At 40.5% G+C, this 72,089-nt stretch overlaps 1 long non-coding RNA gene across 1 annotated transcript; it reads right to left on the bottom strand.

Moving 5' to 3' along the window:
* Positions 1 to 32,269: 32,269 nt before the first annotated feature.
* On the bottom strand, positions 32,270 to 44,822 carry LOC103352340 (uncharacterized). Its single transcript, XR_007917940.3, has 3 exons — positions 43,794 to 44,822; positions 42,995 to 43,124; positions 32,270 to 32,392 (listed from the first exon to the last, which is right to left on the bottom strand). It is a non-coding gene; the product is annotated as an uncharacterized LOC103352340 (long non-coding RNA).
* Positions 44,823 to 72,089: the final 27,267 nt, after the last annotated feature.

Below are 72,089 nucleotides of genomic sequence, written 5' to 3' on the forward strand. Positions count from 1 at the left end.
CTCAAAAACAGGGAATTACACAAATTAAGAAACAGGGATACCAGTGCCCATATGGGATTTTAGTATTTTTTTTTTTTTTGTTCAAGTACTATTGGTTGAACTCTGTAATTAACACACAATTATTCTTAGGTGTTTAAATTTTAACTTAAAAAGTGATCCCTGTTAAATGTAAGAGTGGGAATAAGAGAGGGAGGAGATGTACAATTTGGGACATGCTCACTCGGACTTGCCCCAAATGGTGGAGTTAGAAACGTGCCAGGGGATTCCAATATAATCCCTTCAAGGTGGCATGTACCAATGCCATCTCACTAGTCCCAGTGATCAAATTCAGTTCACAGTTGATCACACTGATAGGTCTAAGAGTCAAAGGGATCACACAAACAAGACTAGTGGCTGCTAATACTAACTGGTAGAATCAAAAAAGAAGAGAACGATCCAACATGGGAAGTGGGATACACAGCAGACTCATAGAATGGCAGAGGTCCTAAACAGCACTCTGGCCTCAGAATCAGCACTTAAGGCATGCGGATCCAGCTGAAAAGCCCATGAGAGTATTTCAGGCATGGAAAGCCAAGACACTCTGGAAAAAAAAAAAAAAGACCTAAATGAAAGATCTCTGTGAGTGAGATCCCAGTAGAAAGAATGGGGCCATCAAAGAAGGAGGTACTTTTCTCTGAAGGGAGGAGAGAACATCCACTTTGACTATGACCCTGTTGGAATAAGATCAAAATCGGCGAACTCAACAGGCTTCCATAGCCTTGGCAACTCATGACAAGAGCCTAGGGAGATTACTGATGCCATAAGCAAGAGTGTCAAATTGTTAAGTCAACAACAGGAGTCACTGTGTATTTACTTCTCATGTGGGATCTGTCCTTAATGTGTTGTCCAATGTGAAGTAATGCTATAACTAGTACTCAAACAGTATTTTACACTTTGTGTTTCTGTGTGTGTACAAACTGATGAAATCTTTACTTAATATATACTAAATCGATCTTCTGTATATAAAGATAATTGAAAATGAAAAAAAAACAGGGATACTAAAGAAAAATCAAACAGAAATATTAGAAATGAAGAATTCAATGTGCCAAATTAAAAATATGGTGGAAAGATTTAACAAGATTCTGGTGTGGCAAAATAAAGAATAGCTGAGATAAAAGACAAATCTTTTGAAATATCTCATTCAGATGGAAAAAAGAAGAAAAAAATTATTAAAAAAATAAAACAGTGATCAGGATCTGCGGGATATCATCAAACAACCATTTATGTCTTAGGAGTTCCCAAACAAATAAAAAAACAGAATGACTTATTCAGTGAAGTAATAGGAGAAAATTTCCTTAAGTTGGAGAGAGATTTAGACATCCAAGTATATGAAATACATAGGACCCCAAACAGGCATGATCAGAGATCTTCACCGAGACATATTCAAACTTTCCAAAGTAAAGCAAACAAGAAATACTAAAATATCAAGGATATAAATGTTAATTACCCTTTTGAATGATCTCCAATTTGATAGGTAGCAGATTTCTCATCTGAAACCCTACAAGCTATGAAAAAATAGAGAGATATAGTACAAGTCCTAACAGAGAAATACTGTCAACCCAGAATACTGTACCCAGTAAAATTCTCATTTATAAATGAAGGTGAAATAAAGACTTTCTAATACAAACAAGATTTGAAAGAATTTGTCACCTCTCAGCCAGTCTTATACATGATACTTAAGGATGAACCTCATGCAGAAACAGAGAAAGATAATCATTATGAAAAAAAAAAAAGAATGCGAAAGCAGAAAACTCTCCTAGTAATAGCACAAAGGAGATTCAAAACAAACAAAAGGAATATTTATGGGAAGATGGCAGTGCCCAATCATTAAATACTTAGCATTGACAAAATTATCCAATTAAATACAGACCATCTGAATGGTTTAAAAAATAAGACCCATCTTTATTTTACCTACAAGAAACACACCCTACCAACAGATACACAGACTGAAAGTGAAAGGATGAAAAACAATTTCCCATGCTAATGGAATTCAAAGTGAGCAGGAGTAACTATCTTAATGTTAGACAAAATAGACTTTAAGACAAAAACTGTCAAGAGAGACAAAGTAGGTCATTATGTAATGATTAAGCTATCAACTCAACAGGAAGATGTGATTACAGTAATGTATATGCACCCAGTGCTAGAGCACCCAGCTATTTAAATAAATGTTAATGGATCTAAAGGGAGATGTATACTCTAATACAATCATAGAAAACTTCAACACCCACTTTCATTAATGGACAGATAATGAGACAAAAAAAATCAACAAAGAAAATACAAAGTTAATCCACACTACAGACAAAATGGACCTAACTGATAATTACAGAAAATTTCATCTAATAGCCATAGAATGCAAATTTTCTTCATCAGTGCATGGAACATTCTCTAGGATAGACCATAAAACAAGACTCAACAAATTAAAAAAAAAAAAGAAAAGAAATTGTACCATGTATCTTTTCTGACCACAATGAAATGAAACTGGAAAATAGAAACATAAGAAAACCTACATATATATATAAAAAAAAAAAACACAGAGACTGAATAACATGTTCCTGAATGAACTGCGGGTCATAGAAGAAGTAAAAAAAAATGAAATATTAAAAAATTCCTTGAAATGAATGAAGGTAAAAATACAACATATCAAAACTTATAGGGCATGGCAAATGCAGTTTAAAGAGGAAAGTTTATAGCAATTATTACCTACATAAGGAATTATAAACATATCAAATAAGTGATCTAACAATGCATCTCAAGGACCTAGAAAAAGAACAAACTAAATCCAAAATTAGTAGGGGCAAAGGAATAATTAGAGAATAAAAAATTGAAATTGAAAAATATAAAAGGGCAGTGAAATGAAGAGTTAGTTTTTTAAAAAATAAAAAAAAAATTGATAAACTACTGGCCTTACTAACACAAAGAAGGGAGAGAATACCTAAATTAATAAAATCAGATATAAAAGGAGATTTTAGAACAGATACCACAGAAATCAAAAGAATCATCAGGGATTATTAAAAACAGCTGTGTGCCAACAAATTGGAAAATCTAGAAAAAACTGATAGATTTCTAGATACACAATTTATCAAAATTGAGGCACAAAGACACATAGAAACCTACGTAAATGAATAGAGAAGATAGAGATTCAATCAGTAATAAAGATACATCCAACAAAGAAAAGCCCAGGGCTAGATGGCTTCACTGTGGAATTCTACCAAACCTTTAAAGAAGAACTAATTCTAATTATTCTCAAAATATCCAAAACAATTAAAAGGGAAAGAATCCTCCCAAATTTCTTCTATAAGGTGAGCATCAAGTAAATTCTAAAACCAGAAAAAGATACAACAAGGAAAGAACTATAGACCAATATCCCTGATGAACACAGATCAGGAAATCATCAATCAAAAAATTAGCTAATTAAATCCAACAACACATCAAAAGATCACCCTCCTGGATTAAGTTGAATTTATCCTAGGGGTAAAGGATGGTTTAACACATGCAAATCAACAAAAGTGATACATCACATTAATAAACTGAAGAATAAAAGCCATATTATTTCAACAGATGCAAGGAAATTAGTGGATAAAACATAACATCGTTTCATGAAAAAAACCTTAAGCAAATTGAGTATAAAAAGAACATACCTCAACAGAATCAAGACAATACACCAGAAACCCACAGCCACCATCATGTTGAAAGGGGAAAAGTTGGAAGCATTTCTACTAAATCTTGAATTAATCAAGGATGTCCACTCTCTCCATTATTATTCAATGCAGTTCTAGAAGTTTTAGCCAGAGTGATTAGACAATAAAAAGAAATCAAAACAATACAAATGGGAAAGGAGGAAGTCAAATTATCCCTGTTTGCAGATGACATAATCCTACATATAAGGGAACCAAAATATTCCACTAAGAGACTACCAAAAGTCATAAGCGAGTTTGGTAAAGTTGTAGGATATAAAATCAACAAACAAAAATTAGGTAGCCAAAGAATGACAGGACTGAGATCAGTCCCAATCACAATAGCTACAAAAACTTAAATACCTTGAGATGAAATTTAAAAATGAAATGAAAGACCTCTACAATGAAAATTATAAAACATTTAGGTAAGAAATCAAAGAATATACTAAAATATTAAAAATTCTTCCATAGTCTCAGATTGGAAGAATTAATATCATCAAAATATGCACAATACAAAAGGCAATTTACAGATTAAATATGATCCCAATGAAAATATCAAGGACATTCTTCTTAGATCTAAGGGAAAAATTACCCTAAAATTCATTTGGATACATAAGACCCTGAACAGCCAAAGCAATCTTAAACAATTAAAACAAAGCTGGAGGCATCACAAAACCAGATTTCAAGACATATTACAGGGGAGTTATAATCAAAACACCCTGATACTGGCACAAAAATAGACTCTGGATCAATTAAACAGAATTGAAACTCCAGAAGTTAGTCCATGCAACTACATCCAATTAATCTTTGATAAATGAGCAGAAATCACCCCTGGGGAAAGCACAGTCTTTTTAACAAATGGTGTTCAGAAAACTGGATCTCTGCATGCAGAACCATGAAACAAGACCTCTATGTTACACATTACACAAAAATCAACTCACAATGGATCAAGAATCTAAATCTAAATCTTGACACCATCAAATTACTAAAAGGCAACATGAAGAAACACGACAAGGCACTGACATATGCAAAGACTTCTTGGATAAGCCACCAGAAGCATAGGCAATCAAAATAAAAATTGACAAATAGGATTACATTAGCTAAAAAAGCTTCTGCACTGCAAGAAAACACTCAACAAGGTGAAGAGGCAACCAACAGAATGGGAGAAAATACTTGCAAACTATGCATCTTAAGGAGCATAAGAAACTCAACAACAATTTGCACATCCATTTTGACAGAAATTAGCAGCAGTGATAGCTGGGATTTAATTAAGATATTCAGAAAGCAAGCTAAATTTTTGTCCAAATTTAAACTTGGACTAAAATGAAATAGAGCACAAATACATGCTGAAAATGACACTTCACAAATGGTGGAGTTAGAAACATGCCAGGGGATTCCAATACAATCCCTTCAAGGTGGCATGTACCAATGCCACCTCATTAGTCCAAGTGATCAATTTCAGTTCACAGTTGATCACACTGATAGGTCTAAGAGTCAAAGGGATCACACAAACAAGACTAGTGGCTGCTAATACTAACTGGTAGAATCAAAAAGGGAGAGAACGATCCAACATGGGAAGTGGGATACACAGCAGACTCATAGAATGGCAGAGGTCCTAAATAGCACTCTGGCCTCAGAATCAGCACTTAAGGCATGCGGATCCAGCTGAAAAGCCCATTAGAGTATTTCAGGCATGGAAAGCCAAGACACTCTGGAAAAAAAAAAAAAAAAGACCTAAATGAAAGATCTCTGTGAGTGAGATCCCAGTAGAAAGAATGGGGCCATCAAAGGAGGTACCTTTCTCTGAAGGGAGGAGAGAACATCCACTTTGACTATGACCCTGTTGGAATAAGACCGAAATCGGCGAACTCAACAGGCTTCCATAGCCTTGGCAACTCATGACAAGAGCCTAGGGAGATTACTGATGCCATAAGCAAGAGTGTCAAATTGTTAAGTCAACAACAGGAGTTATTGTGTACTTGCTTCTCATGTGGGATCTGTCCTTAATGTGTTGTCCAATGTGAAGTAATGCTATAACTAGTACTCAAACAGTATTTTACACTTTGTGTTTCTGTGTGGGTGCAAACTGATGAAATCTTTACTTAATATATACTAAATCAATCTTCTGTATATAAAGATAATTGAAAATGAATCTTGATGTGAATGGAATGGGAGAGGGAGTGGGAGATGGGAGGGGTGCAAGTGGGAGGGAAGTTATGGGGGGGGAGCCATTGTAATCCATAAACTGTACTTTGGAAATTTATATTTACTAAATAAAAGTTAAAAAAAGAAAAAAAAGAAACTCAACAACAATAACACAATCCAATTAATAAATGGGAAAAGGACATGAAATGCATTTTTCAAAGGATTAAATACAAATGGCCAACAGACACATGAGAAGATGCTCAGGGCTACTAGACATCAGTGAAATGCAAATAAAAGCCACAATGAGGTTTCGCCACACTCCAGTTAGAACTATGATACAAAATTGATCCAAAAATTAGAAGTCAGAAATGCTGGTGAGGATGTGGAGGAAAAAAATACCCTAATAAACTGTTGGCAGGAATGTAAACTCAGGGGCTGGCACTGTGGCACAGCAGGTTAAAGCCCTGGTCTGAAGTACTAGCATCCCACATGGGCACTGGTTTGAGTCCCAGCTGCTCCTCTTCCAATACAGCTCTCTGCTATCGCCTGGTATAGCAGTGAAAGATGGCCCAAGTCTTTGGGCCCCTGTACCTATGTGGGGGACCCAGAAGAAGCTGCTGACTCCTGGCTTCAGACTGGCGCAGCTCCGGCCATTGTGGCCATCTGAGGAGTGAACCAGTGGATGGAAGACCTCTCTCTCTCTGTCTCTACCTCTCTCTGTAACTCTTTCAAATAAATTAAATAAATCTTTTTAAATAAATAAGTAGGGATGTAAACTAGTGCAACCATTTTGGAAGACAGTATGGAGAATCCTTAGAAATCTGAAAACACATCTACCATGACAGACACAGCCATTCCTCTCCTGGGACTTTACACAAAGGAAATGACATCAGCATAGAAAGTGTTACCTGTACCCCCATGTTTATAGTAGCTCAATTAATAATAGCTAAGATATGGAATCAACTCAGATGTCTATCACTGATGACTAGGTAAAGAAAATGTGCTATATATACATGATGGAATACTAATCAGCCATAAAAAATATGAAAATCTGTCTTTGGAAACAAAATGGATGCATGTAGAAGCCATTATGGTTAGTGAATTCAGCTAGACCCCCAAAAAGACATACCATAGGGTTTTTTTGATTCACGGTAGATAATGTATACATTTTTAAAAAACAGTATATGAGTGAAATTGATATCTTGTGATTTGACTAGTGTTTATAATCCTTGTGGAACAGTGGTATTTCTACTTTTTCCTTATAGAACTCCATAGTTACAGGAACATTAAGCCTATAATTATAAAGTAAATTGAAAGTATGTTATTGCAAACAAATTTTAAAAAGAAAGAAAAGAGAGGAAAGTATCACTATATTCCTAGAATTGTACCCACGAAATCTGTTCTCTTTACATTAATAAATTTTAAAAAAGGAAAAAATATAGGCACAGGCATTTGGCACAATGGTTAGGATGCTTCTTCGGACTCCTACATCCCACACTGGGTTGCCTTAGTTCCAGCTCTGGTTCTGCTTCTGATTCCAACTTCCTGAGAATGCACAATCTTGAAGTGAGTGTTGATGGCTAAAGTAGTTGGATCAAGTAATTTGGTCCCAGTCAATCATGTGGAAGTCTCTCAGTCTCTCAGTCTCTCAGTCTCTCTCTCTCTCCCCCTCCCTTTTAAGTAAATAATTAATTTTTTTCCTGTTCATGAAAAACTGCAAGAATCATTTTATGACGGACACTTGTTGTGAAAAGATTCTAACTTTTCCAAAACTTGGATCTTCGCTGATCAAAACACCTCACCATTTTGAAGCAGTCTCCCAGAAAGATTATCGCAGAGCCAAACAAGTGATAATAAAAAAAGTTTGCATTATTGGTAAGTTCTTAGAGAGTCCAGTTGTTTTAGTTTACTAGACTCCCTTAATAAAATAGCACAGACCAGGTCACTGAAACAACTTAAAGGTTTTTCTCACACTGCTACAGACTGGAAATTCAAGATTGAGGTGTTGCGATGTTTCTTCTTGGCTTGTAGATGTTATCTTATCCCTGTGTCTTCACACGGTTTGCCCTTTGTATGTGTTGTGTCCTAATCTCCTCTTATTATAAGGATACCAGTCATATTGTATTAGGTAGGATTCGCCTTATTGAACTTGTTTTTAATTTAATGACCTCTATAAAGACTCTGACTCCCAATATATTCCCATTGCAAGGGATTAGGAATTAGGATCTCAACATACAAATTTGTAGGGTTCACAACTGTATCTTGTAATGCTCTGAGACCTATAAATTACCAAATTTCAAAGATCAAAGGACTATTTCTATTAATCATAGTATCCTTGGGGCCAGCATTGGGGTATAGCAGGTCAAGCTGCCTGCAAAGCCAGCATCCCCTATGGGCACCAGTTCCAGATCCAGCTGCCCCACTTCCAATCCAGCTCCCTGCTAATGTGTCTGGGAAAGCAGTAGAGAATGGCCCAAGTTCTTTGGTCCCTGTACCCAGGCAAGAGACCTGGAAGAAACTCCTGGCTTCAGTATATCCCAGCCCTGGCCATTGCAGCCATTTGGGGAGTGAACCAGTGGATGGAAGACTCTCTCTCCCTCTCTCCCTCCCCCACCAGTAACTCTTTCAAATAAAACAAAATAAATATTTTTCAAAAAATCATAGTATCTTCCCCAAAATTGCTGGCATCCTTTGTAACATGCTTCCAACAGTAATGCACCTTAGACAACACCAACCGGATGGAAATATCAGTTTCTGTCAATGTTTGTCAATGGTGGCAGTATCTAAATATATATTCTACCTCAGTGGTTTGTGAAAATACCAATATAAACCCCATTTGCAAACCTTAGATGGAACTGATAACCTTAAAAAGGAGACACTTACTTTTCAGGCAAAACCTTAGCACACACACAAAAACATTCTTGTTATTTTCAACAGAAGTTGTACCTGTCATACTTGCATCATTTTTTTTTCTTTTACCAAGAAATTGGTACACATCACGAGGTTTCTTTGTTTTGTCCTGAAATCACAGACAGCCAACAGTGAGAGAATTATTATCTATTTAAACAGGCAACCCTAAGGGCCTTGAAAGTGGGCTTTTCCACCTAAATGAGATGTTGAGTCATAGCCACTTCAAATGATTTTGGTTAGCAGAGGAGGTTGGGTACAAAGATGTCTTCTGCTCAACTGTTCCCTGGCTTATAAGAGGATTAGTCTTGAAGGGGTTGATTGAAATTTGGGCAGAAATTGCATATTTTTATGAGAAAAGTAAATCATATTCTCAGAACAGTTTGAAGGGGTAGAGTCCACTTACGTGTTGGCTCAGTTGGCAGCTATCCGGCACTTAAGGATGAGATAAATCATTAAATTGGAAGTCCTGCAGCCACCTTTATGGATTCTGTTGCTGGACAACTGTGTATGCCATTGGCTAAGTTGGAAGAGATTAGGGTCAGAAATTGGCAAAAACTTTCCATTGCTTGTGAACACATTTCATTGGGCCAAAGTTAAAAATCATGAAAGTTAGTCAATTTTTCAGAAATCCACAACACTCAAACACCATAAAAGTCTGCCAAAAATAGTTCTGCTGAGATATAAAAGGGATTCGTAATTCTTTTCTTGCAAACATAGGTAGCATCTAGGAACTTCTAGAAGGAAACTGCCACTGGTTTGAGGACAAGGAAAATGAAATCATGAATTCAACCCCAAAAGAATGAATCTCAGAAATAGCATTTCATGAGACAAAATATTCTATCACCAAGAGGATAATGAGGATGGATACTTCCTTCACTCTTAGATCTTTGTAAGTCAGGGTTTTCTGTACTTACTTCTATAAAATAAAAATCAAAACCAAACAGATATCAAAGGTTGCCTGCAAACTGCTAGTTCAACAGCATTGTACAATATCATCAAAACCAGACTAGATAAAGCTGATATTAGTACAGTTTAGATCTCTTGCAACTTTTCCCTTGGAAAATTGTCATAATTTTTCCAAGGACAAATGAGTGACATAATTATAATATTTCATTTTTATTTTTATACATGTTAATTATAATTTTGTAAAATTTATTTCTTTGAAAGGCAGAGTAACAGAGAGACAGAGAGGGAAAGAGAAAGAGAGAGGGAAATACCGAGGGGAGAGAGGGGGGGTGGGGGAGGGAGAGATTTATCTGCTGGTTCACTCCCCAAATCGCCACAATGGCCAGGGCTGGGTCAGACCAAAGCCAAGAGCCAGGAGTTTCTTCCACATATCCTATGTGGGTGCAGAGACCCAAACACTTGGGTTGTTTTCTACTGCTTTCTCAGACACATTAGCAGGGATCTGGATCAGAAGTGGAGCAACCGAGACTCAAACTGACGCCCATTTGATATGCTTGCATTGCAGACAGTAGCTTTATCAGCTATGCCATAATGCTGGCCCCATCAACTATAATTTTTAAGAAGGATAATTCATGTTATTCATCACAATTTGTTATTTTCATTGCACAGTTAGCTTTGATTTAGGAAGAACTAGACCATAATCAAAATGGTGAATGTGTCCATCTGGACTTCAAAGTCATATGGGCCAATGGCTGCTGTCTCTTCTATTCCCCTTTTAGACTGTTGATTTTAGTTTTTCTACCACTGTGTCAGCATTGTATATTGGCTATGTCAGGGGCAGAATACGTACTGCCTGAGTTCAATAGGTTTTCCAAATTAAGGGGAATTGTGGCCAAAGAACCAAACTCAGGGATCCTTATTGATACCTGGGCTTTAGATTTATGGCCCAGTAGACAAAACCTTGCGAGGGTGTCAGGAGGGAGAGAACATATTTTACAAGTGGAAGGATTCCAACAATTTGTGACCAAAGGGCAGAATAGGAGAATAGGGTACATTGGTTGACCTTCCCTGGGAGAGTGACTGTGTTCTCTTCAGAGACCCTAGGGGCAGCCAGCTACCACTGAATCTGCACATAAAGGCCAGAGCAGATATTCTGCATGACAGCACAGCCAAGCCCCCAGTCAACAGCCAGCAACAATTATGGTTATGTGAGCCATCTTACAAGTCCAGTGTTGTTAAACATCCTGATGCCTAGCACTTGATTGCAACTGCTATAGAACTCCAAGGAAAAAAATGGATTAGCTGAGCCCTCCCCACACTTCTGATTTTCAGAAAATCATGAATGAAATAAAGTGATTATTTTAAGCCAAGTAGCTTCTGAGCAATTTAAAACAAAATGTTAGTAACATGAACAGCAAGTAACAGAAACTGACTCTAGCTAATTTTAAAAAGAAGATACACTTACAGAAACTGTCAATGTGGCCCACAGTGTCAAACGGGCAGAAGTCTGGGCACATGCTTGGATATAGTTATTAGAAACTACTCACAAGTTTCATCTGACACCTTCCCCTGGAATGGAGAATTTAAAAATAAGAATTTCTTCCCTCATTGTTGCCTCCCTCAACTCAGAGTTTAAAGTCTGGTTGGTCTAGATTTTGGCCACTGCCAGCAATTTGGACAGTGAAAGAGACAGTACTTTCATTTGCAGTCATGATGCCATCATAATGCTGGATGGCAGTCATGGAAGAGCAGTGCCAGACAGCAATAAGCATTTAGTCCATGCGCATCTAGGATCTATTCAAGGTCGGTGGGGAACACGGTTAATCCTAGCTGATCTTACACATCCAGGGCCAGCTGGTTGTTGCCTGATGTGCAGTAGACTCAGCTTTACATGCCACTGCTTCGTGTGTTTTTCACCTTCCATCCATTACCCCAGCCATGTCTTGTGGTGAAAACAACCAAAAAGAGAAGAGGAAATTCTCAGGAACTAACACATCTTCACAACTGCTTAATTCTAAAGGGCAAACAGAATCAAGGAGTGGAGAAAACACAGTTCCTTGATTCTCCAGCGTCAGAGTAATTGTTAAGACACACAGCAAAGGACAAGGATACAGGGAGGGGTGAATAAGCTGAGGCTCTCAACACAGTTTCCCACCCTCACCAAGGACACACACCGGGAAGAGCAGAAAGTTACCAAGTGGGAACCAACGTGCTAAAAAGGAGATATAAGTTAATTCTGGGGGCCAGTGTTGTGGCGCAGTGGGCTAAGCCTTCAGTGTTGGCATTCCATATGGGCACCAGTTCAAGTCCTGGCTGCTCCTTCTACAATCTGGCTCTCTGCTATGGCCTGGAAAAGCAGTAGAAGATGACCCAAGTGTCTGGGCCCCTGCACCTGTGTGGGAGGCTGGAAGTAGCTGGTGGCTCCTGGCTTTGGATCAGCCCAGCTCCGGCTGATGCAGCTTTTGGGGAGTGAACCAGCAGATGGAAGACCTTTCTACCTGTCTGTCCTTCTGTCTGTAACTCTATCCCTAAATTAATAAATTTTAAAAACCCTTATAAAATAAAATAAAAAGTTGACTCTGAGAAAACATTTATAACAATGTATTTTGCATATGTGTAAGTGTATTTCATAATATAATATTTTTAGAAGGGGTTGATGCTTTCCTCAGATTCTCAAATCAATTCCAGACTTAGAAAATTGCCTTTCACCAGTTCTCTCTTGCTGCTGGCTCAGTATCAGAACTCTGGTGCATGAAGACTGGCACCTTGGCCATGCTTGCTCACAGAGCATGGCAACCATACAAACAGTGTTCAGGCCCCAGGCCCACTTTCCAGTTCATAGGTGAATACAAGATATTGGTGAAAGCAAGCTACACTGAGAAATCTAGCTGCAAAGAAGTCTAGGAAACACAGGTTTCTTCTTGCACCTTCCCAACCTCTGCATTAGACTCTGGCACACCACAGTCACCATGGTGATTATCCAGGTTGTTGCAGGGAAGGAAAACCACAATCTCGTCCTTGAGCTGCAAGTTGTGGAAGCTTCAAAGACAAGCCTGGGGCACAATTTCTGGGGGCGAGGCTTGCTTTCTGGTAGATACCACAAAGCAATCTTGAGAAAGAGTCAGAACACATAGGAAGGTCCCCCTCCAACTCTGAGCACCACGGAGTATATTTAACCTCACTATACTGCTAATACTCTCCTCAAAGATGTTGGTGAAAAATTGATGAGATGATAGATATGAAGGCCATCACTGAATTGACAAAGCTATTGCAATCCATTAAGGCCCACTTTGAACTTAAAAGGGCAGGGTGTGCCCTGCTCTCTGTCATTGCCACACATGATGTCTGGCCCAGGACTAGATGCAAATCCATTGTCAAACAGTGTACCAGCAAAGAGGCATGATCACCATCTGAGTGACAATGCGTGGGTATCTGGAGACTGAGGAAGGGGAGGAAGGAAAGGAGAAAGAAATTCTTGCATAGAGATCATAGTAGAGGAGACATCCAGTTTACTACTATAGAGAACCAGAGTTTATCTTGATTAGAGTAACATTTCTAAGCATTCAGTGGTCATGACACTGCAGCTTTCGAAGGAAACAGAGTATCATTGGTTTCCAAGATAAAATCATGGGATTGCTATTGTGGCAATGTATGGGCCAGCCCTGGTTGTTGCAAACATTCGAGTTAACTAGCAAGCGGAAGATCTTTGTCTATCTGCCTATCTATCCAACTATCTAGCTCTCCTCTCTGTCATTCTGTCTTTCAAATAAATGAGTAAATTTTTTCTTTAATAAAAAAAAAGATTCAATTGTTATTCAATACCTTAGGCCCCTTATTCTGTGTCTATGCATTCACTGGTTTTGTAAATTTCTGAATCTTATTTTCATAAATGATAAGCAGGGTGCCTTCAGAATGATCGGAACAGGCATGTTGTCAGTGGGCTCTTTGCTGCTGTGAAAGTTATTATTTATCTACATATGAAAGGTATCAGAGAATCCTAGGAGAGGCAAGGCAATTTTGTTCTTGCTATGCTTATTTCTAGAATCAGACAATGTGTCAAAAACAGGGCAGGGAATCCAATGAAGCAAGTGTTTTCCGAACCCTAGAACTCCTCCGAGTCCTGTACGGACGTTGCCCTCATCAACATTCCTGGGGTAGAGCAACACATTCATGATTACCCCTGCCCTGCGTCTGCTGTAAACCTTGAAGCTCCTGAGCCACTCCATGGGGCTGCTGAGCTGACGTGCACAGAAGTCAAACATGCAAATGCAAAGCACTTAGGAAGTCAAGAGATTTTTAAGACTGCAACAGGTAGAACTTCAATCATTGAAATAATCTGCTGATTGAAATTATAGGACATAAATATTTTTAAAATATAAGTCTGAAGCTATGTAAAAATAGCTCTTTTACAAATTTTTAAAAATAAGTCAGCCTTGAGAATATCAGTGACATAAAAGACTATAAAAGAAAAAAATTAGTATGTAAAAAAATATATTCAAGAATTAAAAACTTCTAAAATTTATTCTTGAAGAGAGTCCAACGCTCATCCTACAAATGTCTTTTTAAAATAGCAACATTCTCTAGCAGTATCTTTGAAAGTATTCTTCACAATAACTTTTATGAAAATTTTTACTTTGCATAAGCTGATAAAGGCTCACATCTGATAGATAAAATACCTCTAGAGAAAGAAAATCAAATTATATGCATTATAAACTTCAGACTTGCAGACGGCAAAATCAAATTTGGCTTGTCTACAAAAATTACCAATCATGGAGTTGAATTTAGAATAACCAAAATTTTGACTTTAGTGTCTCCTTAAAAGAAAAAGCCATCCAACAGTTATTCACAAGAAATGATTTCGCAAAATATGACTGTCAAGCTCCAAATAACAGGCCCTGTATTGACTGGATCCAATAATCTTCTTTCCTATGATGCTTACAGAGAAAATAAGATTGCTTGCATTTTCCAATGTAGGTACTATTTTAGATGTAAATGCAATGACTCTAAATTAGATACAAGCAAGGAAGTTGGCTTATCATAGTTCAAACAAAAACTGGTGATGGGAAAACAAATGTTGGTTTCAGTCTGAACTTCCAACCACGGTCCAGGATATTAGAAAAAAAATAGCTCTACCTGAGAATGAGTGCTATTAAATAATGATTGCTTCATGTCTATTTTATTTTTTTAAATTTATAATTTCATATGATTTTCCTATTCTCTTCCCCTTAAAAAATTCCATCCCTAATCTCATCATTTGCCACTTTTCTCCTCCTAGAATGCTTATGAATAGAGTATGTTTTTCCTAGGACTCCCCCTTAATTTCTGTTACATTGTTTAAAGACTCCACCATTATTAAATTACATTACCAAGCTTCCAAATCAAATGAAGCTTTCAATACAGTCTGTTCTCCAAGACCTGACTCCACATAATCTCTTCCTTTCCTTTGATTTGTGAGGCAGAAATTCGCCAACATCATTCCCCCTTTCCACCCAACACCTCTATGAGGAGGGCTTGTGCCCATTTGCCTGCATATCTATCCCCATTCGTCACTATTCTCTGATTTGCAGGGCTGGTAGTCCCTAGGAACTGTGTTTTGAGGTTCCCTTGATGCCTGCCTTCATATGGGAAGCACAGAAAAAGACTGAAGAGCAGGAAGGAGAGAAAGAACAGTGGACTCCTCCCTCTCTCTCTTTGCTTTAAGCAGAGTCTCCACTTGGGCAGCATCTGTTCTCGGGCCCCAGCTCCAGCACCTGGTTCTAACTGGGAAGACTCACGCGGTTCCTACACTTCTGAAGGTGGCCCCAGCTCTCCTCTTAGACTCTCCAACTGGAGAGCTGATGGCTGCTTCCCAGGGTGCAGATCTTGAGGTTCTCTCACCTTCTAGTGGTTCTTTCTAACACTGTAAAACTACCTGTGGTAGAATCTTCTTCACTAATTATTTGTCATGGGTACTGCTGGCAGGCAGAATCCTGGCTGCTTAAGAAAGCCAAGTTGATGATTATTTCTTCATGAAACGCCTCTACCAGCATTATTAAACTACACGGTATTAACATTTTCCATATCTCTTCTTACGGTGCAAGAACCATTGCAATCATCCGCAAACCCCTAAGAAATTCAGGTCAGTGAGGGTGCCACTTTCAGAAATCTCAGAAAATCCACTGCTGAAGTTCTGAATTTCCCTCTTGGCAACACTGGTACAGAGATTGGCTTAGGTAATCATGCTCTCCAAAAGCATCTTGCTCTGCAATATATAGAATCTAATCCTCTTAATATTACATAAAGTGACTTGCAAAAGTAGTTCCAAGCTTCCCTCTCATGTCTATTTTGGAAGACTACTATCCTTAGATTCCTCCTGTGTCTCAGGAGTCTTCAAAAAGTACATGGAAAATGCATATCATGGAAAAACTATGCATGAATTTCAATATTTTTGTGGCATAATAAGTTTATCTTTTAATTTCATTTTTTCCATCAATTTTTCCAAGTTGCCTTGTATAGCAGTTCAGAAAGAACCCTCAAATTAGAATGATAAGCAACGTGAGGATGTCACTGGTAGGAAATTTTTGATCTATTCCTCTTTTAAAAAGGATTTATGTGATTTTATTTGAAAGATGGAATCGGGGCCAGCGCTGTGGCTCACTTAGTTAATCCTCCACCTGTAGTGCTGGCATCCCATATGGGTGCTGGGCTCTAGTCCCGGTTGCTCCTCTTCCAGTCCAGCTCTCTATTGTGGCCTGGGAGGGCAGCAGAGGATGGCCCAAGTTCTTGGGACCCTGCACCCACATGGGAGACCAGGAGGAAGCACCTGGCTCCTGGCTTCGGATCAGTGCAGCGCCGGCCGTAGCAGTCATTTGTGGGGGAAACCAATGGAAGGAAGACCTTTCTATCTCTCTCTCTCACTGTCTAACTCCATCTGTCAAATAAAAGAAAGAAAGAAAGAAAATAGAATCACAGAGAGAGAAGGAAACAGAGAGAGAGAGAGGATCTTCCATCTACTGGGTCACTCCCCAAACGGCTGCAACAGCTGCAGCTGAACCCATCTGAAGCCAGAAACCAGGAGCTTCATCTAGGTCTCCCATGTGGGTGGCAGGGCCCCAAGCACTTTGGCTGTTTTCCACCACTTTGCTAGGCACATTAGCAGGGAGCTGGATCGGCAGTGAAGCAACACCCATATGGGATGCCAGTGCCACAGGTGGCAGCTTTACCTGCTGTGCCACAGTGTCAGGCCCTGGTTTATTCGTTCTGTAAATCTGTTTCTTCTAGAGCTTCTCTGTTGAAGTCAACAGACATTCAATTACTTTCTCAGGTCCTAATTCCTGGACTGTCACAACTACTGCTAATCTATTAGCAAGTCCTAGCACAATATTTCACTACCCCAGTGTGCTGCAAGTCACCATCATCTCCCACCTGGACCCTTGCATTAGACAAACTAATGTCTGTTTCTCTTCTGGCACAGTTATCCTGTATTCTCAACACAGTAGCTATATTATATAATATTATATTATATATTATTATTCTGCCTCAAACCACCAAGTTGCTCTCAATGTACACAGAGAAAACTCAGAGTGTTTATTATAGAGTCCACGGTACCCTACATAATCTGGTGTTCTCTTCTCCTTTCTGCCCCGGTCTCCTACCAGCCTCTCTCTTTCTACTTCCCTCGCAGTCACATAGGGTCCTTTACTTATTCTCAAATGAGCAAGCAAGCTCCTGTCCCCTACACTCATCACAAGCACAATATCTAAATCAGTCAAAGGATATAGACACAAAACTGATTATTCTTTAGAACATAAAAGTTAGGGGGGGGGGAAGATTTCCAATGTCCTTGACAGCTCACTCTTCAGCCGTGGACAAGCTCAAAGCTCTCTAAAAGGGGGCCCTGGCGTTTCCAAATTTCTGTCTAAGCTTTGCCTCCGTTCCTGTGGTCAGGGGTCTGGTGCTCCATCGTGGCCTCTCAAAGTTTTACCAATTCCTCAGCTTTTACCACTCAGCCAGCTGGACCATGGCTCGCTCTCTGTCCTGTCCATCTTTATACCAGCTCAGCCCCCACAATACGGCCTTTTATACTCTACAATTGCATTGTGAGGGCAGGACACACTCCATGTCTTGTCTAATTCCAGCCCCACAACCAACCAACCTCAAAAGATAGTCAAGGCCACTTTTTGAAGAGAGGTAAGAATAACACAGACTCTGCTGTTGAATATATAAGTTGAAAGGAAGACAAAATAATATCAATGCAATCCTAAATTGTGCCTGGCTTGTAGGATTATTTTTGCGGAATAGCTAAGGAGGCGATTCATGGAGACATAGAATTACATGTCCTCAATCCATGTTGTTAAAGAACTTTAGAAATCATTCCCCAAAGTCATTGGAGTAAAGAAACATTTTGAACCTTCAAGCAGACAGAAAAATTTGAGAAAAAAGGAAAATTGTAATAACAGAAGTATTTGTTCATGCAAGACACAGGAACATGGAGGAAATGAAAAGGATATTCCCTGTTAAGTAAAATATGATTCATAGAAAAGAGATACACAGAAGATCAGACGAAGCTCTGCTTTTATCATGTTCTCTTCCCAATGACTATCAGCAAGAAGGCCATAACAGGGATGTGAACCCACCAGGATTCATGATTCATCCATTCTCTCCGTCCCCCTCCCCCTGTTCCCCTCCTCCTCTCTATCCTCCTTCCCCTCCATCCCCCTCCCCCATCTCCCTTTTCCTTTCCCTCCCCGCTCCCCTTACCTCACCTCTCCCTCTTCCCCTCTCCCTCCCCCTCCCCTCTCCCTCTCTATCCTTTACCCTCTGACTCTTCCTGAAAGAAGCTATAATGATTCTTGCTGAATTGGGAACATGGTATAAAGTCTGGTTTCTTTCTGTGTTCAAGGCAGAAAGACCTACAGTTCTGAGATGGAGCAAGTAACACAATCTTGGAGGCGAGAGCAGAGCTGGGTTTTGTCATAGGTGCACATTGACCCAGCTGGGCCCCTCAGTCCCTCCAACTGTTCCAGAGTCAAGGTAAACCCACAACACACTGTCTCTCCGAGGAGAAAGTTAAAGGGGTCAGAAAAGGAAAACAGAGGTCGAGAGCTCAGTCCACTACTTTCTAAATAGAAGCCTGAATAGACTTTCCATGTTTAGCATAAGCAGGTGTGGAGAGGAAGGGGTGGGGGGTTTGATAGAGGGAGAGACTGAAGAAATGAAAGAGAAAAAATGAAGGGAGGTTGAGAATGAAGCACACATTAAGGATTTAGAAGACCTACATTTTGGGGGGTGCATGGGACATTTAGAAGTCTATGGGCCCTTTTTCAGAATAGTAATTTCAAATGCATAAAATGACATTCACAAGCTCACAAATGAAACCAATTTCAGTGCAATTATCAAAATAGTAAATTAAAAATTTGTGGTGCAGGAATAGACAGGCTTCCTTATTATCCCAATAAACAACAATACACAATGGTGGATGTGGTAACTATCATACTTTCAAAGTAATGAGGAGCATAAATGGTATCACAAGATATCAACAACAGTTAAAATGTGATGTGAAAATATCCGGTTTCTTCTTGACAAGGTCACAGGCACGGTAATTACTACTGGAGGATGGTGCCTAAATTCATAATTGAAACATCTACTATACTTGCATTAGAGATTAATGGAATTAAGATGCAAGTTTTCCATCCAAGTTCACAGAACCTCAGAATTATATTTATAAATCCAAACTCCTGTTAAATTCACACACACACACACACACAGTAAATTTCTTACACTGAGATCACCTGAAGAAAATGCAAATGGAAAATTTTGCTCAAAGAGCCTTCTTTATGCTGTTTTATCTATAAAATGCCTGATATTTGAGTCTATAGTCTTTAAAAGAAAAGTATACCGTTTTGTACTTGAAGGAGGACTCAGTTCTCTTTCTTTGGGGGTTGTTACCATAAGGTAAAGTCACAGGTTTTATTATACAACATTTTTTTGTTGCTTTGGTTGGTTTTTGCTTTTTATTTCTGTTTGCTTTTTTGCTGTATCCTATCAAATGGAAAGAAGACACCTGTGTTTGGTTGGGCCTGGAATATACTAAATGAGTTCTCAAGACTTCTTAGTTCTCTTCCCTCTACACTCTTGAACACCCCTGCAAGAGAAAACATTCTAAAATAAACCTATACCCCTATTCACAGGAAATGAAGCCACAAGACCTGATTGAAACAGGTTCATCTTTAGGACGTAAATAAAGAAACCACAAGTTTTTTTTTGTTTGTTTGTTTGTTTGTTTTTTTTAAGCAATCTCTGTACTCGATGTTTCACTGCTAAATGCTGACATTTTATTTTTTTTTTTTTGGAAACGTGAATTTTTTAGTAGGGTTCATCTTTTACAGAACAGAAAAGCATGGTTTTTTTTAATTTTTAATATGGATTACTTATATCCAAAGAGATCTTAAAAATGCTGACAAAAGAATCTTGAAACACTTAACTCCTAAGGCTGAACTAGTTCCAGCATTCATTAAAATAATGGTAGGAGGAGATGGTCTGAGAGGACAGTTTCTTCCATCTGGAATTATGAATCAGCCGCTTAAAGTTAGCAACGGGGATAAGTTCAGGGGCTTAAGGAAAACTCAAATTTGGCAAGGGAATTTCCTTGAGGCAAGAGACAGTAGCCTAGAGTATATTTAGTGGATTTATGAAAAGTTACATTATTGCGGTCTGGGGAATGATTTTAAAGCATAGAAAAATATGAAATCAATTTTGTTATATTTTGGCTTCAGGTTCTTTTTCAATTCTCTGTACTATCACTTAAGAAATACATGCTCTCCTTTTCTTGGAAACATGTCTCTTCTCTTTCCAAATATTTATTCTTTGTTCAAATTTAAATTCATTCTTCCAAATATTTATCCAGTCAAACATTGTGCTATGGACTTGGAATATAAAATTGGAACAGGAGATAGCATTTCCCATTAGTGGATTGACCAGGGCAGAAACATACATGAAAAGTCATGTGACAGAGCAGGATAGCACTGCTACAGTGATACTGAGCACACAGTCCGGAGCACTGGCCTGTGAGAGCATCAGCCTATAGTTGAGACAGCAAAGAAAGTCTTCTGATAGAGGAGATACTGAAGATGAAATATAACTGACTAAAATTCCCCGGCACAGAGACTGGATGGGAAAGGGCCCCAGCGAAGCCAGAGAGACGGCCACTGTGGCCTGGGGGGTCTGTGATGAATTCAGGGGAGCTACTTCTCAGCGGCTACCAGGTCATGACAATGGGTCTGCTGAGCTGGGGAGGACCTGGGCACTGGGGCCAGGGGCACCGAGCTGAGTTCTCCCAGAAAACACGGCGCATGAAACAGTTCAACCCCCGACCTCGTGGAGGGCAGGCTGCAGAGGCAGTCCTTCCAAAAGATGTACCGCTGATGACAAACTTCAGAAAAGAATTAGGACATTCCTTCCAAGTCAGTGCACCAAACAGTGCAGTACTAAAATGGGATCCTATGCTGTCCTGGGTAGCTATTAGAGCTTGTGCTGTAGTTTCTGAGGGAGGTGGGTTCCAATTCTGACTTTCACATAGCATCTCTGTGGCCTTAGGAAATTTATTTAGTGGCTCCTACACCCTCACCTTCTTCACCTATAAAATCAGGATGGTGCTAACGTTGCCAGCCTCGGAAGTAACCTGTAAGAAACACTTAGCACCATGTCTGGCAGAGAATAAAACATTTTTATGGCTGTGTTTCTATGTTCCCTCTTCAGAAACTGCAAATCACTCAAGGAAAAGTAGAGATCAAGAAGGTTATGTCACAGGCTAATATCTTAAGTATGATTCTTGATGATCATGTTTTTGAAGCTGTCAATGAAGAAAACACAGACATCTCAATTCTCTCTCTCGTACACACATATAAACCCCAAAACAAAGTCCTGAGTAGCAAAACAAGAAAACCCACTTCATTGTGAACTAGTTTAATAACGTTTATTTGTGTAAATTTTTCACACATTTATGTTAACATTTTGTTAGATATCTTTCTCAGTATTTTCATTTAGATCTTTCAAATATTTAGTAGCTTACATTCATCAAGATCACTTTAGCTTGTTATTTAATTGGCATAAATTTTTTTTCCTCTTTTTACATGAAACACATCCAAGAAAAAGATTTGCCTAGAGCAACTGCATTACTGGAAAATATTCATTAAAACGTTTATGTAGTTCTGTGATTTTCTTTATAATTTGCACACTGTTCAATAGTTCTCCAATTTCAGAGCAGTAAACCTCTAAAACCCATTCGCTACCTCTGCTTCTCACAAGTGAGCTATGTTTGTCCATAGCTGGGAGGTCTGTTGTAATGCATAACCCAGTTTTACATCCAGATGAGTTGAATTCACACATGTATATGAATTCAACACACACACACACACATACACACACACAGTGTTGTCCCTAAGCTGACTTCTTAAGGATACTTGCATCCCTTCCTCATTCCATACTGTCCACTCAGCTCAGGCTACCAATAGACTTGTAAGCATCTTTGCAAACTCCTTTGACCAAAGTGTGGGGAAATTAGGTTACAACCAGATGAAGTACCTGCCTGAGGACATACAACCTCTGGAACCATCAGGACATGTTCTCTCCGTGGTATAAGGTTGGATCACCCATACCCTTTCCCTATCAATAATGCAAAACACATTTTAATCTTCCTTCTCTTTGTTTATATCACTTCTTATAAACAGACATTGAAGTGTAGGTCTGTTTCTTCTGGGATCAAAAAGACAGTTTTCACTGGGTTGGAAAAAATCTGGGTGCTTAATGGAATAGCCGTGACCTGTCGTAATGACCAACACTGTGGTCAAAGCTTCAGGAGGGCTTGAGAGGCCAGGCTCCACAACCTGCTGTCTAACTCCAGGACCTTCACTGCCTTATTCCCCTCAGAGTGAACCTATTTTCCTGATAGGAATACTGTGAGGTTTTAGTACAATTTGTACACAAAACGCTTATCACAAGGACTGACATGAGCATCATTAACTGAACCTCATGAACAATTACCGGTTGCAGTAGTGATTGAGGTGTTATTACTAACAGCAGTAGTGCCGGAGCAGTTGTAGTGGTAGCAGAATGGTAACAGAAGAAACAGACACTGTCATAATACAATCATCTCTCCATGTTTCAGAACCCTCGTGGACACCAAAACCTGAAAACTCTCGTCTCTTATGTAACTGGTATGGTATTTGCATATAAGCTATGTGCATCCTCCTGTATACTTTTCAAAGTTTTTTTTTTTTTTTATTAATTTTGTTTATTTGAAAGACAAAGAGAAATTTCCTATCTCCTGCTTTACTCCCCAAATACCCACAAGAGTTAGAGCTGGGACAGACTGCTGTCAGCAACTAGGAACTCAATCCAAGTCGGACACATAGGTGGAACAGATTCAAGTACTTGGCCCATCACCTGCTGCCTCCCAGAGAGTAGATTAGCAGGAAGCTGGAATAGAGAGCAGAGCTGGGACTTGAAGCTGGCACTCAGTTATGACATCTAGATTACTTATAATATATAATGTAAGTAGTGTGTAAATACTTACTACACTATATTATTTCAGGAATAACAAAAAGAAAAATATTTATACAGGAGCCAGCGCTGTGGTGCAGCGGGTTAACACCCTGGGCTGAAGTGCCAGCATCCCATATGGGCGCTAGTTTTAGTCCCAGCTACTCCACTTCCAATCCAGCTCTCTGCTATGGCCTGGGAAAGCAGTAGAAGATGCCCAAGTCCTTGGGCCCCTGCACCCGAATGGGAGACTGGGAAGAAGCTCCTGGCTCCTGGCTTTGGATCGACGCAGCTCAGGCTGTTGCGACCAACTAGGGAGTGAACCATCGGATGGAAGACCTCTCTCCCTTTCGATCTGCCTCTCCTCTCTCTGTGTTAACTCTGACTTTCAAATAAATAAATAAACCTTAAAAAAAGAAAAATATGTATACAATCAATACAGATGCAAGCACTATACATTCAACTAATTTTGATCCACAGTTGGCGGAGTCTGTGAATGTAGAACTCACAGATGCAGAGGATCAACCGTAAAATGTCATGTAGTACTTAAGGATGAGGATACAGTCTGAGACATGCATCATTGGATGATTTCATCATCATCATGTGAACACCAAAGTGAGCTCACACAAACTAAAATGGCCACAACATCAGTGGGTGATATGATCTTAGGAGACCACTGTTGTACATGTGGTTTGTTGTTGACCAAAGTATCACTGCACTGTATAGACTGTAGTAGTAGTAGTAGCAGCAGCAGCAGCAGCAGCAGCAGCAGCAACAGCAGTAGTGAGAGTCTTAGCATAATACTGTTACTATATTGGTGGGTACAGTGTCATTAATATTATCATTAAGAACATTAACTCCTTGGGCTGGCACTGTGGCATAGCAGATGATATCTGCATTCCATATAGGCACCTGTTCGAGTCCCAGCTGATCCAGGTCTGATCCAACTCCCTGCTAATGTGCCTGGGAAAGCAGTAGAAGATGGCGCAAGTGCTTGAGCCCCTGCATCCAGGTGGGAGACCCAGAAGAAGCTCCTGGCTCCTGGCTTCAGATTGGCCCAGCTCCAGCCATTGCAGTCATTTGGGGAGTGAACTAGTAGATGGAAGATCCCTCTCTCTGTCACTCTGCCTTTCAAATAAATAAATAAATCTTAAAAAAAAAAATTAACTGCTTACTCAATTGAATGTTACTCACTGTCTCTGAGTCAGTGTCATTCCTCCTAAGTCTCCCATCTTCTCCCTTCCTCCCCCAACCATGCCTTCAGTCCAGTCCATCCTATAGTACAGGTGAGTCAAAAATCACATTTTCTCCATCAAAAGCACACCCAGCTTCACCTTATTTGTCAGGGGCATGTCCAGATAGCACAGAGTGGAGTCGGTGGAAGGCAACTGAACACCTGAGGGCTTCCAATTACACGAAGGCCTTGCTAGGAAAGGGAAGTGCCTGACTTGAGAAAGAAAAGAGATCAGCAATCCCCACACAGAGAGAGCCTCTGCCCCCAGGCGCCTGTTTCAAGGAGTGTTTTCTCTCACAGCAAGCAAGCAAGGCGATTCCTCCACCTCATCTGATGGCAGGGATGATTCCATGCTGGCCACTCTGCTAGCTGCTCCCCTACAGCCTGCTCTGCTCTGGTCTCCCCCTGTCCATCATCTTTTTTGCTCTACCTTCTTTGTGACTCTTCCCCTGCCCTACATGTTCAGGCTCTAGAGTTTTATTCTCAATTTACTCTTGTCTCATATCCCTCCGAATCAATATCATCTATTCCAGTGTTAAATTCCGATTACAGAATCTCAATCTTTAACCTCAAATTTCGTTCATGTAAGCAAATATTACTACTAGGTCCACCTTGGGCACTTATGATCTGGAGTAGATGATCATCATCAATGAAGTACAGCACGGTTCCTACACATGCACATAGCCGAAGCTATAAACATGTACAGAAAATGATCTTCAAGCAATGAACTCCATGTCATATACATGGATCTTTCAGCTACAGATATTCATAATAGATAACACACTTAAATGCCTACTGTTCAGAACACTGCCTCCAGAGCCAGACTGCTCTTCCACTATCCTAAAGACTACAAGCAAACCTTTGAAGTTTTCTGTGCCGCAGTTTTCTCTTTAATAAATGGTGACAACAAATACAGTTTTTTCCCATAAAATTGTTGTGAATATTAAACAAGTGAGTATCTCTATATATAATCCTTACAATAATCTCTACTATCTATTATGCATGTAACCACTGTTACTACCTTTAAATTCTCTACCCACACCTTCCCCACCCAACTACTATATTTTAGGAGGAGGCGATCTTTGATCCAGGTCTTTAGTTTATCCTTCAGTAACTATGCCAGAAATAAGTCTCACTGTAGATGTTCAGTAATATTTAATGACTGAATAACAACTAAGAGAACCAGGGGAGGCTGACAGAGAATAGGCAGAAGTGGAGAAGAAGAACAGGACCTACGGATACAGCAAAAGCAGTACTACTGGTAAGTTCAGAGCAATCAGCACCTACATGGAGAACAGAAAGACCACACTAAATAACGTACTGCTACACCTCAAGGAACTGGAAAAACAAGAACAAATCAAATTCACAGTTAACAGAAGAAAAGAAATAATAAAACTCAGAGCACAAATAAAAATGTGACAGAGACTAAAAGAAAACAAAAATCGCTGAAATGAAGAGTTGGATCCTTGAAAAGATAAACAAAATTGATACACCCATAACTAGAAAAAAGAGAGAAGATTCAAATACAGAAAGTCTTACATGCATATGAATACATTACAATGGACAACACAGAAATACAAAGGATTATTAGAAATTACTAAAAACAACTCTATGGTAACAAATTCAATAACCTAGAAGAAATGGACAAATTCTTGGACACATACACCAAGATTGAATCACAAAGAAGTAGAATATCCTATACCAATGATGAGTGCAACATTGAATCAGTAGTAAAAGGTCTCCCATCAAAGAAATCCCAGGACCAGATATCTTCATTGCTGAATTTTACCATCTATCATTTAATGAATTAATAACAACCCTTAAATTATTTCAAGAAATACAACATCTTTATTTTTATTCTTTTCCTCAAGGATAGAAACAATTGCTAAGTAAATTTTTGAAATGCTTAAATATTTAAAAGTATATTTCATTTTCCAAAACACCTTGTGTCTAGGTTAAATTTATACTCACAAACACATATATAATTCTTATTTTTCATCAGAGATTTGAGGCAAAAAAAGGCCCTGATAACCTCAACTCTCTCTCCCATCACTGTTTGTGTTTCTACATCATAACAATATTTGAAAGGCTCTTTTTCAAATATCTACAAATTTCTCTATTATGTAAGTTATATGAGAAAGAGAAGTTAATGGTTTATTTACCATTGGATCTTTAACTTCTGGTATAGTTATAGCACATAGCTCTCAACACACAGTTATCAAATGAATCACTTCAGAGTTTATGCAAGAAAGAAAGAAAACAAGCTCTACATATGTGAAACACTAATTCCATATAGGATGCTTTCTTTCTGTGCTTCTCACACTATCTGCTCCTAGTGTTCAGAATTCATATATGGAGAATCAATGCTCAATGGGTATGCTTGATTTGTCAGTAACTACTCAAGTCAAGAAATGGCTAAGCAAGTGAATTTTCATTAAGAGGTGGTGCATTCTCATAAATTATTTCTTGGGTTGCAAATGTGCAACCTCTATGGAGTGAAATAGGGGAACATTTATCAAAATGGCTGGTATATTTACCAGGATCCCCAATTCTGTAAATACACACCAAATATACACAAGCCAAAATGAAAACAGCAGTCACAGGCCCCATGACAGGCTGTTTATAATAAAAGATGAAAAGCAACCCAAGTGTCCAACTAAATAGAACAGGCTGAATAAATTTACTGTGAATCAATTATGGAATGTTGTATAGCCATAAAAAGTAATGAGAAATATTTCTATACAGTGCCATGGGATAACTACCAGGAAATTTTAAGTAGAATTAACAAGGTAAATGGTATGCTAAAAAGGCTAACTTTTATTTAAGTAAGGAAAACTATGAATACATATATATACAAATACATATATGCAAATATGTGTGCATATTTGTTTACATTTTTTAAAATTAAAAATTGACTTAAAACTAAGGAGAAAAGACAATAATGATAGCAAAACCATATAAACTGGAATTCTCAGAATGTCTTTTCTATTAGTTATCTATTTTGAGTTAAAATGATGTACACATTCACATATTTGAAAACAAAAGTAAAACAAAAACTAACCCCTTGAAGCAGGCCACACAGCAGACTCATAGAATGACAAATGCCCTAAATAACACTCTGACCTCAGAATCAGCCCTTAAGGCATTTGGATCTGGCTGAAAAGTCCAGGAAAGCATTCCAGGCATAAAAAGCCGAGACCTACATGAAGGATCTCTGTGAGTGAGACCCCAGTGGAAAGAAGGGGCTATCAAAGAAGGATGTACTTTTCTCTGAAGGTAGGAGAGAACTTCCACTTTGACTATGGCCCTTTTTTTTTTTTTGGAAAGAATTTTTTTATTATCCCAGAGATTTTTCGTGGAAATGATCAGATATACCATATCCCATGAGTTTCCATTCTGATCCAATACAAAATTATATGGTTTACAGTATGCTGCTCAGACACTTCATATAATTACCAGAATAAAATATACATCATTTTTTAAAAAGTAGAAGGTGTTTTTAGGAACACGAAACACCTAATAACACATAAAACCCTCGTGTCTAAAGACCTGGACGAAAGCTGCTCTGCTTCCTCTCGAGCCCTCCTGACAGCTGTCAGTGCCGCCCCAGGTCACAGTGCCTTGTACCACCTAACGGTGCTCGTCCCGTCAAGGCGCTTCAGTGCACCCCCAAGTACATGCACAGGCACTCGGAAACATGATCATTCCAAACACCCCTGCAGGCAGGGAGGACCACACTGACTGCATCTAACCCTGGGCACAGCACAGAGGACTGGACTGAACTGAAAATTGCACAGCAAAGCCGTGTCAGGGACCCCAGAGGCCATGGGGAAGGATAAAGCACTGGAGGCACCGACTGAACTTGTGAATGGAGCTCGTAGTTGGGGTATCTCCAGGAGAAGCAAACATAGTCTGCTCTCTCGGGACCCACATGAGGAGCAGGAGTGCCCTGCCCACGGGCAAATGGATACTTTTCACGAGTGAGAGAAGAATTAAAAAAAAGGAAATGCCAAGAGGTAGGACCATCACTCAGCTAAACACTAGCAGACCCGAGGAGCTGACGAGCCTCCACGAGGGGCTTTGCTACAGAACTTAGAAAAATCTCATAAGTGTTGATGTTTAGTGTTGAAAATAGGCCCAACCTCAGCGCTGTGCCACAGTGGGTTAACGCCCTGGCCTGAAGTGCCAGCATCCCATATGGGCACCAGTTCAAGACCCGGCTGCTCCACTTCCTGTCCAGCTTTCTGCTATGGCCCAGGAAGGCAGTAGAAGATGGCCCAAGTCCTTGGGCCCCTGCACCCACGTGGGAGACCCGGAAGAAGCTCCTGGATCCTGGCATCAGATCGGCACAGCTCCGGCATTTGGGGAGTGAACCATCAGATGGAAGACCTCTCTCTCTCTCTCTCTCTCTCTCTCTGCTTCTCCTCTCTCTGTGTAACTCTTTCAAATAAATAAATCTTAAAAAAAAAAAAAAGAAAAGAAAAGAAAATAGGCCCAACCAAAAAGGGACCTGGGTTTGTTTGATCCAGAGACAGAAAATTGGAAGAGGGGCCAGTGCTGTGGCGTAGCCAGCAAAGCCACCACCTGTAGTGCTGGGATCCCATGTGGGCACCAGTTCGAGTCCCGGCTGCTCCACTTTATGGCCCTTTCTAAATATTGACAGAGTTTGTGGACTCAAGAGGCTTCCATAGCCTTGGAAGCCCATAACAATAGCCTCAGGTAGTCACTGACGTCAAAAATAAGAGTGTTACTTGTTAAATCAACAGCAGCAGTCACTGTCACTTATTCCCCATGTTGGACATCTGTCCTTAATGAGTTGTACTATGAGAATTAATGATAAAACCAAAATTTTTTAACAAAACAATTCAAGCACAAAAATAAAACGTTAACTATCTACTGGAACATTTGAATTAAAACATTACCATAAGAAAGTGAGGTCTTGACAAAATTCAAGGGAACAACTTGAGGCACTTTCCAAGGCCACCAATGTAGACCAGTTAAGCACCCAATATAAATGAATGGCAATACTATAGTTGAAACACATAAATATACAACAATCCATGAAATCTTAATATATCAAAAATTGGCCACCTGGAATAGCATCAAAACAACCTTCTCAGTATTCTAAGACTAATAAATAAAGAGAAAAAAACACATTTATCCACCTTTTTATGTACAAAGCTTACTTTGATTGAAAAGAAAAAGTTCTTCTTTACAGAAGAATATCAAATAATAAACACAGAAGGAATGATAGAACTGCAAAAAGCCCCATTTGGTGACTCTCTAAACACAACAGCAAATGTAAGCCACAAGGATCAACAGCTCCTGAACCCTTCAGGTGGAAGGTGGATGGGGAACTTCTTAATAAATGAATCAGGCTGACAATACCAACATCTTCTTGTATTACCTTTCTATTGCTTCTCTGACAAGTATTACAAATCTAGCAGCCTAAAACAACATAAATTCATTACTCACAGTTCTGTAGGTGGAAAGTCAGTTTTAGGTTGACTGGTTTCTCAGCTCCTGGTTTTGGAAAGAAGATGTCAGCTGACCTGGGCTCTCACTGTTACGCTCTGGGGAAAATCCGCTTCCAACTCATTCAGGTTGTTAGCCAAATGGAGTTTCTTACAGTGCTTGCATTGAGATCCCGTTTCTTTGCTGGCTGTCAGCGGAGTGGTGCCCTAGACCTCTGGAGGCCTCTTTGGGTGCTCACACATGTGCCCATCCATCTCAGGCCAGTTATGGCATAGCAAAGCTTCCTCAAACTTGCCCTCTCTCTGACTTACCCCATCCTCCCCACCATATTGTTCTTATGCTTCTGAATGCAGCCGAAAAGTTTCTCTGTCTTTAAAGGTTCATGGAATTATATTGGATCCTCCTGGGTAATATTGGCTTTCTCCCTGTTTTCAGATCCGTAGCCTGAATTACATCTACAGAGTCTATTTTGCCATGTTGCATAACATATTCATAGATCCTGGATATCCAAACAGCTTGAACTTATTTGGAAAGTGGGGTCATTGTTTGTCCTACCAATGTGATTGATAACTGGCCATCACATGTCCCCTAAGGCAATGATATAGTTAGTGCCTGCTTCCATCTCCAAATTAAACTTGCATCATATATGCCAAAAGAAAATAATCAAGCCTCTACATTCATCTAACAGTTTTCCAGTAAATTGGAAGGGTAAAGAGACATGTTTTTAAAATGCTACACAGTGTAATTAGTCAAATCTGGTACACAGGAAATTCTGCAGACCAAATGACCCAGCATCCTTGACAAATATATAGCAGAGAAAAAGAAAAGGATAGGAGGTGGTGTGTAGTTGTAGATTAAAGAGATTTGTGAGATATGTTAATCAAATACAATGGGTAGATTTTCCCTGGATCCTAATTTGATGACCCCCAACTGCAAAAATACATTCCTGAAAAAATTGTATTAACTCGAGATTGGGAATGTAGTGCTCCTTATCCTAAGCCACAGTATTAGCTCATTTTTCTGCCTCCAGTTCTTTAGTCTTTCCACTAACTACTATTAATGACACTAAGGTGTCTAGAAAGCAGTGATGACATACACAACTTCCTAAGAGAGGGTACCAGTTTGTCAAGGTTACCAAACCAGAGAACATAATTCATCACTAGCGACGTTCTCTAAAAATGGCATTCTCATAGCTATGTTTTAGAATTCCTCAGCCGAAGCAGGAAGCTGAAGAAATTCAAGATTTCCTTCTTGACTTTAAGGTCAAGCACGCAAACTCCACTTTGATTAGCTAGAGCATTACAAGAAGATACAATGTGAAGCTTTAATTATTTAGAGAAGCACTGCTTTCTCCCCTTGATTCATAACCTTCAGCAAAGTTCTCACTTACCTTAAAATGTACAAACTGATCACAACTCAGTTTTCACCCGCATCTTCCTGAGCTTTGGTTTCCTTTATTATATTTGCCTTTGTATAAACCATGTATTTATTTTTATCCACAGGCTGTCACCCAGCTTTTACCTTGTAGCAGAGACATTTTAAGGTAAACCTGAAATTAAGCTGTACATTGGTGGAGAATTTGGCAGACATGAGATATAAATAACCATATCTTGGATTTCTTTTTTTTTTTAACTCTCATGTTTGCTTCTCTTCAGGCTGAAGAATATAAAGCATGCATAGTCTAGGGTAATACATACATTTCAATTAGTTTAGTATAAAGCATGACTTGCAAGCATTGGATGCCAAGAATGAAGCTAAAATATGTCAATGTAGAGCAAGACTAGTAGAGAAACAACAGGTTTTCAAAGACCCTAGTAAGAATTAATGTTTCTGCAGGACTGTAAAGTTTACAAAGGTTTTTCTTTCTAATATAGCATTTCATTTGTCCCTCAACAATCACCTTACAAGGAAAATTATTACTCTCCTTATGGATGAAAAGAGTTTAGAGAGAAATGACTTGTTTACATGTAGATAAGCTTTAAGTGACTTAACATAAGAGGAAAATTATTTTTTTCTGCACAGCATATCTTCCTTTCATTCTCCAGTCTGCTGTCATTCCCTTTCTTGACTGAAATTTTACTCTAACCTCCATTCTACCCAACTGCACAGGTTACAGGAACACGACTTTGGCCAATCCAATGACAGCCCTCCATTCTCCTACCCAAAGGAGAGATGTGTTCAGGGGCACAGACACAATGGATTAGATGCAAACACACTCTTTTTTTGTGTGATCACAAAATTTAGGAGTTAAAAAAAGTTGAAGGTATTTATTGCAAATTTCCTACTTCAAATTTGACCAGTATGTTTGATATAAGAATAATAAACAGCTGCAAAGTTAGAGAGAGACTGAAGTTAATACATTTACTTACTTGAAAGAGCAAGCTTCAGCTGAGTTTCTGGCCAATTTACTTAAACTATATTTCCTGGTCCTCCCACAGTTGGCACTTTCCTTTCTCCATACACTTCTACAGGCCCAAGAACTCCTTGTCCACTAGGATTGGAAGAGACACTGTTACAAGTGGTTTTGTTGCTCAAGGGCCTTTGTTTTTTTTTTTTTTAACTTTTATTTAATAAATATAAATTTCCAAAGTGCAACTTTTGGATTACAGTGGCTTTTCCCCCCATAACTACCCTCCCACCCGCAACCCTCCCCTCTCCCGCTCCCTCTCCCATCCCATTCACATCAAGATTCATTTTCAATTAGCTTTATATACAGAAGATCAATTTAGTAGATACTAAGTAAAGATTTCAACAGTTTGCACCCACACAGAAACTCAAAGTGTAAAGTACTGTTTGAGTACTAGTTATAGCATTAATTCACATAGTACAACACATTAAGGAAAGAGATCCTACATGGGGAGTAAGTGCTCAGTGACTCCTGTTGTTGATTTAACGATTGACAATCTTGTTTATGGCATCAGTAATCACCCGAGGCTCTTGTCATGAGTTGCCAAGGTTATGGAAGCCTTTTGAGTTCACCAACTCCGATCTTATTTAGACAAGGCCATAGTCAAAGTGGAAGTTCTCTCCTCCCTTCAGAGAAAGGAACCTCCTTCTTTGATGGCCCATTCTTTCTGCTGGGAGCTCACTCACAGAGATCTTTGATTTAGTTTTGTTTTTTTTTTTTTGTTGTTGTTTTTTTTTTTTTTTGTCACAGTGTCTGCTCAAGGGTCTTTGATGTCATCAAGAGCAGGTTTAAAAGCCTGCTCCATTACTTACCAGCTCCATGATCTAGGGCAATTTACTCAATCCCACTGCTCAAAAGCCTCATCACTGTAGTGAGAATAATAGCAGATCCTACTCCATAAAGTTGTTACTGCCTATCAAACACTTTGCTAGGTCATAGTAAGTACCAAGTCATTTGTTGCTTACATTTTTTATTAATAATTATTGAATGAAGTGACCTCAAATGTGATAGGCAGATAAGTATGAGCCCTTCAGAGACTTCTCTAGCAATATATAAAATAATTTAGTAGTGTGCACAGCTAAACTCTCACAGAAGGTGTTGCATAGATTCTTAGGAAATGGGATGGATGGGAGGAGGAGAGATCCAAGAATTCTGGTTTTATTGGAAAGCCTAGTCTTTGCTTTTGAAACCAACAACTTCTAATGCTGAAGATGAGTAGTAATTCACTCAGGAATAAGAGAAAGAATATTAGCATTTACTGAGTATCTAGCAATTCATAAACAACACATAATTTAATTGCCATAAACAGCTTGAAGGAGACAGGCATTATCAAATCAATCAATCAATCAATCAATAAAAACTGATGTTCTGAATGTAATGCATGAAACATACTGCTAGTGAGTACAGCTAGAACTGTAAGGCACAAAGATCCGGTTTCAGGTCTGTACTGGCCTTCCACACCATCTCTCACAATGAACCAGAGAAGCAACCCCAGGGGTTTAGAAGGCACAGAGCTCTCGCATAAATTGTGGAGAGGAGGATTCCTCCTAGGTCATCAAATTCCCCCAGGGAAGCCTGGCAAATTCACTCCTTATTCCAGACATCCCAGCCCCCTCTTCTTCCAGTTCTTCCACTGTTCTGAACCTCTTGGTGAAGTGCACCAATAGACAGAACAGAGTTACCATCCAAGTGTCTAGATCATGTTGCCAACATTCTCACCTAACAGCTGTGTGATTAAGAATTTTCTCCATGAAATACAAATAATGCTTGAACACTTAGATTAATCGAGGTAGTATTTTTGTTTTGAAAAAATCCCACGAGAGAAGCAACCATACAACAACAAGGGAAACTGATTGCATACACATTGACTTGCTAAGCTCCATGGTCATCTTTCTCCTCCTCACTCTAACAAAAACACCCATGGAATAAACTGTATTTCCCCTGCATCAATCAATTCCAATGCCTGGGTTCATCACATATATGTAAATTGAATATATTGATTTATGGACCTTTCACTAAACCTTGGAGAACTGCTTCTTTCCAGTGCCTTGATTTCCAACACCAGCCCCTTAAGCTTGAACTAGCAGTTATAAATGAGTCTTCAAAGCAGCCTAAAAATATCTTCAAGACATCTACAGAAACTCTTCATCCTTTCCACCTTTTCTACCACACTTCCTCTGCAGAAATGACCATATCAACAAGTCCTGTTGGTGAAAGGCTGTGGATGTAATAAAGTGCATGGTATTTTTAGTACATGTCCTGTTCTAACAAAATGTCTTCAGATGCTCCTGGAATTAGTGGTTATCTTGGAAGGGACTATATCATCAAGTCGTATTTACTCTGAACATTTGCTCTTTGTCATACAAGAGAGACTTGGTTTGGATATTCTCAAATACTGTAAAATAGTGGAGCACTAGGTCTTTGACTATAATGTAAATTTAAAATATTATCAAAAATAATACGTAAGATATTAAGTCTAAAAATTCGTATCTCCTTGTTCACTAAATACTCCAGGATATTGATTTCGGTTTATGAACCAACCAAATAAATAAATAAAACCAAGAATATATTAAATGGTTAAACAACTTTTTAAAATATTGCACATTTAAGAACCCTCTTGGAAGGGTAGGCATTGGGCATAACGGTAAAGACACTGATTAAGACTTTTGCATGTGGATCAGCATTTAGCCTGGTGATTAAGATGCCAATTTGTATGCCAGTATCCTACATAACTGAGTTTGATCCCTGACCCTGACTCCCCATTCCAGCTTCCTGCTAATGTGTATCCTGGGAGGCAGTGGTGATGGCTCAAGTAATTGGGTTCCTGCCACTCACATTGAAGACCTGGACTGCGTTCCCATTTCAGGCATTAGAGGGATGAACCATTGGGTAGGAACTCTCTGTGTGTATCTCTTTCAGTCGCTCTCTGCATCTCAAGTAAATAAAAAAGGGGGGGAAACAGAAGCCCTTTAACAGTCTTGATGTTCATTAGCATATCGAAAAGTCAGACTAAACCTGCAGTAAGGAAATCTTTTAAGCCAATTTAAGATAACTCTTCATCTGGGCCAGACCTTTTTTAGATACTCGTGGATGATATTGAAGAATTTTGTTGGCTTTGTTGGGGGTAATCATGTCTAAAGGGGACACTCTGATGACCCACTGGGGTCCCCTTCAGAAACAAAAAATCTGTTCCCTCCACTGCTGGGAGGCCTGCCAGTTAACCCATGGGCTTCTTCAAAAACTATTCTTCAGTACCAAGGTTACACCAACTTCCCAAGGACAGCCCAGTTAGTGTGGGGGTTCTATGGGAATGTCAAGGCAAAGCCTGCTCATCCCGACTCTGGACCAGTCAAAAGTGCCCTCTTTGTGGCATTTTCAGAGGTCAGCTGAGTGCTCTGGAGGACAGCCCAGCAACCCAGCTTCTCCCTCTCCCAGCTTGTCTCCTGTCCTTCTTCCTGTGGGTGCCGATCCTAAAGCCACTGCCCATGGCTCCATTTCATTCTCAGAGTTTGTTTCTCAGGGAACTCAACCTGCAAAAAAAATGGAGAGGGGAACATTTTTATCAATTGGAGATATATTCAAAAACTTAGGGATGAGATCATGCGAGATCTGAAAATTACAAAGAAAAAAACAGAGGGAAATAGAGTTTTAAACGATTGGCAAAATATTAAGAATTATTGATGGAGCAGTAAACTCTTGAAGAGTCATTGTAACTTTATTCTTGTGTGCATGTTTGAAATTCTTCATTATAAAATATTTTAAAATATTATTTCCCAAACTTCCCTGAGAATGGTCATTTAGGTGCTAAGATGGGCATCTTGGGATAGAAATGATGGTTCCTTGGTCCTCACTGGGGCCGAAATGAACCAGGAAAGTTCCCCTAGTCCGTCCCTATGGCACAGAATTACTCCTCTCTCTCTGGCTCTGAGGCTTTTCAGATGGGCCTCATGAATGCTAATGAGAATATCACAGATGCTAATGAACACCCAGACTCTCCAACTCCACAGACAATCAGCAGAGCAAGCTGCAGAGGCTTAGATATCAATTGCTGCCTATGGTGGGCCTGCCCTCCGAGGTAACCTAAATGTGCCCAGCTTTCTGGACTGTGGAAACTCCCCAAGATGTGGGAGAAAGAAGACAATGATGTGGAAAGCCTCAGGAACACGGAGCTGGGTAGCAGAGTCAATTAACCATCTGAGCTGCCACTCAGACAGTTGGAAACCAAGAACTGTAATTACTTCTCTTCTGGAACATTCACTTTCCTTAAAGTCCTGGGAAATGGCCCTCTGGCAGCTCATTTGTAAGTAGGCAGAGGAACATGGTTCTTTCCCTCTCAGACTCAAAGAGCCCAGGATGGATCTGTTAGCAATTCATAAATGGAAGAATAATGCTATTAATAACGGAAGGCACGCGGGTTTGTCGCGTGGAGCGTTCTTCTCATTAATAAAGACTCTCTTGGGTTGTCTGAAGTGCGCAGGTCCCATTCACGGAGCCATCTGCTCTGCCTTCCTTTCCTCCTTCCCCCTTTCACTCCCAGAGGGCTCTTTTAAGCTTAAAGACATTGGGAGACCTACACTGAACTGAATTTGCATCTCTAACCAAGTCTATTTTAAGGTTTCCTTTGTGAACCTAATGGCTCTCTCTTGTCACTTTGCCTGCTGTGAGGGACGGATTGCTGATATGCAGAGCAGCTTAGGACCCCTCTCTCCCCCAGGGTTTCTCTGCTACCACGGAAACCGTCTGGCACAGCACCATTTGCTAAAACTCCTTTTTCTCTCACACTCTCAGGGCAACCAGGAAACTGGTTTCTGCAGAACCTTCTCTTTGCCTCATGCTCACAGACATGGTGCAAGAGTACCTTTGCACCCAGAGCTGTTAAAGCTCTCCCTGGTCCACAATGCTTTCCTGGCTTGTCAAATCCTCTGTGATCCACTCCTCCCTTCGCTTCCTTCTCACACCTTCATCCTCCTCTCCCTCCCTGCTGCAACCTTATTGGATCCCTACAAGCCCCAAAGGTGCCAAGCTCTTTGCCTTCCTTCTTAGATACTTTGTGCTTTGTCTGCCTTTCCCCAGCCTGCCCTTCTATGTCGCTGGCTTCTCTTGTCATGGACATCTCAGCCTGGAGTTCATCTCCTTGGGGAAGATCGTCCCTGCTCCTTCATACAGGAATGGTTTCCTGCTTGCTTTCCATCCCATCGTGAAGTTCAATCGTCTGCAAAGCATTGGCACTTCTATTTGTTTCCTGTCTCCCTCCACCACTATCTAGTCTAGCATCTTCACAGGACAAGAGATTTTACTCTTCTTGCTCACTGCTTGCCCATGGTGCCTGGAACTATGCCTAGTATGTGGTCAGTGCTGAATAGATATTTGTGGAATAAATTATTTTTCATTGCATCCTAGTAATAAGCCTACAGATGCACATTGCTGTTGCCTTTTAACAAAGGAGTAAAGAGAGGTTTAGATGTTAAGTATCATGTTCAAGATCACCCATGGTTTGTAAGAACAGGCAGTTCTCTGAGAACTTGGGTGAGATTTGAGCATGTATTGATGAGTGTGGCAACATCTTGGAACATATATTTTGCCTTTTAACTGGAATGTGTGACATGGAAGGCATCTTAGAGGTTATTTAATTTTGTGCCACTCATTTTACTAGGGAATGAGCCAACAGACAAAAGGACAGCAACTGGCCAAAGGTACTCATGAAGTGGCCAAGGGGACCCTTAGACTGAGCAACCCTGACTCCCCTTTCATGCCATGAGTTACCATATGTGGCTGCACTGTTCATGCCCCGCACAGAGGTAGTGGATGTGGAGCCTGGAATGGCGGGAGTCCAGTCATCTCCAACCCATGTGGTGCCTGCCCAGATAAGGCGCCATTACCCTCCTCACACCTCTGAAAACTGCCAGCCATCTCTTCATGAACTTGCTTCCTTGGAGAACTCTGGTGTCTGGAAATAAACTGTTTCCAATGCTGGGTACCAGAATCTTCAGAAGAGCAGCTAAAGCCGGTGCCGCGGCTCACTAGGCTAATCCTCCGCCTTGTGGCGCTGGCACACTGGGTTCTAGTCACGGCCGGGGTGCCGGATTCTGTCCCGGTTGCCCCTCTTCCAGGCCAGCTCTCTGCTATGGCCTGGGAGTGCAGTGGAGGATGGCCCAAGTAGTTGGGCCCTGCACCCCATGGGAGACCAGGAGAAGCGCCTGGCTCCTGCCATCGGATCAGCGCGGTGCGCCGGCCGCAGTGCGCCGGCCGCGGCGGCCATTGGAGGGTGAACCAATGGCAAAAGGAAGACCTTTCTCTCTGTCTCTCTCTCTCACTGTCCACTCTGCCTGTCAAAAAAAAAAAAAAAAAAAAGAGCAGCTGAAGGTGCTGCCAAGTTACTCATCTCATACAACTGGTTGTTATTCCCCAGGTCACTGCTGTCTCACTCCTCTTCCTAATTAACAGATGCATCTAAAGAGGAACTACTGTAAGCAAGCACCAATCCGGGAGTCCCCAGAGATCACAGACTATTATTACACAGAGGGTGCTTGGGCTCATGACTTCTATGTCCGGTGTTTTTCTTTCTTTCTCCCTTGAAACACCCTTATCCAAAAATGAAATCACACTTGGAGATCCTGAATATCTGAGAAATAAGAAAATAATGCACATAGACTGGGACTCTTCCAACTCCAAGGGTGCTAGAGAGAAGTCCAAAATGTAATGTCAACATGTTCACAGGGCTTATTTTTGGTGGTGGAGCTGGAGGGTGAGATTTTTTTTTCTCTCTGCATAGTTCTACAGTGATTTCCTGTAGGAAGCATCCATTTCATTTATAGCAGGGGAGAAAAGGGACTGCATTTTTTAAAAAAGAAAGTGAAACAGGAAGAGAAAAATTGTTGGTAACAGCTCCCAGCCAGGTTTTGGAGCTGCACGCAGAGTTGGCTTCAGCAACCTGAACAGGAAGCCATGCTACCATTTAAAGCTTTTGCCATTCAAAGCAGCAGTAGGACCATGGGTCCTTCCCTTGTGACAGCAGGAAGACAGCAGGACCTGGAACTTGGAGGGAAAAAACCAGGTCCAAAGAGGGAATTCTTTTTATAAGCACCTTTGATTTCGTTTGCAGGCACACTGCTCTGTTTCAAAAGGAGGGTCACTGGGCTCTGCCTCAATGCCTTCCCGCAGGTGGCCCAGGCCAACAGGTCTCTTGCATGCCACTTGCTTCTGTTTGTGTCCTTTGTACTGTACTTTACCTGTCGCCTATAAAATAGCAGGGGAAGGAGCACAGGAAGGGTTCAGAAAACCGTGTGTCAGAATGAAATAACAAAGCCTAGAGAAACTCAGGCAAGGGAGGAGAGAAAATGATCTCTTGTACTTTTAAAGAAATGGGAAAAAGCAATAGTCTGAAAAAAAGGCAAAGCAACTCCTTTGCCTCCCTATTTGTACACTTATTCTCTCCTGCTCCTTTCTGCTACCACCTTCTAAAAAAGTCTGAGGGCAAAACTCCTTTCCTGGAGTTAGAACACAAAGAGGCTCCAGCTTTGCCTGAGCTCCCAAGGTAACTACAGGCTGTGGGGTAGGAGGATGTCTTCAGCTTGGCTTTCACACCTCCCGCAATCCCCTCCTAGACCCCAGGGATTTCCTGGGGCAACTTCAACAGAGAATGCATGTCGAAGTGCTTAAGAAAACCATATGAAGGGTTTTGTTGAAGAAGCAAGTCCCAGGACAAAATCTGCAATTAAAAGCACAAGCCCAAAGCTAAAAGTGAGGAGCCAGGAGAAAAAGAATGAGAAATAGAGGAAATCCCTTGAATGCAGCTGCACAGACCTGCCTCTTCTTGGGTGTGGGAGCCATGATGTATGTATGAGTGGCTTTGTTGCAGAAAAAGTCTTATGCCATCTGCACAAAATATTCTCAGTTTGCCTAACTTAAGACCACATCTTATTATGTACCTACAAAACCTAAACTGTTATTACACCCACTTTTTTTTTTTATTTGACAGGTAGAGTTAGAGACAGTGAGAGAGAGATGGAGAGAAAGGTCTTCCTTCTGCTGGTTCACTCTCCAAATGGCCACTATGGCCGGTGCTGCACCGATCCAAAGCCAGGAGCCATGTGCTTCTCCCTGGTCTCCCATGCGGGTGTAGGGGCCCAAGCACTTGGGTCATCCTCCACTGCCCTCCCAGGCCACAGCAAGGAGCTGGACTCTCTGGACTCATATGGTGCTCATATGGGATGCTGGCGCTGCAGGCGTTGGATTAACCAAGTGAGCCACAGTGCCAGCCCCTACACCCACTTTTGAACTTGGTATTTCCAGCCTTTCTTTGGACAAAGAATTCCACTATTCTCAAATTTAAAATAAGTTTGTTATAAAAGGAATATTTTTAGGAAATTCTTATGTCGCCATGGCAAGGATATTTCAAAAAGTTTATGAAAAGGCATATTATAAATATCATTCATTGTTAAACTGTTTGCACCAACATAAGTTTTTCTTTTAATTCCACTTTTCACAAACTTTCTGAAGTGTCCTCACAGGTCTTCTGGAAGACATGCAGTATAGAGGAAGAATGATGGGGAAAAAATGGGAATGGTTTCCATTTCTCACCAGCTGTTTTCTATTATCGCCCATTTTTTGGACCCAAAGTAGTCCTTACGCTACCCTGCTCTATTGTTCCCTCTTGGCAGGTCCAATCTGTCAGGACCTGCAGAGCAAGGCTGGCAGCCAGGAGAGTGCAGGTGCACCTTTGGTAACGCGGGATTCTACTTCCTTCCCAGCAGCACTGTTGGAGTGGGCCATGCAATGGACACCACTACATTATTTATTTCTTACACTGACTCCAGTTCAGAACAGCAACAGCACTGAAATATCTATTTGTGGGAAGCCCTCTCTAGAACGTAGGATCAAGTAAGTCCTTTTGTCCTAAGCCAGATCTTTCCTGTTCATCAGTTGCTAGAACTTTTTTTTTTTAATTCTTTTTTTTTTTTTTTTTTTTTTTGACAGGCAGAGTGGACAGTGAGAGAGACAGAGAGAAAGGTCTTCCTTTGCCATTGGTTCACCTTCCAATGGCTGCCGCGGCCAGTGCGCTGCGGCCGGCGTACCACACTGATCCGAAGGCAGGAGCCAGGTACTTATCCTGGTCTCCCATGGGGTGCAGGGCCCAAGGACTTGGGCCATCCTCCACTGCACTCCCTGGCCACAGCAGAGAGCTGGCCTGGAAGAGGGGCAACCGGGACAGAATCCAGCACCCCGACCGGGTCTAGAACCCGGTGTGCTGGTGCCGCAGGGCGGAGGATTAGCCTAGTGAGCCGCGGCACCGGCCTAGAACTCATTTTCAAATTCCTCTCCAAACCTTCCCTCAAGTGGGTACTAGCAAGACCATAGGGGCCCTACCTCTACAGACCTAGGTTTGAAGGGAGAGATGCCTGAGCTTTCAAGAACCCTGGGCCTACAAGGCCTCAGAGGATGAGACTTTATCTCCTACCAGTGTTCTCCTAGACCACTCAGCTCCAGCTACAAGAGGATCATTACAGTTCCCAGAACATGTTACCCACCTCTGGGCTTTCTCCCTCGCAAGTCCTTCCGCCGGAACTGCTTTTCCATGCCTCTGAGTAGCTTGCTCATCGCTCCTTTATGTCTTCATGCAAGTATCACCTTCTCTGAGGTGGCCTCGGACTGTCACCCCAGCTGAAATATCAAATTCCACCCACACAACTTCCCACTGCTCTTCCTGCTTTATTTTACTCCACAGCATATAGCATTATTTGTTATAGAATATATTTTTTAGTGATACATAGCGATCTTGCTTATCTATCTTCCCCTCTAGATTGTAAGTACCAGGGATATAGGAATGATATTTTGCCTTTAAACTTCTGCATCCTTAATGCCAACAACAGATCATATATTAGGCACTTAATACATATTTGATGAATGAATAAATGGATTCATAATAAAAAGAGGAGAAAGCAAGAATCTATTAGTGTGTCTCAGCCTGGGCCCCTATGCAAACATAACGTAGACGGGACAGCATAAACAGACATCTATTTCTCACAGTTCTGAAGGCTAGAAGTCCAAGATCAAGGTATCAGCAGATTCAGTTCCTGGTGAGATCTCCTCCTGGCTTGAGACAGCTGCCTTCTCACCACGTCCTCAAACGGGCTTTCCCGTCCTTGCTCACAGAGACAGATCTCTCAGTCGACCCCTTTTCTAAGGGTACTAACATTGTCTTGAAAGTCACACCTTCCAGACCACATCTAAACCCAATTACCTTTCCAAGGCCCCACTTCTAAATCCCATCACACGGGGGACTAAGGATTCAACATATGAATTTTGAGAGGATACAGACATTCAGCTCATAACAGAACGTAAGGTCCATGTGGACATAGATTTTTATTTCTTTTTATTGACTGATACACTCCCAACATCCAGAATAATCCCTGGCATATCACTAACACTCAGGGAATAATTGTTAAATTAGAACAAGGGAAGTTGTATGTAATATAACAGCTGAGCTAAAATGTAATCAACACCATTGAATCAGAGAACTGGTATTAAGAACACATGCTCAGATTTCTACTCTGCAAATATTATAGGACTGTTTATGAAGACTATTAGGACATTGGTTTTGCACTGGTGATAGAGACTCAAATGAGATGTGCTTTAAGTTAGAGGGCCACACGTCATAAATTAGATAAACGTGTGTTTCTCGCTCACCTAGTAGCCCAACCTGTATGGTGGTTCTGCACTTCCAAATCTTCACAGGCCTGAACACTTTCTGTTTTGTAGCTGTACCATTATAAGGAAGTGGTCTCAGTTCCCAGTCCAAGGTACTTCATTTCCTTATCTGCAACACAGACAAGTAGAGGATGGAGAATGCAGCCACTACCCTAGGCATCTAAACATCTGGGCTTCTACAACTATGGGAAAAAGGGGAAGAATTTTGGAATAGAACCAGCAGTCTATGTCATAACATATATTTTAACATTAATCCTTGGAATTAAAAGACTTTGTGTCCTTGACTGCTGAAGGTGGGCAACACAGTCATCCTATTATTTTTTTCTACCTATGTTTGTGCTTCAAAATGTCATAGTAAAATTTTCTAAAGAATTAATTGGAGAAGCACATACTATAGGATTCTCATAGTACTTGAGTTAGTAGGTGGGAATTGATATGGGTCAGCATATCCTCTGAGGATGAAAAGGGGGGGTTATTGTGCTGACAGGACTTTGCAGAACTCCTGAGGAGTTGCTCAGCATGAGTGGTACTGAACAGCCTTCCTCTGTGCCAAGGGGCCAAACAAAAAACAGAAATCAACCATGCCTACCTGATAAATCTTTGGGTTTTTGAATCTCTATGTTATTCTTGGTGGCTCCAAGGAAGACAGAAATACCTGGGGGAGGACACTGTTAATGAAAGGTAATGTTTGCTGTAGGCTATCTTGAGGGCCATGCCTATCCTGCCCCATCTGTGCTCTGGGGGCCTGCCAGAACCACTCCATGTCTGCCATTCTTACCAGTTCTGTTGCAAACTGCTTCTGGTTCTTCTTGCCAAAGAATATCCAGCCAACATCATGCATCCAGAATTTGCCTTTGTAATTATTCCTTTCCCTTTGCAGTTTTTAAAACTCATCCCTAACTATGAAGTACTTGGCTCGTGAGAGGTCCCTGCCTTCTTGCAAATGAGACAGCACTTAGAATGCTAAAGGCCTTGGAACAGCAACACTTCTCAGAGATGAACTCATTAACCTTCAGCACTGATCCAGACTCTTCCACTCATCAGCTTCAGAACCTTGGAAATTGGGGCCCATTTCCTTCACTTCCGCAATGGGGATAATACTTGGTCCTCTAAAGCCAGCCTGGAGTGAAGGTGCCAAACATAAGTAAAAATGACCTCTACGTGTAATCATGGGGTCATTATGACATTCTTATTCCTCCTTCAGCTTAATGTTCATAGGGACTTACGGTTGATTCTTTTCCCACAAGTTCTATAACGTGTCCTGGTCTCATCACGCTGTCAGTAAAGAAACGGATCGCTTAAAAGTTCCGCATTCTGAAAAATAGAAGTTCCACACTCTGCCTTCTGACTCTGCATTCACCTTTCAACATCCGTGCAGGCTTCCAAGACAATGTTTAGTGCTCAACCCCTTAGCTCTTTCTGATACAAGCTTTTACCATCATCAATCTCACTCCTTCCTTCTCTAGTCATCGCCAAGATTTCAGAAGCCAGAAAGCTGTCTCCACAGATAAGAAAGCTCTCCGTGAGAACCACAGCGGCCAAATAGAAGCCCTGCAAAGTTACGATTTCTGCTCTTAGCTTCTGTTCCAGCTGCTTTGTTGTTTAGAAATCAGTCCCTGTGTTTTGCTTTTGGTCCAGTATGCATGCATCCTCATCCCGCGGCATCAGTCTTAACCGAGAATGCTGGTCACTGCTATCCCCACAACAAAGTGAAGGCATGCTCTCCCCACCCTCGGTTACCCTCTGCTCAGGGGTCTCCGTGCAGTGCAGCTGGAATCTCCCTTCTGGTGAGATCTGCACGAGCTGCCTCTCCTGGCTCATTCCTGTAGTCCTTTTACAGAATACTATGTTTAGAAATAAGTGGGCTAGAAGAGAACTTGAAAAAAAAAAGGACATTATACACTCAAATCCTCTTTCTCTGTGACTCTCAGGCATTATTCTTGAATCAAACCAGTATTTCTCATTTCTTCCATCTCTTATCATAATTCAATACAGAGCAGTATTTCTGCCCTTTATGCAAATAGACTCAACTCATCATTCATGTGTGCCCAGGCATGTAAGAATGCTAGCAAGACTCAGATCTAGTCCAGTCTGAAGTAACTGCCACTCTTCTTTATGGACTGAATGTGTCTGTCCTCCTAAGCAACAAGGTGATGGTGATAGGAAGCAGGGCCTGGGGAGATAGACAGGTCAGGAGAGCACCTGCCTCATGGATGGCAATAGTGCCCTTAAAAGAAGAGACCTGGGCCCAGCGCTGTGGTGCAGCAGGTTAACACACAACCTGCAGAGCTGGCATCCCATATGGGTGCAGGTTCCAGTCTGCTCCACTTCCAATCCAGCTCCCAGCCAAGGCACATGGGGAAGCAGCGGAGAATAGCCAAAGTGCTTGGGTCCCTACACCCACGTGGAAGACACAGATGAAGCTCCTGGCCCAACTCTGGTTGTTATAGCCATGTGGGGAGTAAACCAGCAGATGGAAGATCTCTCTTCTCTCCCTCTGTCTCTTCCCTCTCATGATCTCTTTCAAAAAAATAAATCAATATTTAAAAAAGATGAAGGAAAGAAGAGATATAAGAGCTTGCCCTCACTAGCACTGCCTTCTACCAGGGGAGGGCACTATGAAAAGATAGTGGCTCCTACCAGACACCAGATCTGTTGACACCTTGGTCGGAGCCTTCCCAGTCTCTAGGACTGTGAGAAATAGATGTTTGTTGGTTAAGCTATCTAGTCTGTGATTTTTTAAGGAGTTACTTTATTTACTTGAAAGAGTTACAGAGAGAGGTACAGACACAGAGAGAGGTCACTCCCTCAATAGTTGTAAGAGCCAGGAGCCAGGAGCTTCTTCCACCTCTCCCATGTGGGTGTAGAGACCCATGGACTTGGGCCATCCTCCGCTGCTTTCCCAGCCACATTAGCAGGGAGCTGGATCAGAAGAGGAGCAGCTGGGACTCAAACTGGTTCCCATGTGGGATGCTGGAGCTGCAGGCTGGGGCTTTAACCCACTGTGCCACAACGCCAGCCCCAGTCTATGATATTTTCATTAAAGCAGCCTGAACTAAGATATTCTGTCTCTATAAGTAACAACCTCTTCTCACTACTTTATATGAGACCTAAAACATCAGAGATTAATGAGATAGTTCAACTATTCAGGTTACCTGAGTTCATCGACTGCCAGTATTTATAGATTATGTCTAGAGACAGAGTGACCATTAGTTGGAATGTGGGAGAATAACATAGGGACGATATGGACTCTGAGAGATTCACCATATAATGATCTTTCATGGGAGATGAAACAGGAATATTATAATTAGATGTATGCTCTTCTTTTTCATTAGATTTTTTTCTTCTTCTCGTCTTGATTCTGTCTTATTTCTGGATCTTAATATACTCAGATTGTTTACTGCTTAACATTTGTTTTATCCCCTGAGCTAAAAAAAAAGAGAGAAAAAGCAAGAACAGTCAATCAAATACACCAAATATTTGCTATAAAAAGAAAGGAAAATATTCAGGATGTTCTGGACATAAGAGTATTTCAATTTTTAATCCTGTTTTTACAGAAATGAGAGACTTGGATCTAAATTTTGCTGGATGTGACCTGGCTTACCTCGACTCACTTGCTGTAACAATGAGCAAGGGTTTTTAAACTCCCCAGTTCTAGTCAGTTCCTATTATTAATCATAGAAGCATTTCCTTAATCCTTCACCCTAAGAGCAGCTTCCCTGAAGTTTCAAAGTCGGTGTAGAGAATTCAGCTGGAAATATTATCTTTTTAGAAAAATTGATTTTAAATAAAATGGAAATTAGACAACTTGATACAATTACACTTATGAAAGATTTACTTAATTCTAAGGAAAATTAAGAGTAGTATATTTATTTCATGAATTTGTCCTATAAACTGGCAGTGTTTTTTTCTAGGAAGAAATACGGAAAGCAAATTTCCATGAAGAAATCTTTATTCATTTGAAGGCCTCTTGTCCTTGAGTCAGCAGCCTTTCTGTTTTTCTCTAGAAGAGGAAAGGGTTAATTTATATTTTTCCATTTTTTTTTTCCTTGAAGGTTCTGGGCTCTGAAGTGCTGAGCTCAATGCCAAGGCTGCACAAAATAATGAGAGGCCATATTCTAGCTCCTTTCATCAGCATCTCAAAAGGCTGCAAACCCATTAAAATACCACTCTGACCCTACGCTATAGATAAATATGCAATTTGGTGTGAGAGCGAGAAATTAAGTCTCTCCCCAACACATTTGCCTTTGTCTTACTTTCTTCACAATCCATTTAGTGCTACAAACCTCAGTCAAAGGGGGCTGGATAATCAGGCACTTAACAGATCTCACTACACTATTCCAAGTAGAGAGAGCAGCTTGACATGTAACCCCCAGAGCATGTGGCCAAGTCCCATCAGGAGCACAGAGGAGTGGGACTCCTTCTCCCCAAGGCTCTTTCTTACCAGAAATTTTGTCTTTAGGGAACATTTATTGTACCCATAGCACTTTGGCATACATGAATCTTCATTCTTTGAAGGGAAGGTCTGAACATAAGGGCAGGGAAACTCAATAAGAACCAAAGTGGAGAGACCGAACTTAAAGTAACATTGACAAAATAGGTTCCCGAACACATATCTGAGAAAGGAAAACATTACTGAAAGTAAGTGTCTTACTCCCAAACTGACCATGAGACCGTGTAACAGACCTTAGAGGTGTGTTACTAGTGTCCTCTTCTTTTTGTCTTTCTCTTTGTAAGCCATAATTAAATATTTAAGAAGAGAAAAACTTTTTCAGGGGTCTAGGGCAAGGAATCTCAAGGCCAAATTTTATTTTAAAACTAATAACCACATGAGATCAAATGCAGGATGAATCTTAGCCCTAAATTTCTTTTTCTATTCCTAAGATCCATCAGTTATTCATCCTAACATTTAATTTTATGTATGTGTTTCCTTGAATAACTTTGGAAGAAGGGAAGATAACAAACACTTAAGGAAAAAGGAAACAAATGAGTAAGTTAGGAACACAATCCGTGTTCCTAACTGAAATATAGGCCAATGAAAGGAAATCAAACAGATATGCCATTACACTGTAATATGGCAAGAGGTTTGGAAAGGGGTGCCCAGGGCCCTGTGAGGACACAGAATCAGGGTGATGAGTCTGTCCCAACAGTCAATGATAGACTTCTCCGAAGAGACCATATCTAAGCTAAGCCTTTAAATCAGGAATAGGGAAGAAGCACTTCGGTAGTAGCAGAATTAGGATATCTAAAAATTCACTTCCACAGAAAGCCACTTAGAAAAGTGGCAAAATGCTGTCAAAAACCACTTTTTCCAGAATGCTGGAAAGTAAGCAGGGGCTTGCAGCAATCTGAGGGGTGCTTGTTAAAAAAACGCAACTGAATCCCAGGGAAAATCAGCTTCGTTTCTCCATTTCTTTCTCTGTTCTATTCCCCTCTCCCAGACTCTGTCATCGCTTGAAAAGCTATGGTCTTGCTACCGCCATGACAGCTGGGAAAAGCAGCTGCCTAGCAGACACTAGAGAAGGCAAACGGGCTAAAACACTGCAGAAGACCCCATCCGCAGAGAGCATCATTATTTGACCAGTCTGGTAGCTCTCTTCTGGTAAGCTCACTCAGCACAGTTGGTGGGAACATTCCTAACCTCAGGGCATGTCAAGAATCCCAGTCAGCAGTGATTGTGTCACATCACAACAACCCAATGTGGTGAGGGGAGACAAGTTTGTAACATAAGAGGCTCCTCCAAAACACATGAGGTGGATCCAAGATGGCTGAATAGGGCGTAGCCGCACAAACTTCAGCTGCTCTGGGACATGAAAAGAATAAAGGAAGAACCATGGTTCTAGGGACCTGATTGCTAGAACTTTTTGGCAAAGAGCTGAAAAAAGTGAAGACTCCATAGGGCAGGAGGAAAGAGGACAGGGACACCACTGCAGACAGCCACACAGTGCAGGTGCAGCCAGCTGCTGGCTGAGAGCTGCCATCCTACCACGACAGAGTAGGAAGAAATCACCTTGCGACCTGCGTGCCCTGCCACTGGCAGTGTTGGCTGAGCAGCTATTCCACAGTCACCGTTGACTTTTGCTCCAGCCTGGGGAGCTGCCTGGGGTCTGAGCAACTGTCAGGCTTGGAGCAGGAAAGCTGACCTGCTTCTTCCCCTCCCGCACTCTGGCTGAGTGCCGCCCTTGGCAGCAAAATGTCGGGCAGTGCTCCTCTGCTCCACTCACTCCTATCCATATCAGGATCAGCACCAGGAGGAGAAACCATCTTGAACAGAAATGAAAGGAGACCGCAGCAGCCAGCAAAGCTGGTGATCTTGCCTGAGGGAGAAGCTTCTGGACCACACAGACTTGGAATCGGGCCTGGAGCACTAGCTGGGGGCAGGTGCCCACCTAAACCGTGAAGCAAGAGCTCCTTGGCTGCCTCCCATCTCTGCAACGAGGGCTCCCAGCAAATAGGAGGGAAGAAGCACCATCTTACAGGACAAGTACACGTTGTCACAGCTGGCACCTGTGTGAGTAGGGGATTTCATCTGAGGGATAAATCCATGTTCCCCGTTGATTTTGAGTCTGGCCTGCAGGGTTGACAGGGGGCAAGGTGTCCATTAAAGCCTGTGAGGCATCCCCTCCCCCTCTAAATCACTGGAGTCTGTGTTCAAACTGCCATGGCAGAACTCCATAGCTCTCTCCATGTTCAGTGCAGCCTCATGGGACTGAGAGCAGATCCCGGTCCCTGTGACTGTGGGAGCCCTCACACTATGACTGTGGACATTCTGTGACTGCACGACAGGGTTTGCAGTGTAGCTGGGTCTGTGGGCAATCACTGTGTCTGGATTCAGAGGCTAAGATTTCACTGAGTGCCTGAGGGGGGTCATTATGGAGGGTTCTGTACTCACTCCGAGTACTGGACAGATCCTTTGTGTGATTCTTGTGAATGCATGGGTGGGCTTGGTAGCCACTGTGGGCTAACCCTCAGCATTGACTATCTTGTCAGAGAGGAGATGAGACAGCAATCATACCAGACAACATAATCATACCATCCTCCTGCTGACAATGCAGCAGATTTACTATGACCAATTCGGGTGTCACCCTGGACTCTCGTACCATACCCAAGCACTGAGAGGAACTCCCTGGCCCCGCCCAGCACATGCCTCTAAATACCCATTGAAGGAGCAGACACTCCACTGGGACAGAGAAGCATATTTCAAAGACAAAAGCCATGAAAGGAGAAAACTAACACGTAGTTCCACAAATGCCTAAAAATAAACAGAACATGAGGAACATGAACAAGGAAGACAGTATGACTCCCCCAAAGGAACACAACAGTATTTCAATATTAGAATTGTAATGACAAAGGGATTGATGAAATGCCTGAAAAGGAATTCAAAAGAATGATCATAGGATTGTTCACAAGCAATAAGAAGCACATTCATGAGTTAAGGAAATCCATGCATGGCATGGTTGGAAATTTTCCCATGAGATAGAGATACTAAAGAGAAATCAAACTGAAATATTAGAAATGAATAATTCAATATGTCAAATTAAAAATACAGTGGAAAGCCTTAACAATAGACTTGATGAGGTAGAAGAAAGAAAATCCAAGCTAAAAGACAAATCTTTGGAAATAGATAAACAGAAAAAGAAATAAGAAAAAGAAATAAGAAAAATTATTTCTTTAACTGAGATTTATGGAATGCTATCAAATGATTCAACGTATGAGTCTTAGGAGTTCCTGAAGGTATGGAAAAACAAAAAGAAGGCCTAGACAGTGAAATAATAATAGTAGAGTTCACTGATTTGGATAAAAAAGGGATATTCAAGTACAGGAAGCACATAGAAATCCTAATAGATATAACCAGAAAAGACCTTCACCACAACAGATTGTAGTCAAACTTTGAACAGTAAAACATGAAGAAAAGATTCCAAATATGCACAAGAGACCCAGCAGATTTACCTCCAGAGGATCTCCAAGTAGACTGACAGCTAATTTCTCATCAAAACCATGTAGGCTAGGAGAGAATGGAAAACTAGTCGAAGTCTTAAAAGAAAAGAAAAAAATGTCAACCAGGATACTGTACCCAGCAAAGCTTTCATTTTTAAAAAACAAGACTTTCCAAAGCAAACAGAAATTGATAGAATTTGGCACCACTTGCCCAGCCTTAAAAATGATTCTTAAGGATGTGCTAAATACAGAAATACAGAAAGACAGTAATCATCACGAAGAATGGGAAGGCAGAAAATCTCCTAGTAAAACTACAAAGAAAGTTCAAAGCAAAAGTAGGGATGTTTATGGAAAAATGACGGGACCAAGTTGTTACATATAAATAATAACCTCTAATGTAAATAGCCTAAATCCTCCAATTAAAAGATCCAGATTGGATGAATGGATTAAAAAACAAGATCCATCTATTTGCTACCCGCAAGAAACACACATCACCAAAAAAGATACACAGAGACCTAAAGTGAAAGGCTGGAAAAAGATATTCCATGCTAATGGAAAGAAAAAAGAGCAAAAGTAGCTATCCTAATATCAGACAAAACATACTTTAACCCAAAACTGTTAAGAGATCAAGAAGGACTTTATGTAACGATTGAAGGATCAATGCAATAGGAAGACACGACTATACTAAATGCACATATACCCAATACCTGCTATTTAAAAGCAATGCTAATGGATCTAAAGGGAGGCATAGACTCTAACACAATAATAATGTGGGACTTCAACCCCACTATCTTCAATGGACAGATCAACTAGTCAAAAAATCAGCAACAAAGCCACAGAGTTAATCTACATTTTGGACCAAATAGATCTGATTGATATCTATAGGACATTTCATCCTACAGCTAAAGAATACACATTCTTTTCATTAATGCATGGAACTTGCACTAGGACAGACCACATGCTAGGCTCTAAAGCAAGTCTCAATACATTCAAAAAAACTGAAATCATACCATGTATCTTTTCTGACCATAATGGAATGAAACTGGAAATGAACAACTTAAGAGATTATAGAAAATAGGCACATGGAGACTGAACAACATGATCCTGCATGAACAGTGGATCATGGAAGAAATAAAAAGGGAAATAAAAATTCTTGGAAATGAGTGAAGATGATAACTCAACATATCAAAACCCATGGGATAAAACAAAGTTTATAGCAATCAGTGCATACATCAAGAATTTGGAAATGCATCAAATAAATGACATAACAATGCATCTCAAGGACCTAGAAAAACAAGAACAAAACTCAACATTAGTAGAGGGAAAGAAATTAGAATTAGAGAATAAATAAAGGAAATTGAAATAAAAAATACAAAAGATGAGAGAAATGAAGTACAGGTTTTTTTTTTACATAAACAAAATTAATAAACCATCAACCCATCTAACAAAAAAAGGAAGAAGAAAGACATAAAGTAATAAAGTCTGAGATTAAAAAAGAGATATTACAATGGATATCACAGAAATAAAAAGAATCATCAGAAATTACCACAGATATATGCCAACAAATTGGAAAATCTAGAGGAAATGGGTAGATTTCTGGACACATAAAATCTACCAAAATTGAGTCTTGAAGACATATAAAAACTAAATAGACCAATAGCCAAGATGGAGATTGAATCCGTAATAAAAATCCTCTCAACAAAGAAAAGTCCAGGAACAGATGACTTCATTGCTGAATTCTACCAAACTTTTAAAGAATTAATTCCAATTTTTCTCAATTTAAAACAATTGAAAAGGAGAGAAGCCTCCCAAACTCCTTTTATGAGGCCAGCATCAACTTACTTCCAAAACAAACAAACAAAAAAAGATATGATAAAGAAAGAAAATTACAGACCATTATCACTGATAAGTATAGATGCTAAAATACTCAACAAAATACTAGCAAATTGAATCCAACATCTCATGAGAATGATAATTCACCCAGACCAAGTGCGATTTATCCCCGGTATTCAGAGAATGTTCAACATATGCAAATCAATAAATGTGACACATCACATTAATATGTTGAAGAATAAAAACCATATGATTATCTCAGTAGATACAGAGACAATATCCTTTCATGATGAAAACCTTAAGCAAATGGGTACAGAAGAAACATTCCTTAACACAATCAATATGACAAACCCACAGCCAGCATCATATCAAATGGCAAAAGCTGATAGCATTTCCACTAAAATCTGGAATCAGACAAGGATGCCCCCTTTCACCATTCCTATTTAATACAGTTCTAGAAGTTTCGACCTGAGTCATTAGGTAAGAAAAAGAAATCAAAGGGATACAAATGGGAAAGGAGAAAGTCAAATTACTCCTGTTTGCAGATGACATCATTCTATATATAGGTAATCAAAGACTCCAGTAATAGACTACTGGAATTCATAAGAGAGTTTGGTAAAGTTGCAGGATATAAAATCAACACAGAAAAATCAACAGTCTTTGAATACACAGACAATGCCATGGCTGAGGAAGAACTTGTAAGATCAGTACCACTCACAACAGCTACAAAAAATTAAATATCTTGAACCTTGGAATAAATTGGACCAAATAGATGAAAGATCTCTACAATGATAAATTATAAGACATTAAAGGAATGGGAGAGGGAGCAGGAGATGGGAGGGGTGCGAGTGGGAGGGAAATTATGGGGGGGCGGGAAGCCAATGTAATCCATAAACTGTACTTTGGAAATTTATATTGACTAAATAAAAAAAGACATTAAAGAAAAGTATATATAAAAAATAGAAAAAATATTCCACATTTATGAAATAAGCTAGTCCCCAAAAAATAAGCAAAAAGAAATATAAACTGAGATGTAGAGAAGTTGGAATCCTGGTAGGAATACAAAATGGCACTACTACTGTGGAAAAGTTAAGCAATTCTACAAAACATTAGGCAGAAAAGTACCATATGATTCAAATTCCCTTTCCTAGGTATATATTTTAATGAAACACAGGTCCTCACAAAAAATTGTATGTGAACATTCATAGCAGCGTTAGTCAAAAAGGCAAAAAGTAAAGAAAAAGTAGAGCAACTTAAATATCCATCAAGTGATGATAGATAAGTAAACTGTGATATATTCATACAATGAAGGATTGATTTGCAACTAAAAGGATTGGAATACTGATGCACACTGCATGAATGAAGCTTGAAAATACCTTGCTTTGTGAAAGAAGCTAATCACAAAAGACTACATGCATAATTTCATTTCTATGAAATGTCCAGAAGAGGCAGAGCCATCAAGATAGGAACTGAGGAAGAGAGAAATGGAGTTTCTTTTGGAGGTGATAAAAACAATTCAAGATTAGAAAGCAGTGATGCTTATACAACTCTGTGAATATTTGTAAAACCTTTACAATGTAACCTTTAAGAGAATGATTTTGATGGCATGTGAATTTTCCCTCAACAAATCTGTTATTAAAAATAAATATGCCCACACAGGGCATAAAGTCAGCAGGCCATTGAACAACACTGAGGAGTTATTAACAATGCTGAAAGAGAAGGAAGGGAGAGATGGATTCAGGCGACACAGAAATCATGTAGGATTCAATGTACTGATGGATTAAATATGAAGAGTAAAACATTAATGCATTAATATAATTATACATTATTTTGCAATGGACATGGAAGTGATTTATTTATAATTTTGTTTTTCAGTAACAGTTTATCATGTGCAAAAAAAGCCAATGTAATGAAATATTGTTAGAGAAATTATTGATGGGTCTTGTTACTGCTATTAATTTTAATTACTCTAATTAATCTGGGCTCTCCTAGACCTGTCTTCTTGTTCTGCCATTAATTAGTAGTTTGACCTTATGGAAGTCATCCTTTTTCTTTATCTATCAAATGAAGGAGTTGAACTGGAGTTCCTTATAAGCTTCCTGCCAATGCAATAATATTTTTGTTCTGAAACAGAGATTACAATTTGTTCATAATTAAATTATACATTATATTCTCTTTCCCCACCGTGCTAGCTACAGTAACTAAATTGCTAATAAGTTCAAAACAGAAGAGAAAATGTTTCAGTTTAGTTCAAGGAAGAAGTTAAACTGGAAACTAACACCTTACTTGAATTAATATGGTTTTTACAACTGCCTAATGGTCTGTTATTGTCAAAATGTTCAAGGTAAAGTGCCCATTTGTAGCCAGATTGCATTAAAAATTTCTTTTGGAATTTGGGTAGGTTCAAAAATTAGCATTTTTAACTAAGCATTCAGGTTTTTTAAACTGTATTCTTCAAAAATTTGTATAGAATAACTAATAGTAATGGGTCTTAATGTAAATGGATCTTCATAGGTCTGCATGTATCTTATAGCCCTAGATAGCCAGTAGAGGTTTATGTCATGTTAAGTCTTCCAGACTATATAATCCTTCTCCTGAATTAGACTTAAAATGCAATAAATACTCTACAATAGATGTATGACAAATGTTAATATTATCTCCATGAAGTTATTCATTTGGAGGTTAGACTTCCACTACTATACCAATTCATTTAAACAATGACCCATTTGCAAATAGGTATGTCCATAACTCTGAGAGTAGATAACATCAACACTGTATTTTGGCTGACTTCAGCCAAGCATAAATGTGACAAGTGGGTTTATTGCTCCACTGTGGTGTTCAGCTAAAATTGGAGATGTAAATCTGAATAGTCCTAAATGGCTGTCTACACTCAGGTAGCACTCCCTTGACTATCTGCCAATGAGCACGATTCTTAATATAGAACACTTCTGCTGGCAAACTCACTTCCTCAATTTTCTAGAAGCTACAGAAAGGTTTCCACATAGACATAGGCTCTATGCCTCCCTTAGAAATGGTGAACACTTCAAACAATAAAAAGCATCCATTTCCTTGAAAAATTAAAATACAGTTTGGCATACATAGTTCCTCTGTGCACAGCTTTCTTTCAGTAACACACTTGGTAGTTGACTACTTTTTTGAAACTTTTAGGAGCTATTTGAAGACAGATGAGCTTAAATCATATCTTGAAAGCAAAATAGATTTAGACTTCCACAAACATCTGTTAATTTTTCATATCCACTGAATCCATTAAGATAATTCACCTTATGGAATAATTCACACTAAAAAGCTCCCAATACAACATGGAGAGAGAGAGAAAATTCGGTTGTGCAAATTATTTCCATTTAAACTGTACCCACTGAACAACAGAGAGAGTAAGTGATTCAAACTGCATGCTAATTGCCTCTGCATCTACGAAGCTCTAGGAAGGCCAAGGCCAGCAAGGTCATTTTTTTCCTACGGGATTCACAAATGACAGTGTCCTTAAAGACTGAAGTCCTATCGGATCATCCATGTATTATAGAACCATTCTGGGCTTCTAGGAGTTCCTTCACTTGTGTTTGCTTATGAGAATGGTTTTCCTCTGTTTGGATGTTAGGATAATTGGGGATGATGAAATGATATCTCATAATCTCTCTCAAAGTAGTCAACTGGATAAAGTTAAAAATTGTCCGCAATTGTCTTGAAACTGTAGCTAACACCAACACTGAAGGGGAGATACTGGTCACTGCTGCTTGGCAGCAGCCCCAAGAATGTTGTGGCTAGAAAGCTATCATTCCTGATTTCTTGTCAGACTTGAGATTCTGTTGATCACGGCCAGTAAGGTGACTCCACTGTGGAAAACTAACATCCGGGGTCACGCCAGTATTGATGATCACAGACAGGCTCTGGTGTGCTTACCATAGGAGATCCTGGAACAATGGAGTCTTTCAGCTATCCCAAAGCCTAAAATTAATTCATTTTTAAAAAGCATTTCCATAATTCCATTACTTTCCCATAAGTTTTCTATTCAGAGCAGTTTTAATATATTGAGGACTTACTTTTGAACTAGACACTGTACTAGGTAGTATACAATTTCACTTACTCTTCAGCACATTATTAACTAGGAAATATACTATTTATTTTACTTTTGAGGAATCTTTGGCTATAGAAGTCTAACCCATTTACACCATAAGCAAGAGCAGAACTGGTATTTGAATCCTGAGAGGAGCAACCTTCAACATCCATGGGGGTTCCACTATGGTATTCCACCCTCTGTATATGAGAAGGATTTACCAGCATCCTGAATCCCTAGGCCACCAAATTCCTTCCCACATTCCTAGTGCTCTAGAAAGTTACAGCTGCTGCAATAACCACCCAGATACACATTCTGGCTTATAAACAACAGAAGTTCATTTCTCACAGTTCCTGTGGTTAGAAGTCTGAGGTCAGGATGGCTGCATGGCCAGGTTCTGCCATTGGGTTGCAAACTGCCCTCTTCTCACTGTATCTGCACACGGTGAGAAAAGAGGAAGCTAAATCTCTGGCCCCTTCTTAAAAGGTTACACTGATCCCATTTATAATGGTTCCACCCTCATGAGTGATCATGTAACTTTGTGAGTCTACAATACACAATCCATTCATCTGTTCTTAGACACCCTTGAAATCCATAAGAAAGTTTTAATGTTGCATTTTTGTTTCCATAGTAATTTTTAAAAAATTGAGCACTTCTGCATTTAAGCAACCTAGACCTTCTGGCTAACTTTTTAAAGTTTATTTATTTGTTTTTATCTCTCAAAAAGGCAGAGCAATTGAGAGAGAGAGAGAAAGGGAGAAAGAGAGAGTGAGCGAGCGAGCTGGCATTTGCTGGATCACTCCCTAAATATCCACAAGAGCCATAGCTGGGTCAGGGCAAAGGCAGGAGTCATGAACTCTATCTAGCCCTCCCATGTGGGTGGAAGGGATAAAAAGAACTTATACCACCATCTGCTGCCTCCCAGGCTACGCATTGGCAGGAAGTTGAATCAGAAGCAGAGGTGGTACTCATACCCAGGCTCTCTGATTTGGGATGCAAAAGTCCAAGCAGGTGGCTTAACCCTGGGCACGCACAAAACAATTTGGCTAGTTGTGAGATTTAATGGCAAAATATATAACGGTTTAGATGAAGACCTAACAAGTATCAGACACTCAAAGGATGTAAGTGATATTTAATCAGAGACCTGAGTGCAGTGGTAGAAGCCCCACGACCAGAAGGAAGAGGATACTCCATGTGAAAGGAAGCGTCACAGCAATCTTCTTTGGAAAATACAAACTAAAGCATTTTAATCATTTACTTGTTTAACTGTAGGAGATCACATAAGGAGAGAAAGAAACTTTTAATGAAATGTGTCTCAAAAGGCTCAAGATATTGCTGTGAGCTGAATTTTGTACTTCTCCAAATTCTAACCTGCAGTTTCCCAGAATGTGACCGTATTTGGAGACGGAATCTTTGCACAAGTCGTGTGCAAAGACATGAGGTCATTAGGACAGACCTGGATTCACTATGACTGGAACGCTGGATGCAGACCCGCACAGAACAGAGACAATGTGAAAACAGAGGGAGAGGATTGTCATCAAGAAGCCAGGAAGAGACAAGCCTGCTGACATTTTGCACTATCACTTCTGGCCTTCAAACAATAAGAAAAGGTATTTTGTTGTGTGACCCACAACGTTTGTGGTAATTGGTTACTGCAATACTGATAAACTGATACAGAACTCACCCTCAGGAAGAAGGAAGACTTTTTCTGCAGATGGCCTATTTAATATTCAAATTTCAAAGTTCATCCCTGAAAGATTTTGATCTATTCAAAAGACAGTAAGCACTAATTAGATTAGGTCTCCAAGGACTTTTGCCAAATGGTGGGTCAGATTAGACCTTTAGAAGCAAACTAGTTTCCTTGGAGGTCATTGGACCAGACGAGGCTGATGACAGCTTCAGAATCATTCTAAGTGATACCAGTAGCTAAAATTTTCCACGTACTGAATTAATGACAAGAATTCAGAATCTGGGGAATGTGTCCAGATCAATTCTCTGTTAATCTATGGAGCACTTTAATTCCACCTACCATCATGAGGTCCCATGACTTTTAGCTGGAAGATTTTTTGCTAAAGGCCAAAGTTTGATCCTAACCTTAGGTTAAGTGTTCAACAGGAACTACCTAGGAATAGCCATTCAGGAATTATAAGTGCCAACGTGGTAATAATGAAGAGTTTGGTGAGCAGACTGGTATTATGTTCATGGGAGTTCCAGGCCAGCAAGACAGAGTTGAGGCTGAGAGAACTGAGCCACATTTCTATCAGTATGGGACAGAGAAAAGCAGGAACAGGAACGGAAGTAAGAGCTGACAGTGGGACGGTCAACAGAGGGAAGGGCGGACTGAACCCAGACTGAAGCTTCCATCATGGAGGATGGGAATGAGTATGTCTTTAGAGAGTGAGCAAGTGTCCTCGGTCAGTGGGAATGTTGATGTGTAAAGGGTGAGACCACTTCTGAAAACAGACAAGTCACAGGGCAAAGATTTGATTGCAATGCAGGGAAAGTGGTGCCCGGCAACTAGAAAGAAAAAAGCATGTTCACCAAGGATGAGATGTTCCAGCAGGCAATGTTGCCATGGCATTCAAAGTGCTGGTTCCAGCACAATCTTGGCTGTAAATGGAAATGGAGCCACAATTGGGTGGCATTCAAACTCGGGCATACTATAATTAAGTAATTATTTGAACCAATGGTTTTATTAAGTTTCTCTGCACAAAAGCCAGCACCTCTCTTTAGTTAACTGCTACATCCATTATATTTAGCTCCTACTTAATATTTTCTAATGGAAAGGCTAAGTATCCAAAGTTTCCTTTACTTGTTTATGAATAATGATAGAATTAGTTAAGCTCAAATGCTGAGAACATATTCCTTATTAAAATAAAGTCACACCTCCTTATTGTCAATCAGCCACAGATAAAACATAATAAACTCAGATCCAAATATATGCTATAAAGAAAATTTGTTGAAGGGATATGAGATGACTGAGGGATTGTCTCTTTGCTTGTATAGGCAAGAGGGTTATTTTGCAGAGATGGATGAGCAGAAAGATGTCATCACCATAAGATCCAAATGATAATCTTTCCAGCCAGAATAAACAAAGTATACCAAGGCCCCGAGTAGGAATGAACTTAACACAATTAAGGTACAGTAAAAACAGATGAAGAATAAAATTACTGCATAGAGGAGCAATTTGAGAAGAGGAGAATTCAGAGTTAGGTGGGAGACAGACTACGTAAGGCCCTTCAGGGTGAGTTAATGAATCTGGATTTTATTCCAGTAGAAATCAGAGCCTCCTAAAGACCTACAGCAGCAGGAAGGCGACATTCTCTGATTTATCTTTCCAAAAGATTCCACTGACTGATCTGAGAAGACTGCAACAGAAGCAGCCAAAGCTAGAGGCTTTATCAAAGCACACGATGCTGGTAGCTTGAATTATAATTCAGTAGCGGTGAGGGAGAGGACAAATTGATGAAAGGTTGATGAAGGATGTGAGGAAGAAAGGAATCACAAAAGAATCAAAGGGGAATTTTCAGTGGTGACACTGCTGGAGACAGGAAATCTTGGGGAAGAGAGCTATGATGGGAAGGGCTATGGATTTGGGAACCACTGGTATAAATATGGTATATTTCAGAACTGTAGGTGTGACTGAGTCACCATGGATGTGAGCTAGAAAGCTAAGAAGAGTTCTCAGTTGCTTCTAAATTCTAAGATCTAGTGAAGGGAAGAAGCTAGCAAGCAGGGTCAAGAAGAAATTACACACTGACACTGTGTCACCGTGGATTAAGCTACCACTTGCAGTGCCAGCATCCCATATCGAAACAATGCTGGAGTCCCAGCTACTCCACTTCTCCTACAGCTCCCTGCCAATGTGCCTAGGAATTCAATGGAAGATGGTCCGAGTACTTGGGCCTCCCACCACCCACATGGGAGACTCAGATGGAGTTCCAGGATCCTGACTTTGGTCGAATCATGCTCTGGCCATTGGGGCTATTTGAGGAGTGAACCAGCAGACGGAAGATACCTCTGTGACTCATGCCCACTCTTTCCTCTCTCATGCTTTCTCTCCCTCTTCACTTCCCTCTCTCCCTCTCTTTGTCTCTGCCTTTCAAATAAATAAATCTTCTTTAAAAAGAAAAGGAAATGGAAATACAATAGGAATAAAAATGGAACAAAGGTATGATCCACCATTACAAATACTGCTACAAGTTTCAACCAAATAAGGACAGAGAAACAGTCATTGGGCTTGGCATTAATGGGAGATAGAGGATGTGGTGACTTTAAGAGAAGAGGATTCTTTCATGAAGTTATCTTTTGAACAGGGAGTAGGAAAATGGGTTGGAGGAGGCTCTGAGGCCAAGGAAGAGATATTTTCAAAGTAGGAAAATATTAATGAATAAATGGTCAATCAATAATAATAATGTAATGGAGAGAAATTGATGGATTGTATTAATTAGGCTAGGCTAAATTATTCTGCAGTAAGAAATAAAAAACAAAATTTCATTTACTACAATAAAATTGCATTGTTCACTCTCAACCATAGTCACTGGTGGATGAAATGCAGGGAGGGGTGGATGAAATGCAGGGAGAGGTGAATTTTTCTGTTCTGGATTTTACTCACACGCGAGGGGGCTCCTTCCATTTTAACATAGGCCTCCAAGTCTTCCTTAAAGGCAGACAGACATCATGGCTTTTACAGGGATAGTTGATGACCAGGTCTAGAAGTGGAGCACATCACTTCTATCCATGTTCCATTGGTAAGAACTCAGACATATGGCTTCACCAAAACAATGGGAGAAACGTGGTTTTCCAGTACAATACACAAGAAAATGGCATGAGTTTAACAGACATGCATCACTGCCACAGAGCCCATCCCTAGTTCTTGTCACCAAATAAGCATCTCATTCCTCCTCCCACACCTTGAGCATGTCACATCTTCCTCAAAAAGGTATTCCAGAGATTCAGCGTACATTAAAACCAGCTTCAAGTTAAAGATTTCTGGGTAACTACTCCATTTACATATAGATGTGACTCTGACGACACAACAACCTATAAGCTAAAAACATGAATCATTTTTCCCCTACATGCACCATGCAATGGTAGGAGGGGAACATAATAACCACACGGATACTTTCTTTCAGAGAACAGAAATTTGGAAGATGCTTAGTAGCTCCCACTCCATGGCAATTCTGAAATAATTCTGAACCTATTTTGTGACAGTCCTCTACCCTGGACAGACCCCAATTTTCTCTGGAGGAAAAAAAAATCACTTGCTCTTTGTTTTTAATGATCTGGGCTTCACTCAGTGACATTCTTTATGATTTATTACCTATCTTGTACTCATCAAATGTGAGAGCTTTCCCTCCTTGAGGGCTGTGCAGCTCACACAGCCCACTTCTTTTATGAGAGTTGTTTTAAGACTCACTGAACAGTCACAGGGTTTTTTAGGTGAAGAGAGAATGCTGAAGAATTCTTTGGAAGCAGTCTCCCTCAAATAATTGGTATGTTTCTGATTCGCTTCTTGTTACATCTGTGGGCTGTTAAATTATCCAAAACACTTTTGTAGACTTGGATCTCAGATCTCTTTATTTCCTCTGTTTCTCACTCCTGTTTTCCCCTCTCAGCACAGTGGCATCCACATTGAGGCTCTTAGACTTGAGCAGAGAGGCCACTTCTTAGCCTCAAAGCTGAGTCTCTCCATTCAACTCAGAGATTTTACTGGGTCCTTGTATCTCAGTCATTTAAAGCCACGTCTCCTTTTTGGGGGCTCTAGCAGCAGTTTGCTTTTCCAACACATCAGCATCCTGACTTCCTAGACCCTTTTTCCTGTAATTTTTGCTCATAAACGGTCCAATTCTTTCCTGGACTCATTTCTTATTTTGTACCATATTTCATTGATCCTAAGAGCATGTTCGTTTCTCACTTCAGCATCTTTAGACTGGGCTGCTTTTCATTACTGATGCCATACAAATATATAATGCCAAAGCTTAATTGACTTTTTCCTGCCTTTGTTAATGGCACATAAAATAAAGGGATGTCTTAAAATCTATGACATATCACTGCCTATGAACTACGGAATTAAATTACAAAAGGCATTTATTAACAAGTACTAAGATTTAATGTTGGTGCTTAAGTTCTTCTATACATGTAAGATGAACAAGTGTATGGCCTTCAAAATTACCACAGTTGTCAGTTTTATCTCAATCTTGCCATCATATACATGAACATCCATCTAACTGGATTTCTATGTGTGTTTCTTCACTACTTACCACCCAACTGCTGAACAGATATCATGGCATCAAACCCTTGTCTGGCCTACTGACTTTTGTCTGATATCTTTGAGAAGAAGTTAGCACAGGTCTGCACTGTTTGATTTTAAGTCTTTTGCTCATGTCTTCCTATGAGAACAACATGGCTCAACTAGAATCCTTCAGTCCAAGTCCCATGATAAGACACATGGAGCATAACTGATCAGATGTGAACAATCATAAAACCCCAAATATACAAGGCCTTCATGGCTTTAGAAATTTTTATGAATCACCCCAGGAAAAATAATCTTTGTCTTGGGAAAACTGCTTCACAAAGTATTAAAAACAGAAAGCTACCAACCAACCCACTTTATAAGACAAAGAAACACTGATATCAAAGTTAGCTAAGAATAGCACAAAATCTCTCTTAAAAATACAGATGCAAAATATTTAATATACACTCGTGAAATAAATTTAGCAGTCTGCTAAAAGGATACACTACAACTAAAAGAGATTAATCCCAAGAAAGCAAAGGTTATCCTACATAAATTTACATTAGGTGTACTTATTAATATAATCACTAGAATTGCATATAAAAAGTAAAGGGCTGGCATTGCGGCCCAGCAGGTGAAGCCACCGCTTGTGACACTAGCATCCCATACCATACTGCCAGTTTGAGTATTGGCTGCTCCTTTTTGGATCCAACTTCCTGTTAATGCTCTCGGGAAGGCAGTAGAAGATGATCTAGTACTTGGGTCCCTGCCACCCCATGGGAGACTAACATAGAGTTCCTGGTTCCTGACTTTGGCTTGGCCCAGCCCCAGCTTTTGAGGCCATTTAGGGAGTGAAGCAGCAAATGAGGGATTTGTTTCTCTCTCTGTCTCTCCTTCTCTGTCACTCTACCTTTCAAATAATATTTTTAAAATAAAAAAGAGTTACATGAACAAATGTAGATGGAAAAACTTCATGATGAAAATTCCTAAACCAATTTTTAAAAACATCATTTTCTTAATTAAAGTTATATGTTCAAAAACTCATAATAATTTTTTTTTTTGACAGGCCGAGTGGACAGAGAGAAAGGTCTTCCTTTGCCGTTGGTTCACCCTCCAATGGCCGCTGCAGCCGGCGCACCGCGCTGATCCGAAGCCAGGAGCCAGGCACTTCTCCTGGTCTCCCATGCGGGTGCAGGGCCCAAGCACTTGGGCCATCCTCCACTGTACTCCTGGGCCACAGCAGAGAGCTGGCCTGGAAGAGGGGCAACCGGGACAGAATCCGGCGCCCCGACTGGGACTAGCACCCAGTGTGCTGGCGCCGCAGGCAGAGGATTAGCCTATTGAGCCGCGGCGCCGGCCATAAATTGGTTTTTAATATGCCCACTTTACAGGGATTCCTTAGAATGAACAACAGTGTAAGATAGCTGCATGACTAAGATTTCTTGCACTCAGCAATGTACAAATCCTTAGGTAAGATAAAGAAATAAGATATAAGAATTAAAAATGAATAGAAAAGTGTGTTACAGTTTGCAAACAATGTAACTTCAGGAAACTATTAGAGACACTAAAATAATTCATTCAGAATTCTTGTTACAACATTGGCAAGAAAAACTGAATAACCATTTCTTACACAGTTAATAAACAATTAGAAAATATGATAGAAAATACTTCATTACAATATCTAAAAATTAATTATGTAGGAATAAATTTAACAAATGATTTTGTAAGTGCTGATGGGGAAAATTATAAACCATTACTAAAAAATAAAAATTCAAAGAGCCTGATATAAATAAATGAAGCAATATACTACATTCAACTTGAATGTAATACAGTTTAAGATAAACATTCACGGAGCTTTTGTTTTGTTACTTTTTATCACACTGTTTATGTAAACAGTATAGCAAGCCTGGTATAAGCTTCATGTGGAAGTTAAGAGGTTTTTTGAGGAAAGCAAGAGAGCAAAAATCTTTACTAAGTTACAGCAACTGAGAACCTTTGTTCTGGGCACAAGAATAGATGGAGTGACCAATAGAATCAAGTAGAAGGCACAGAAATAAACCCTAGCCTAGATGACAATCAGAGTGCATAGTTTTCTACTGCTGTTGTAACAAATTATCCACAAGTTTTATGCCTTAAAAAACACAAATTAATTATCCTTACATCTCCATTGATTAGAAATCCAACACAAATCTCACTGGACTAAAATAAATGTACTAGCAAGCAGGTGTTTGTTTCAAGCATCATCAGTTTCTTTGCTTTTTCCCACTCCTACTACCCAGCCAGCTTTAACTCATCCCTCCTACCAACAGCTCTGAAAGCACCAACATTAGAGCTCTCAGACCCTCTGGCAGTCACATGGTCCTCTGACTCTCTTCTGCTTTCTCATCCACTCTTAAGGCATCTCATGATTACAATGCGGTGACATGGATAAACTTCATATATTTTTTTTTTTTTGACAGGCAGAGTGGACAGTGAGAGAGAGAGAGACAGAGAGAAAGGTGTGGGGCGCAACTCGGACTAGACTAAGTTACTGGAATTAAGACTTATTCTATGCATCTACTCTCCCACAATATGGCGCTGGGAGAGAAGAAAACAGCTTCTACACAGCTGCCTCCAGTTCAGCCAATAAACTGTAGGACTTGCTCCTGATTGGAGGAGAGCAGCGTACTCGGCGTGTGGGCAGCCGAGTTGGGATTGGCAGAGGAGGACTATAAAGGAGGAGAGAGACGGCATGCACCAGGAACATCTATCTGAAGGAACACCTGAGCAGCCCCCGAGAGAGCCGACCAGCGGTGTGCCGCTCCCTCGCGGAAGTGGGGAAAGTGGCAGGGGGAACCGCCCTTCCACGGAGGTGGAAGGGACGGCAGCCAACCCGGGAAGAACCAGCAGCAAACCCGGGGAGGGCCGAGCAGACAAAAGAACAGAGCAGGGTCCTGTGTCGTTCCTCCACGAAGACGGGGAGCGACATAATGGTGCCGTGACTCGGATATGAAGCCTAGGCAGGGTTTAGTGTCGTTCCTCCACGAAGAGGGGGAGCGACAGAAAGGTCTTCCTTTGCCGTTGGTTCACCCTCCAATGGCCGCCGCGGCTGGCGCACTGCGGCCGGTGCACCACGCTGATCCAAAGCCAGGAGCCAGGTACTTATCCTGGTCTCCCATGGGGTGCAGGGCCCAAGCACTTGGGCCATCCTCCACTGCACTCCCTGGCCACAGCAGAGAGCTGGCCTGGAAGAGGGGCAACCAGGACAGAATCCGGTGCCCCGACCGGGACTAGAACCCAGTGTGCTGGCGCCGCAAGGTGGAGGATTAGCCTAGTGAGCCGTGGCGCCGGCTAAACTTCATATCTTAAAGTCACTTATTAGCAACTTTAATTCCAACTGCAATGTTAATTTCCCTTTGCCCTTTTACCTAACATTTTCACACTCTAGGAATTGGGATGTAATGATCTTTGGAAGATCATTATTCTACCTACCATAGACAGCATTAAAAAAATCAATAGGCACCAAATGCACCCATGTTTTGTGAAGCTGTGGGTTACACAACATACAGTGGCAATTGTCTTTAAGGAAATGAATATAAAAATATTTTTGAAAATTTTACATAAGTATATGTCCACGTTACTAATTCTTTGTCTAGATACTGTGCAAGTGAGGGTTCCTGAAGCTTATGCTTCATTAACTTTCTTGTAATTCCAGACTACTTGATATAGGTCAGTAGGAATAATCTGTTAGCTTTATAAACAAAGGTAAAAATAAATCTGTCTATTGCCTCTAACAAGATAGCAAAGTTCCAGTGAATTAAAAATACATGCACAAAACAAAGCTTCAAAACATTTAGATGAAAAATAGGACATTATTTTTCTAATCATGGGTTAGAGAGGGATTTATTTTGAAAGTATATATCCTAAAGGAAAAAATTTTAAATATCAACTCCATTAAAATTTAAATCTTTTATTAAAGATTAAAACTCTATTTTCCTTTGACTCTCATTTAGTTGTGCCTGTGTTCTGCCCATGCCTCCCTAATCTGACCTCTTTGGATTCCATAGTAGGGGAGAATGTTCTATGCTGTCCTAGAAGAATTAACTTCAAGACTGGCTGTAAAATAAGGACAGATGGCTCACTGCTGGGAGATGGAGACCAGGCACTTCCCGGGCAATCTGTCCAGCATCCTCCCTGACAAAAGGAACCCAAAGTCTTACGATGCAATCATTCAACTCCCAAGACTGCTATTGCTCGGTGCCTGTTCCACATAGCATATTATCCATGAAAGAATTTGCTTTAGCTCATCTTGCATATTTTTCCTAACCATAATGTTTTCTCTCCAAAAGAAGACTTGGATGAGTACTGGAAAGGCAAAATATTTGGACTCTAAGGGGAAAATCATTGTGGAAGAAAAAAATGCCCACTGTCATCCATGTTTCCCATCAGGCTGCTCTGACAGTAAATGAAGTTTTCAATATAATCATATTTTTCCCCAAAGTTTATGCTCCAGTTTCTCACCACTGGATACTCTTCCGCTGTAGGTGGGAGAGCTTAACGAAGCAGTTGCAGAGAAACCTTTTTCTCTGCTTCTGCTGATCTGACTTCTGACGCTATGAAAAGGGAAAACAAGGAGAGTTGGTCCTCAATGTTCCTTTGACAGCCATTTCTTCTAAGTGTCATTGGTAACCAGGGAGTTTGCAGGCTGTCACAGGTGCTCTCCTTAAAAGAAATAGCAGGTCAAGTGCCTCAAATATCTCCTATTTTCATCGCGTTCCTCTGTCAACTTCCACAAGTACTGTTGCCACTTGAACTTCTTTGACAGAAGCAACCAAAGGCTCAAGTAGGTTTTCTGGAATCAGGCCCTTGCACAAATATTGTCACTTCTCCACCTTTCCTCCACTGGATCTGATACAGCCATCTAAGTTGTTTGCATCATCCCTTTGATTATCACACTTGAGGAGCAAGAAAAGAATATGGGAGGTAGGCATTGTGTTGCAGTAGATAAAGCTCACTCACACACCATATCAGAGTGTCTGGGATCAAGTCCCAACCTTGCTTCTGATTTAGCTTCCTGTTGTTGTGCCTTGGAGACAACTGAGGATGTCCCATGTATACATTGGTTCCTGCCACCCATGTGGAGCACGTGGCTCCCAGTTTCATCTTGCTAATCTTCCACTGTTGTGGGCATTTGGGAAGTGAACTAGTAGGTGGACAATCTCTCTCCTCTCTCTTTCTCTCTTTCTCTCTCTCTCCTCCCTCTCCATCCCTTTGCCTTTCAAATAAATCTTTAAAAAAGAGAAGAGCATGGATCAATATATTTTTCTACCTTTTCTTTCCTCTGATATTCTGTTCTGCTTTTTGTTCAAGAAACCAGAAATAAAACCAAAAAGAATTGGGTTTGGATTCCTGCAGCAATACTGCCTACTAGTGTCAGACCAATCACTGTATTCGGAGAACAATTACCTTAAGTTGGCCAATTTTTCTTTCTGTGTCATGTATAAATCCCAAATCAGTACTTCATTCATCCAACAAATACAATTTAAGCACCGGACAGGCTCTACACTTGCTTCTGTGGATACTAAGATGGATGGAATTTGGTTTCTTGCCCAGTGGAAGTCTCAGATTCATGAACAGAACAGTATAGACCCTGTAACAACATCAATGCCAGGAAGAGTGCCCTTGGGAGTACAGAGGCAGAGCATCTAATCAGGTCTGGATACGCTAGAAATGGCCTTCTCTGTGGAGTGACTCCTCAGCTAAGAAGAAACGCAGCAGAACAGAAAGAATGTGGCTAAAAGAGGGAAAGGACAGGTTCATTCTACTCAGGAGTACTCCATCCTAAGGCAGAGTCTGCCTTGGCACTACTGACATTTTGGGTCAGATACTTCTCTCTGGAAAGGGAGAGGAATGCCTTGTGCTTTGTAAAAATGATTAGCAGCATCCCTGGTCCCTATTTGTGAAATGACTGTAGCTTCCCTTTCTCCAATGGTGGTGCTCATGTCTTCAGACATCATGAAACTTTACTCCTGGAGGACAGCACTGCCCCTACATGAGAGCTACTTGCACTAAGTACAGAAGGGTGAATGTGTGGCAGGTTGCTATAGCCTGAGTGAAAACCACGAGGCAGATAGTAATCTGTTGGGATGGAGAAGTAAACAGAAACCAGGTCTTCAAAGGTCTTCCATGGCTTTCGACTCTCAGAGAGTTACTTAATCTAATAAGAGTACCCCTGTCTTGTAATAGGGAACTCAACAATACATTTCCCAGAGGAATGTGGTGAGAGCTAAATCAGATTATGGATGTAAACAGCATAGCACAGTGCTTGTCATCCACAAAATGGGACTTGTTTTCTCTCTCCTTCTCAGTTCCATTGTCCAGCATGGGAGACAGGGCAGTAAATTGAAGGGCAGTCAGGGGTTGGAGCAATGGTGTCCAGTGCCTCTGAGACAGGAACAGTTAAACCACAGGCAGAAGTGACCACTGTGCAACTGAGGCCAAGTGTCCACTTGGCCAGAAGCTTTAAGTCACCGTCATGACTCTGCCCTTACCCATTTTGAGCTTATCTTTCCAGAGCACCTGGCTTGCATGTGTTAGTCCGGCGTGCTTCTTTGTTTAATATTTATCTCAATCCAGCAAACAGCCACAGTGTTCCTTATATAGACAGGCCAGGTCATGAGAAAGAAGAAATAGCCATGGTGATAAATAGACAGCCCTCTAGGCTTTAGGACACCCATATCAAGGAGAGAGAAAATGGCACAGCCTGCTCTTCCAGCCAGCAAAATCTCTCTCCAACGCAACAAGTACAGGTCTCAGCCTAGGCATCATGAAGTCTGTCCTGGCGGCTTTCTTTCCTTGACAAGAGTATGAGCTCCTTGACAAGAGCCTCACTGACATCATAAATAAGAGTGTCGATTGTTAAATCAATAAGAGTCACTGTGCAATTGCTCCCCATGTAGGATCTCTGTCCTTAATGGGTTGTACTAAGAGAATTAATGGTAAAACAAGTCTTCAAATATTACTTTTCATTTTCTAAAGATTTATTTATTTGAAAATTGGAGTTACACAGAGCGAGGAGAGGCAGAGAGAGAGAGAGAGTGAGTGAGAGAGAGAAGGAGAAAGAGAAAGGTGTCTTCCATCTGCTGGTTCACTCCCCAATTGGCCACAATGGCCGGAGCTGTGCCTATCTGAAGCCAGGAGCCAGGAGCTTCCTCTAGGTCTCCCAAATGGGGATAGGGGCCTAAGGACTTGGGCCATCTTCTACCGCTGTCCCAGGCCATAGTAGAGTGCTGGACTGGAAGGGGAGCAGCCAGGACTTGAACCAGTGCCCATATGGGATGCCAGCACTTCAGGTGGTGGCTTTACCCACTATGCCACAGCACCAGCCCCCAAACAGTACTTTATACTTTGTATGTATGTGTCGGTGTAGCCTTTTGAAATATTTTCTTAGTATAGAGTTTATCTTCTGTATATAAAGATAATTAAAAATGAATCTTAATGAACAATGGGATGGGAGAAGGAGTAGGAGGTGGGATGGTTTGAGGGTGGGAGGGTGGGTATGGGGAGAAGAACTGCTATTATTCAAAAGTTGTACTTACAAAATTTATATTTATTAAATACAGCTTTATATAAAAAAGAGCATATGAGCTCCTGTTCCATGTGTGACTGACAGCACCCAGTACCACCTTCATCACAGCTCTTAACATGTTAATTTGCAACTGATTTGTCAGTTGATTTGCACACTAATCAAGGACATTAAGTAACTTAAAACAACCTGTGTTTCTCAAAAATGAATTATATTAATATATAAAGACACAGAGCTCCAATAAAGCATTCCAACTGCCTGTTGGATGTAAGCAATAGAGGCTTTACAAAAGGCATCCTTATCCCCCTCACCCGCCAATACTAGCATGTGAATTGCAGTCCAGACAGCACATGACTTGCTTCTCAGTGCTTTGTCTCAGAGTTTTTAAGGGCTGCCTTAACTCGTCATAAAATCACCAGAGACTTGGTGATTAAAGCAAGAGAAATTTATGGTCACACAATTCTAGAGGCCTAAAGTCAGAAATCAAAATTATAGGGTCAAAATCAAGGTATTCGCAGATTGGTGATCTCTCCAGAGGCTGTGATGAAACTACATTTCGTGCCTGGCATTTCTGGGCACATAGCTGCACAACTCCAATCTGCCTCTGATCTCACTACTTGATCCTGTTCACTCCTCTTTCTGCTGGGTCTAAGGACTCTTGCCATTATAATTAGGCCTAGATAATTCAGGATGCTGATCTCATCTCAAGATCTTTAACTTGATTACATATGGAAAAACATTTGTTTCCAAATAAGATCACATTTACAGATTCTGGGGATTAGACATGGACACATATTTTTGGAAGCCACAACTCCACCTGCTATACAACCTGCAGCCATGATGCCTCATTTGTAATTACAACTGGCTGTGCCACCTCCTTGCGTCTGCATCCTGCTATCCTGCTGGACTCCAGCTTCCTGTAGTTAGAATCAATGATATGTGTCCTTCCAAGCTTCATATAGTTACATTATGTAATGTGTGTTCTTTGTAAGTGTTTTCCTATCCTCCAGCATGCAGTAGCAGGTAGACCATTGTGTTCAGAGTTTAACATAAAAGCATGCACCTGGGAAACAAGCCAATTGTAGTTTCTTTATTTGTAAAATAAGAGCCTTGAGTGAGTTCATGGGATTTTCTACCTCATGACACACATTTTTTCTCATTGAATCTTTATTAGAGGCATGCAAGTTAAATGCCCTAAATAGCACTCTGGCCTCAGAATCAGCTCTTAAGGCATTCAGATCTGGCTACAAAGCCCATGAGAGTTTCTCCGGCATGGAAAGCCAAGACACTGTGGGAAAAAATGACCTAAATGAAAGATCTCTGTGAGTGAGATCCCAGTGGAAAAAACAGGTCTTCAAAGAAGGAGCTACCTTTCTCTGAAGGGAGGAGAGAATTTCCACTTTGACTATGACCTTGTCTAAATAAGATCAGA

This window comes from Oryctolagus cuniculus, chromosome 2, assembly GCF_051225735.1.
Source record: "Oryctolagus cuniculus isolate XC-2025 breed Fujian yellow rabbit chromosome 2, ASM5122573v1, whole genome shotgun sequence".
Classification (NCBI taxonomy): Eukaryota; Metazoa; Chordata; class Mammalia; order Lagomorpha; family Leporidae; genus Oryctolagus; species Oryctolagus cuniculus.